At 36.8% G+C, this 60948-nt stretch overlaps 3 protein-coding genes and 1 long non-coding RNA gene across 8 annotated transcripts; 2 read left to right on the forward strand and 2 right to left on the reverse strand.

Annotated features, from left to right (window-relative positions):
• Window positions 1-1966: 1966 nt before the first annotated feature.
• Window positions 1967-11632, reverse strand: LOC115415493 (uncharacterized). The gene is made up of 3 exons (XR_003934828.1): window positions 11622-11632; window positions 10831-10833; window positions 1967-2157 (listed from the first exon to the last, which is right to left on the reverse strand). It is a non-coding gene; the product is annotated as an uncharacterized LOC115415493 (long non-coding RNA).
• Window positions 11633-14485: 2853 nt separating this feature from the next.
• On the forward strand, window positions 14486-17456 carry fam110c (family with sequence similarity 110 member C). The gene has a single exon (XM_030127883.1). The coding sequence runs from the start codon at window positions 14690-14692 to the stop codon at window positions 15734-15736; it is 1047 nt and encodes a 348-aa protein (XP_029983743.1). The 5' UTR covers window positions 14486-14689; the 3' UTR covers window positions 15737-17456.
• Window positions 17457-19062: 1606 nt separating this feature from the next.
• fbxo25 (F-box protein 25) lies at window positions 19063-36116 on the forward strand. 5 transcript variants are annotated; one of them, XM_030128535.1, is made up of 11 exons: window positions 19063-19193; window positions 19597-19758; window positions 24991-25094; window positions 25454-25503; window positions 26699-26791; window positions 26881-26974; window positions 28074-28258; window positions 29729-29911; window positions 31566-31709; window positions 31972-31998; window positions 35262-36116. In XM_030128535.1, exons 2-11 carry the CDS (start codon window positions 19631-19633, stop codon window positions 35349-35351), a joined length of 1098 nt encoding a protein of 365 aa, XP_029984395.1. In that variant the 5' UTR covers window positions 19063-19193; window positions 19597-19630; the 3' UTR covers window positions 35352-36116. The 5 variants fall into 5 exon arrangements, with proteins under 5 accessions (XP_029984395.1, XP_029984399.1, XP_029984398.1 ...); XM_030128539.1 differs by lacking the exon at window positions 35262-36116 and adding an exon at window positions 32263-32417 and having other exon boundaries at window positions 31972-32057; XM_030128536.1 differs by having other exon boundaries at window positions 19111-19205; window positions 19596-19758.
• A 1172-nt stretch (window positions 36117-37288) lies between these two features.
• On the reverse strand, window positions 37289-57543 carry si:ch211-225h24.2 (testis development-related protein). The gene is made up of 4 exons (XM_030128540.1): window positions 57066-57543; window positions 49181-49240; window positions 41623-41738; window positions 37289-38979 (listed from the first exon to the last, which is right to left on the reverse strand). Exons 1-4 carry the CDS (start codon window positions 57150-57152, stop codon window positions 38541-38543), a joined length of 702 nt encoding a protein of 233 aa, XP_029984400.1. The 5' UTR covers window positions 57153-57543; the 3' UTR covers window positions 37289-38540.
• Between the last annotated feature and the right edge of the window lie 3405 nt (window positions 57544-60948).

A 60948-nucleotide genomic window follows, 5' to 3' on the forward strand; every position in this document is an offset into this window, starting at 1 on the left:
TGACGAAAAGCATTCTTTATAAGCATTCCTTACTAGTTTCAACATTGAGAGTGTAGTGACTGACCTGTCACAGCTGGGTACGGGTGGAGACCTCATTTTTGAAGCGCTTCTAAACAATTAATGTCCAAATAGAATCCTTCGGTGAACTTCTGACTTTTGTTGAACTTTCTAAGATGATCACATCAGTGTCTCATGAAGATTAAAATACAAACATGACAACTAAATGATGCTGACTTCTAAGTGATAGCGGTAAAAAAACGTATGATCTCCCTGTCCCTTCCCAATGACCTAGTTATCTACCCCTTAAATAGATTTCCGTTCACCCTCCCCTAACTCAAACCAGAAATCCACAATTAACTAGACACAAAACAAACAAACAAACAAACAAACAAACAAAGAATGGCTCCTACAGAGAGTCTGTCCATTTTGTACAGTTTTTAGTTTTCTTAAATTTGTATTTTTCCAATTAAACCACACTCAAATCTCTCCTCTACATTTCAAATGGCTTTGGAGAAGCTACCATTCATAAACTCATTGTTGCTTTTTCATTCATCATCATGAATATTGTCAAGAATGACAGAATCACAGAAGTCAGTGTTGCCTTAGCGATCATTTTCTATTTTATTTACGAAAAGCAGGGTGCTTTATTAGCTATAAGAAAGACTGATTAAAAAATGAAAGGTTTCACACAGACTATTATTTATGACATTTTGCATTAGATCATTCAAAAAGACTAAATATTTTAAAGATGTTGTATTATTTCACTATTATCTGACATTCTTATACATGTCAACATTGTGAATTCACTAAATACTGCTATTTAAAGTACAAACCCACATGAGAAGTAGTTGGGACAGTATGGAACATGCAAATTAATAAAGAAACTAATGCTATGAAAAAAAAAAATGAAAAATTTACTTCACTTGTTAAAATACTTAAATTCTTGATAATCGAGCGCAGGTTCTATCAGCAATAGATGAATGATTGTTCATCTCAGGCTTGTACTTTTACCCTTTATGGACTGAAATACACTCAGATTCCTTAAATCTTTTAATTTTATTCTGCACCGTTAAGGGTCAATATTTCTTGGAATACATCAACCTGAGACACTCTGTATGGAAGTATACAGAAAGGACACTGAATGGATCTCTGAAGGAATGGGCATGTCAGTTATGAAAATAAAAAAGAAAATAAAAAAGAAAACCCCTCCAAATTTTTTTTATATGTTGTAGTTGACACATAGGGCTACATCATGATGGTGTCAAAGAGGTTGGGCATGTCCCACTGTGTCAATTTCAAGGTCAAAATATAAATCAAAAGGTCATCCAACACAAAAGTACTAAAATGCACAAAAGAATGCTAGATTTAGATTCCATATGGTCTCCCTTTTACAGAAATACCTTGCTTTTTAAAAATCAAACCAGTGGTTGTTGAATTACAGCAATTTGAAATTTGGCTACCATGTCCTTTTCTGCGAAAAAGTGAAAAAATGAAAAAATTAAATTGCGATATCTCAAAAACCGTTGGTCTGATAAAATTAAAATTTTGATTTTTGTCTTTTCTAGCTATGAATGACCTATATTACAAATTTCATAAAAATTGGAGGTGATGAGGTTTAAAAATGCCATATTTTGGGTGATCTGAGATGGACTGACCCTTCTATCAGCTATAGATAAATGATTATTCATCTTAAGCTTGTCCTTTTACCCTTTACGGACTGAAATACACTCAGATTCCTTAAATCTTTTAATTCTGTTCTGCACCGTCAAGGGTCAATATTTCTTGGAATACATCAACCTGAGACACTGTGTATGGAAGTATACAGAAAGGACACTGAATGGGTCTCTGAAGGAATAGGCAGGTCAGCTTCTACATGGTACTGCATGAAAATAAAAAAGAAAACCCCTCCAAATTTTTAAATATTGTAGTTGAAACATTGGGCTACATTTTTCATAATGGCGTCAAAGAGGTCTGGCGTGTCCCACTGTGTCAATTTCAAGGTCAAAATATAAATCATCTAACTCAAAAGTACCCAAATGTACAAAAGAATGGTAGATTTAGATTCCTTATGGTCTCCCCTTTACAGAAATACCTTGCTTTTTAAAATCGAACCAGTGGTTGTTGAATTACAGCAATTTGAAATTTGGCTGCCATGGCCTTTTTTGTGAAAAAGTGAAAAAATTAAATTGCGATATCTCAAAAATTGTTGGTCCAATAAAATTAAAATTTGAAATTTTGTCTTTTCTAGCTATGAATGACCTATATACCAAAATTATAAAAAAAAAAAAAAAAAAAACTGGAGGGGGTGAGGTTTCATAATTGCATTTTTTGGGGTGATCTGAGATGGACTGACCCTTCTATCAGCTATAAATGAATGATTGCTCATCTCAGGCTTGTGCTTTTACCCTTTACGGACTGAAATACACTCAGCTTCCTTAAATCTTTTAATTCTGTTCTGCACCGTCAAGGGTGAAATATCCAAATCCTCTCCATTCTCAACTCAACACCCCCAAGGCCAAAGAAGTGGCGGTGGATTTCTAAACATCTAAGCCCCTCTTCTGCCAGTCAACGTTCGTTTGGTGGACATTAAAGTAGTGCCGAGTTAGAATTATCTTGGTTCGCATCTCAACAAGAAGATGAACTAATCCTTCAACATGCACTCTATCAAAAGAGACATAAGTCTGTGATTATTGCTGAGGTTGTCCAACATATGCACTAAGATGGTGCTCATGTTGTATGAGTCAATGGTGATGAGTGAGCTGGTTTATGTTGCAGTCTGGAGAGGCAATACGGAGGGCCAAACGGGGTGAGGAAGCTACCTCACTGTTTGGAGAGAAGCTGGATTAAGTACAGCACACTGAACAAGGTGGAGGATGCAGAGGACAAATTTATTTATGTATTTATTTACGTATTTAATTATTTATTTATTTATTAGGGACAGTGCATATCAATGAACATCTACAACAATTGCAGCTGTATATATGTCAGACTGTAGCAGCAGTGCTAATTTCCATCTGTAGTCCCTAGGCAGTTGACAAGAAAGTCAACTGACAAAAAGGCAAAACATCATAATAACACACAAAATAACACAGTGAGGGCAATCTACTGATGGATACAGGCTTGGTCACAGGCTTGGGGGGGGGGATTTTTTTTTAATAAAATTTGATTCTGGCACAAGGAACAAATGATTAATGGAGGGGATGGGGGGGGGGGGGGGGGACTGATCTGCTTTGGCGGAGGTCTGCGCTCTCCGAGTGCTTTTCTAGTTACCACTTGTTTCTGAAACGTATTTTGCTGAAGTGAAACCAATCCCCATAAAATACTGGAAATTAATGATGCTTTTTAGAGTCTTTTGTTAGAGCCAGTGTTTGTTTTATTTTGAGATATAAAATGGAAAAAAAAGAGGAAAGGGAAGTCTTTTCTGAACTACTGTGCGTACATGGGGTGTGTTGTGATGTATTCCGTGACGTCCACCCATTTCCTCTGCAAACATACATCTGAGGCAACGAAAACACAATTCTCATTCCAGTGTGACTATATACTAACTATACTGACACATGTATATTATATCTAAATTCTGCAGTTAGATCTTCACAACTTTCCCAAATTCTTGCACACTGGATTGTCAAAACAGTACTCCTTTAAGTAATGTATGGACTTTAAGAATGAAACCACTTTCTATTTGCCAAGCTATATTAAAAAACAGGACCAATGGCCCTGTAGCTTACTGGCCAAATTAAAAGCTTTGGGAAATGTATCCAGATGCCATTTATTATCACCCAGTTACGTGCATTTATTATATTACAGAAATAGCCCATGTTTTGGCCATATTCCAATCAGATCTGTAAAAAATTCAAATTCCAACTTGATATCATTGATACTTATTGATTTATTGGATCAATCCACTTCCTATCTCTTATAGTGGGAACATTTTTCAAAGTCGCACCAAATCCAGAATCAGATCCGGATCGAAATAATTTCAATACCTTGTGTTGACATCATCATACAGAAGCTGTATACCAAGTTTGAAGTCAATCAGAACTGTAGTTTCAATGAAGAAGACGATTGAAATTTTTTCCCCATAAGAGCCCATGTTAAATTTTGCGTAAGTTCCCGGATCCAGAAGAAGATCCTGATCAGCATGTGGACATTAGGTTTTGGTCATCTCCCCATCAGGGCTGGACTGTAGAAATTTCATCTTGATATCATTTATATTTACTGAGTTATTGCATCGATCCACTTCCTATTTCTTATAATGGAGAAATTTTTCAAAGTCGCACCAAATCCAGAATCAGATCCGGATCCAAATAATTTCACTAACTTTTGTTGACATCATCATAAAGAAGCTGTGTACCAAGTTTGAAGTCAATCGGAATTGTAGTTTCGGAGAAGATGATTGAAAGTTTTGTAACGGACGACAGACAACAACACCGGACGCCGCATGACGACAATAGCTTATGGCCTATTGGTAAGCTAAAAAGGAAGTGGAATTTATTTGTGTGTCTGTCTTGGGCATCACATGAAATCCGGAAACAGCTGACAGCTTCAGTTTGGCATATCAATGTATTTGTGGTCAAGGACGAGACTAGCAAAAACAGCAAGTTGATAGGATCAACATTTTGGGAGTTATTAGTAATTTTGGAATACAATAGTCTTACAATCACATTGCTATGGCCAGGATCATAGAATCATCATTGAAGTGAGTTACCTAGCAACAGAAAAACAATAGGGCCATGTTGCGACGGTGTCAGATTTCCTGTGCAGAAACAGATATGGCAGCTGAGAAGTTACTGAACTGAAAATGCAGTGGAATTTACCAAGAAAGTAAAGGAATAAACTGTATCAGAGGATCTAGAACCACGGGTTAAAGTGCTAGTTACATTATATTGTTACAATTCTAACACGAGCTTTGTCACTTCTCAGCAGGCACCTTTGTTTGCAGGCTGTTGCTAGAAAGATCATCATATCCAGTAATCAGAAATACATTTATGTTCTGTGGACTTCATCCAAAAGCCATGGCAGCCGAAGTTCTCACAGCTTTTAAATTTTATTGCTATTAGAACCATGTTAAGTTTAAAGGCTACAAGATTCTGCCAGATTAAAAAGAACAAAAAAACAAAGGATCAAGTCTCAAAAAAGCATATTTGTTTGTCATGCAGTCGAACTTTAAGAAACATAAAAATTTTGTTTTTGATGACGTCCCTGGTTTATGTCTCTCATGTCTTCTTCTCTCTCTGGTTGAGTTTCACAGAGAAATAGCTCATTATGTTTGAATTTATGGGCTATGAATTTAGATTTATAATGAAACGTGTTTTTGGAAGTAAATCTGAGTTAGCTCTGAGGCGAAAATTAGTATCTTAAGCAAGCCTGTCTGTGTGCATTCAAACAAATGTCATCGCATATCTTGTCTGCATTAGAAGTTTCATTGATTTGTTCATTACAGCAGACACATCTGTTAAAGATCTACCTTATGTTATATTATTTTTCCTGCCTCAGTTTTCACTTGATAATAAATCTGACTCTCATGCCACTTTTGATGTTTAATTATTAGACGCTATTGTCTTCACCTTCCACTGCTGGATGAGTTACGGCTGCATTCAAGCCCCAAAGCCTTTAAGTTTTCCAGAACTTTTTTATGTTGTCTTCTGTGATTCACAATTATCCTACACGATACTCAAGCAAATTTTATCTTCCATACTGTCGAACTTCTGTCAGTCAGTATTATTTAAAATATCGTGGACCACATTTTTGGAATAATCTACAACCTGAACTTCAATCATCATCTTCTTTATCATTATTTAAAAAGCATCTGAAAAGGACTCTAATTTAGGAAAAAATTTAAGGCTGTATATAATTTGATTTGTATTTCTATTGTTTTACTTTAGATTATTATTTCATTTATATCGTATTTTTTAATTCTTTTTTTTCCCCTTGTGTTATTGTTTATTTCCAGGGAGGTGTTTACATAAGCTTTTTTTTTTTTTGCTTCTATCCTCTCCTGCACAATGTTGTTACATGCATGAAAACTGTTTTTTAATTTTTTGTCTTGCTGTTTATGATGTGCAAATAAATTAAAAATAAATAAATAAATAAGTTAAAGAAAAAATTAAATGTAAGCCTGTGATGAACCATGAAAAAATACTGCAGCAATATGCCTTGCTGTTTAGGATGTGCAAGTAAAAAAAAAAAAAAAAAAAAAAAGTTAAAGAAAAAATGAAATGTAAGCCTGTGATGAACCATGAAAAAATATTGCAGCGATACGCCTCCAATCACACTGTTTTTGTGTTATACAGTAAGATGAGCTTGTGATAAATAGACACTAAGTAATTGAGTAGGAGGTGACCTTATATTCCTGGTAGTTATCTCTGCATGCATAATTACCAATTAATAGTTACTTTACATAACAGTCAAACAATATCTGCAAGCAAAAGATGCCTGCAGCAATTATATCTGACAATTTGCGATCCATTTTTAATTGAGTCAGTCAGTTTCATTCACGTCTCTGAGATGGTTGGTAATTATTGTGAATGACTAAATAAAAACACAATTAGGAGATGATGCGGTGTCACATTAAAGAGTAGAATATATTTTTCCAACCAGCAGCACAAGTTTTGAATTAAATAAAGGTGAGGAGGCTCTGGGGGAAAGCGACTAATCGAGCACTGTAACATCAGTGTCCATGTTTACTCAGATAATATACTAAATGATTATACACTCTAACATTAAAAAAACGGAGATTTTTAAAGTCATGTGGCTGCATTCATCCCTGAAGCAAGTGATAAGAGGAGGTAAACAGGAGAATGATATTCTGAAGTGAACTGATGAAACCAACAGCTTGTATTATCTATATAATTTTTTTTTTTTTTTTTTTTTAACTTTATTTATTTATGAACAACTACAGGCCAATCTCCAATCTCCCATTTTTAAGTAAGATAATTGAAAAAGCTTTTTTTCACCAACTAAATGACATTTTAACACAACACAACTGCTATGATGTCTTCCAGTCAGGTTTTAGACAGCACCACAGCACTGAGACTGCGCTGACCAAAGTGATGAATGACATCTGTTTGAATACAGACAATAGAAACATGTCAGTGCTAGTTTTACTGGACCTCAGTGCTGCGTTTGATACAGTGGACCACATTATATTACTGAAACGACTGGAGAACTGGGTGGATCTGTCTGGCCCTGTACTAAATTGGTTCAAGACATACTTAGAGAACAGGAAGTACTTCGTGTCATTAGGTAACTTTACACCTGAGCAGACAAGAATTACATGTGGGGTTCCCCAAGGCTCCATACTGGGGCCTCTTCTGTTTAATATCTACATGCTCCTACTGGCACAGGTTATAAAGAACAACAATATTAGCTATCATACGAGGGCCGTTCAATAAGTTCATGGCCTCACCCAGAACAGAACAACACAGACTGATAATTTATATTTTATTTTTCAACATAATCTCCATTTACAGTAATGCACTTGTTCCATCGATGTTCAAGCATCACTATCCCATCACGAAAGAATGTAACATCCTGTATTATAACAAGCAGTATTTCTGGGTGAGGCCATGAACTTATTGAACAGCCCTTGTAGCTACGCAGATGACACACAGATCTATGTCACAATGTCACCTGGAGAACAAGGCCCTGTACAGGCTCTCGGTAAATGCATTGAGGAGATTAATGACTGGATGTGCCACAACTTTCTTCAGCTGAACAAAAACAAAACTGAGGTAATTGTCTTTGGGGCCAAAGAGAAATGACCACAGGTCACCACAGAGCTTCAGTCTATAGACCTAAAAACCACCAACCAGGCCAGAAATCTGGGTGTAGTGATGGACTCAGACCTAAATTTTGAAAAATACATCAAGGCAGTCACAAAATCAGCCTACTATCACCTTAAGAACATCTCAAAGATAAAAGAACTGATGTCTCAGCAGGACCTGGAAAAACTAGTCCATGCATTCATCTTCAGTCGGCTCGATTATTGTAACAGTGTCTTCACAGGTCTACTTAAAAAATCCATTAGACAGCTGCAGCTCATTCAGAACTCTGCTGCTAGAGTCCTCACTAAGACCAGAAAAGTGGACCACATTAGTCCAACTATGAGGTCCTTACACTGGCTGCCTGTCCGTCAGAGGATAGACTTTACAGTTCTGTTGCTGGTCTATAAAGCTCAGAATGGTTTAGGACCAAAATACATCAGTGACCTCCTGACCCAGTATGAACCCACCAGACCCCTCAAGTCATCTGGATCCGGTCTGTTGTCAGTTCCCAGAGTCAGAACCAGACATGGAGAAGCTGTGTTCAGCTTCTGAGCTCCACATGTCTGGAACAAACTTCCAGAAAACCTCAGATCAGCTGAAACACTCATTTTATTTAAATCCAGGTTAAAGACTCACCTGTTCTCAGCTGCATTTGAATAGAGTTTGGATTCATCAGTTTTAAGCCAAAAGTTTTTATCTGTTTAATCTGCTTGTCTCTTTTAACTGTTTATCTGTTTTCTGATTTTTGTTTGTTTGTTTGTTTGTTTTTCTCATGCCTTCTGCTGTAATGCTCTTAATGTTTTATGTAAAGCACTTTGAATTGTCTTGTACATGAAATGTGCTACAGAAATAAAGCTGCCTTGCCTTTCCTTGCCTATAGAACTTTTCAATATTTATAGACCTTTTCATTTAAGAAATCTAACATTTATAATTTCAAGTAATGTATTGATGATACAGAGATTGACACCGGACATGATAAACAAACAGAACCCAAGGGGGAAAAAAGGCAATAAAAACAAGACACGCATGAAAAGACGGTCCAGACCAGTGTTTTTCAACCTTGGGGTTGCCTGGAATTCAAATGGGGTGGCCTGAAATTTCTAGAAATTGATTAAAAAAACCACATAAAAAAAGTACAAATAAAAAACATATGGTGAGTTGACAGAGACAATCCCAATCCATAAAAGACATGACAAACTGTGAAGCTGAAACTGAAGCACTGTGGTACTGTTTATCTTTCAAATTTTCATTATGGTTGATTTAAGATGCGGCAGCTCTTTCATAATTCATAGTTCGAGTTCTTGTTTGTTCAGTATTAATTGTCAGCCTTGTAAATCCAAGATGGACTGACTGTACATATCCTGACCAAGGAAAATAAAATTCTCACTTTGTGCAGTAATCTATACCTGGATTTACTGCCTCCGTCCATAATAATATACATTATATAGACTAAATGTCATCTAAAATTATCATTTATTTGCAACATAGTATATCAAACTATTACATGATCAAAAACAAATTAATTTTAGCAAAAAAAAAGTCTCGGATTTGAATGTCTGGGGTCGCCAGAAATTTGTGATGTTAAAATGGGGTCACAAGCCAAAAAAGGTTGGAAACCACTGGTCAAGATAGTGCGTTCTGGTACCGTTAAAGAAAGAAAGAAAATAAATAAATAAACAAAACAGGTCAATAACAATATAAACACCTAAAATGTATTTAAAGTTCCAGGCCAGGTAACATATTCACGCAGTGTAAAAGAGACTCCCATATTTTGTGAAATTTATTGATATAGTTATTTAGGGTGATGAAAATGATTTTTATACACCATCATTTTTTCCCACAATAAAAATCTTACTGTAACATGAAACATGAATGAAGGAATGAAAGTTTGTTTGTGAATCAACAAGACACAAAGCTGCCTTCGTAAGGCCTTTCAACCTTGTCATCTTTCATCTGTAAGGAGTCATTAATCATAGTCAGTTTCTGTTTAGAACTGATCTTCCAAATGTCAGAATTTATGTCAAGCGCTTTATGATTAATTTCAGAAATAACAACAAAATAATAACACCGCCAAATCCTCAAGTGAATAGTTCGGTCTGATTTCAGGGAAGCCAATCAAAAGAAATCTCATGCCTGAACACATGCAATCAACACAAAAAGCAGATGTGGTATGATAATTATGCACAAACAGCACACAGCATGAGTCCATTGAAATAAAATGAGAAGAGTTAGTAAAAGGCCTTTAGTTTTCAATTGGCATGTGGTTAAATAGTAACAGGGCTGTCTTGTCCTGTTTTTGCTGAATCATTAAAAACAGTAATGATGTTTTACCTCAAATATAAAAACTAAGTATAGGACATTTAATTCTAATGACTTTGACACTATATACTCTAGTGCTGCCCTCTGCCTTTATCAGTGGGGATGTGGTGTTGTTCAAGTTGGGCTTGGACACAGATGTTCCACTTTGTTGATCAAGGGATGTTTCCAATTACACAAGGAAGCAGAGAACAGGGAGTCACCTGTTATTTGCTTAATTTCTCAAATGGGATTTGTAGTTTTTACTCTTCCTTCTTGAATTTACATCAAAAGATTTCCCTTGCAGATTTCAGAGACAATCAAGTTTTTCTTCACTTGCTGAATCCTGACGTGCCAGTTTTTATTAAGATGCTTTGAAGCTAAGTGAAAGGAGATACAACTAACACACACATATTCATAATCTGTGAAAAACAAGGGCAGGACATGACTATAGATACATAAAAATGCAGCGTCAGATGCTTCATTACCTCCGCCAAGGAGGTTATGTTTTTGCCAGGGTTTGTTTGTCTGTTTGTCTGTCCGTTAGTGTGCAACATAACTCAAAAAGTTATGGACAGATTTTGATGAAATTTTCAGGGTTTGTTGGAAATGGGATAAGGAAGAAATGATTAACTTTTGGGGGTGATCGGGGGTGGGGGGGCCCACGGGGGGGCCCACTGATCAGCCTTGGAGGAGGTCTGCGCTCTCCGAGTGCTTCTAGTTATTATTGCTTTTAGTCTGATAACTTTGATTTCAGGAGTCCCACTACCCCCTGCTTGTGTCTACATAGCAGAGCAGTGACGTATAAAGTGTAGGTTCATGTTGTCACTGTCAACTCTGATCATACATCTTTATTTTGGATATTATGCAGAGTAAATACACCTGCATGGAGACTTGGAGCCTGCAAGAAGAACTCATACTAACAAATATGTACTTAAATGCTAGATACAAGTACCTTATTTTTGGATTTTTTATTTTATTTCAGGTAAAGCCATGTTCCATATTCAACAACTAGTAAAAAAAATAAAAGACAGACAGACAGACAGACAGACAGACAGACAGACAGACAGATAGATAGATAGATAGATAGATAGATAGATAGATAGATAGATAGATAGATAGATAGATAGATAGATAGATAGATAGATAGATAGATAGATAGATAGATAGATAGATAGATAGATAGATAGAAGCACTCGGAGAGCGCAGACCTCCGCCAAGGCTGATCAGTGGCCCCCCCCGTGAGCCCCCCCACGCCAAGGAGGTTATGTTTTTGCCAGGGTTTGTTTGTTTGTCTGTCTGTCTGTTTGTCTGTCCGTTAGTGTGCAACATAACTCAAAAAGTTATGGACAGATTTTGATGAAATTTTCAGGGTTTGTTGGAAATGGGCCCCCCCGTGGGCCCCCCCACCCCCGATCACCACCAAAATTTAATCATTTCTTCCTTATCCCATTTCCAACAAACCCTGAAAATTTCATCAAAATCTGTCCATAACTTTTTGAGTTATGTTGCACACTAACGGACAGACAAATAGACAGACAGACAAACAAACAAACAAACCCTGGCAAAAACATAACCTCCTTGGCGGAGGTAAAAATTCTTGGCTTTCATTTGAGGCTAAAATGACACTCACTGCAGCAGTGTTTATGTTTGTGCTGGACTATGACGATATGATATACATGCATGAATCCACTCAACTAGGCATGGCAAACATACAACCCATGGGCCATAATCAGCTTGCCACAGGGTCCAATCCAGCCTGTGGGATTAGTCTGTATAATGTAAAAATGACACTGACTATATTAACAGTCAAGGATGTCAAAATCACTTTAGTTCAGGGGTCACATACAGACCAATTTGATCTCAAGTGGGCCAGATAAGTAAAATACTATCACAATAACCTCTAAATAATGACAACTTTTAGTGAAAATAAGTAAAATTACATTAAAATTTTTACAATTACACACTAGACTTTCACAAAATATGTGAATAACCTGAACAAATATGAACAATGTGAAGTGTCTTAAGAGAATAACGTGCAATTTTTAATAATATTGTGCCTGTTACAAACCATTTTGTGATTTGTAGATCCAGTGTGATCTGTAAGTTGTAATGTGTGTAAATGACAAGCTGAGATATAATATTATTAAAACTATATTTAATTTTCTTAAGAAACTTCAGGTTGTTGGGATTGTTCAGGTTATTCACATTTTTTAAAGAATAGTTTGTAGATGCAATGCCTCGAAACAGAGACATCTCTACTCTCTTTGCACTTTGTTTTTATACCTGTCTTGTATTTCATGCTTCATTGCTCCTCTTTTCATAAGATGATTAACTGTGCTGCTGTTTATCTTGGCCAGGACACTCTTGTAAACTGATTTCTAATCTTAGTGAGTCTCTCCTGGTGAAATACAGTTTAAATAGAGATAAAATAATGAGTGCAAGTCGTGACCGGTCCAGACCTGCGATTATAGGAATCATGTAGCTAATTAGTTTGCTTTAACTCTAACCTCAGTTTTTCTACTAAATGATTCATCACTTTGAGGCAATTTTAACCCAAACATCCACCATCTACCAAAACCATCTACTGATCTAAACTGTTGATTCTCTAATCCTATCGATACATGTAAAAAATGGACGTTCAGAGGCTCCGTAGTTACCGTGGAAACACTGTAATCTTCTACAACGTTGATTCACCAGTAAAACCCATGGAGTTTGATCAGTGACAGTGGATGGAGACACTTGGTTTATGTTCAGTTAATGCTAGATTTTACTTTACAAGTCACTTTTTCTTCGGTTTTCTCAGTTTTTGATATATTAACCCTCTACTTTACTCTGAGCTTTTATGAACATCTACGTGATCAGTGAATTAAATATAAGAAAATACCTGATTTTCAATGAAAAAACACAAAATACAGACGATAATATTACAATAAATGGTGATAAATCACTTGAGAAAGGTTTTATATAGATAAAAAATTAATTTGGGAACTGCCACAAAAGTAACACTGGGTCTTTAAGGGTTAAGCTTGAAAACCCTGTTTATTCTGTAATTTGCTGACATTCTATTTGGCTAGTGGAAAGGTAAAATTCATCATGTTTATGCAGACCATGTACGCAGTTTTCTAAAGTTATGAATTTAAAAAAAAAAAAAAAGTACCAGTAAGCAAAAGTACAGATACAAATGTGCCATTGAGTGCAAATTTTACAGAAGCTGAACGGTGAAACCTGCAGACTCCCTGTTGACAAAAGTATTATTTCAGCTGAAGTACATGCCCTGTCTTGTAAGTTATTTTGTGTCTAATCCAAGTATCCGATATCTGTTGTAAAATGCTCAAGGTAGCAATTTAGGTTCAGTTTCGGTTTGGTTTTAGTGTTGGTGTGTATGGGAGTGGGTGCAGTCACACTGTGATAGAATTAAAGCGAAACATTGAGAAATAACAGCCAATATGAGAAGACACCACTCCAGTTTATTTGATAATAATTTATGGATGGGTTTCACTACCGCTTAGCGCCTGTTTAGTAACAGGCGCTAAGTTCATTGAATGAGATATTATGACCTTTCAACCGCAGAGTATCGTAGTTATGTTCAGTTTGGGTGTTTTCATGTCTGTGGAGATCATTATTAGTTAGAAATGTTTTCTGTTTTCCATTAATTACCAAAAACTTTAGAGAATCGCTGTGTGTTTAATAATGATCTATGAATCAATCTGACTCATGTTGCCATAAGAAATACATGCAAGGCGTACATGCCAGATTTGACTGTGCAGACACCATATGTGAAAGGTATTATTGAAAAAATATTTTAGTGATTATCAGTGCTTATAGGTGATTTTACCCAGTGCTTGTGTGTGTTTTTTCCCCCATTACATTGTTAGATGGTTCTGGCCTTAAAGTTATTACAAATGAAAGACAGACACACTGTAACTGTAGTGCTGTGTTGTAAGGTATTTTATGACCGCTTAAGGTAATATAATATAGCCAATTAGTAATTCTTTTTATGTGATATACCCTTTTAAGGTGAAAAAAATTAAAGTTATAAACCAATAAATAGCTTTTGTTCTTTGGAGTCCTTAAAAATGCATTGTACTTCTTATGGCTTTAATAAATAATAGATTTAGGCTAATACACACTGTAAGATCTAAACTTTATTAAGCCTTAAAACTGATTGCGAAATATATAAGTCACACAAAGCCCCATGCCTTTCCGATGAATCAGTTCCTCTAGTGAATGAGTTCAAGAATGATAACAGAGATTAAAGATTAAAGATACAAGGTGCTTTTATTTAGGAGATAAATGGAAGATTTTGCCCTGAATTGAGCAACAAGGTTTTGCGGCCCACATTTTCACCCACAGGAGAGGGGGGGGGGGGGGTCTGTGGTCGTGTCAGCTTTCATTGTTCTCACTTGTGAAGGTATCAGGTGTACTTTGTACAAGCCTGTGTTTGGTTAAAACTGGCCTTGCACAGGATGGGTGGGGTAATGAGATGTGCACCTGAATAGACAAGGTGAAGGCTCCTGTCGTGATTCGTGCTCAGGCAAAGAGCGGACTTGAATGGAATCCTACTTTCCACTAACTGAAAGGACACTACATTAAAGGATTTGGTTGAATACGAAACTCACACCACAATGGAGACAGTGAGTGATACCAATAAAATTCTGGAGAAAGGACCTGAATACCTTCGAAAGCAAATGGAGACCGGGACAAAAGGAGGTATGAGTGCTGTGGAGAGACTCGCTGCAAGTAAAGTCAAATACGTCAAAAGCCAAAAGGTGGTCAACTCGACTCAAGAGCCAGCGATCAGTTTAGGTTCAGCCTCTGTGAGCAGCACGGGGTCTTCAAACCGAAGCTCAAACTGTGGAAGGAAAGTTTTTTCTCCTAGTAAGAAGTCAGCAGAGGCTACAGGTGGTGGTGAAAGCAGCTCACCGGGGCAGGTACGTCGATCCAGTTCTAAAAAACGTCCAGACTCCCTTCTGATTTACAGACAAAAATGTGAATTACTAAAAGGGTCGGGATATCGCCGGAGACACCATATAAATCGGAAGCAGCAGCAGAAGTCCTCTATGAAGAATGATTCATTACCTGAGGCAGAGAAAGAATGTGAGTCCAAAGGCCACGAGGAAAAAATTACCACACCTGAGGGCGATGCAAAGGAATGTAAGGTAAATGTAGTAGTGAGTCAGCCTGAGCAGGAAAAGAACGGAGAAGCTAAACAGCACACTCCTGAAAACAGCGACCCTGAGACAAATGTGACAGCTGATCACGGGAATAAATCTCAGGGTCTCCTCGCAGTTCCGGAGTTTCAGAGAACCGGCAAAGGAGTCAGTCGCTCCCACTCGGACATCAGCTCTAGGTACTCCAAAAACTTTGCGGACTTTGATGCTTTTTTTAAGTACTGCGGACTGGACGGTGAGGTTGTAGAGTCGCTGGGGAAGGAGAATTTCTCGGCGCGTTCGGACGACCTTACGAAACACATCCGAAGCATCAGCATCTCCACTTCGGATGACTGTTTCTCAAGGAACAGTGACGAAAGTGATGGGTTACAGGAGGAAGAGTTACAGAAAAAGATACGTCAGGGAACGTCAGTTATTGAGCGCAATGCCAGGATCATTAAATGGCTGTACAGTTGCAAAAATGCGAAAGACACTGGAAAAAAGCTAAGAGACCTCCACTGAACTGTCTTTGCCAGTACAGAGCCGTCTGTTTTACCAAGTTCTTACCCAAGACTGTTATATAAGAGACACTGCAAATGATTCCATGTTATGCATCAAAACACTGCCTGAAAGAGATAAGATGTCACTGGATTTATGAGTGTAATGGTTGAAAGGGAGGTGGCGCTTTCTTAGCAATCTAAAGGTAAAACACTGACCCCTGGCCTTAGTCGTCTACTGTACCACATAAGAGTTTCTTTGCAAACATCGGTGCTTCCTTAAGTCTGTCTCTGCATGAATGTACCCTCCTTATTTTCTTCAGGTGAAAGGTCAACAAATGATACTTACCCATGCATGCAAACATCAGGTTTTCTTGCATCTAATGGACTTATCGTAGCATTAATCATAACCAACTACAACATGCCTAACTCTTTCTGTTACCCCGATGCTAACCCTGAACCCCAAATGGTTCACATTACGGGGTCTAGCACTATATGTCCCTACAATGTAAGCTGTGTTCCCATGTCATGTGTGTGTAGATCACATTTACCTTCGGGGAGAAAAGCTAAATCCACTGACCTGTTGTAACTGTATCCCCATTTCCCTCCCAATCTCTGTCCGCTTTGTGTCTTTACCAGTATCTTTGTCTTTTTGCCAAGTTTATTCGCTGTGTCCTTCTGATTAAATCTCACCGGATGTAACCTGAATCTGAAAAAAAAAGCAAGGGACAGACCGTTGTTGACTGAAATTGGGCATCTGCCATCAAAACTTTACTTTACTGTGGCTTGCTAGAGGAGACACTCTTCCAAGTTTTTTTCTTCTTATTTGCGACCTGTCTGTATGTATTGCATATGTCAAACATTTCAGATTTCAACACACCTTTTACTCCTGCAGAGGCTTGACTGAGATTGTAAAGTTAAGGCAAGTCAGATCCTGCCTTCTCTGCTTCCAAGAATTTAAGTTTCTTATTGTTTTTCCTCGGATGATTCATCCATTGAAAAACAACTTGAAAGCGGCACAGTTTTAGCACTTTACTTTTCAATGCTGTCATCATTCGGTGTTCTGTAATGTATTGTGAATGCTAACTGAGCTATGTGATCATTGTTGATGTACAGTGCATTATTGTCTCCCAAGTGTCATGTTTTAGTGGGATTCTCTAGTTTTATAAAAGAATGAATATGCTATTAGATTACTTTTTTTTTTTTTACAGAAATTTAATATAGAAAAATAACTGCAATGTGAGCTTTATCTTATTCAAGCTAGGGTCTATTCACCACTTTGCTGCTGTCATTATAACATTGTTTTTCACTGAAGTAATTTGTAAATGTGGTTTCATAAAAGTGATATAAAATAAAGCTGCAATATAGTTTTCTCACAGGCTATTGAATGTTCTTACATACCTAACTTAATAGATTTATCTCAATTAAGCACATGCAGCAGTGCACAATAAACCACCTGAACCTCAAAGTAGTGTTAAAACATTGAACTTACTCTGTAGTACCTGAAGGGGGCAGTATCTAACAACAAGAATTAGCCTAATTACAGTGCTGAAATCAAGACAGTGTATGCATTATATAGTCAAAAGCACAATTCCAAAACGTGTTGCTTGGCTACTGAATTAATAATTACATTTCTTGCTTGATATGAAATGCTTGAAATGTAATGCTATACCTAGTTTAGTTTTTAAACAATAGGTTTATCATCTGTGTTCTGAATATTGTTTATTTTGCAGGAAGTAGGTTGAGTAGAAAACAATAAATCTAAAATCTCTGTCAATTATATACATCATGCATGTGAAGAGTGGATATGAATAAGTAATAACTGGAGGACAGTATGGGGAAGAATAAAGTGTAGGACAGAATAAAGAGCAGTTTCACAGCAAATAATAATAATAATAATAATAATAGTAATAATATGAATAATAATAATAATAAAACTAAAATTAAATGAATTCTTACTCCAACAACAGTGACACAACTTCTTTTCATCTGTATTTTTCACTCATGGATGTGCTCACAGCTTCATACTGGTGTTGCAGAATAAAAAAAATTTTGATATATATACCAGAAAAAATAAGAAATGGTAGAAACAGTAAACATAATATTTACCAGTGTCAGGTAGATCTTAGTCTCACAACTTGAAACTATTATTATAGTTTTTGTTTGTTTGGGGGGGTTTAATAAATCTTTTTATTAGATTTTTCGTACACACATAGCAATATCTGACATGTATAACATTTCCAGGTATTGTAGTTGAAAGGTAATAGGAAGTTGTCTTACACAAAGTATATTGAGAACAACAACAGTTTTAATCAAAGCTTCTATGAAGGAACCATGATTAACCATTATCCCTTCCCACCCACTAAGAAGTGAAAAAAGAAAATAAAACAAAACACAAAGAAATAAAACAAACAAACAAACAAAAAAAAAACACGCACACAAGACCACAACAGGATTCACAAATATAATAAATGAAATTAAAATACGTAATTAAAATAAATTAGAGGGGGGGCATTTAGTCACTCTCTGGGTGAATAGTAATTCTATCTAAACACTCAATGAAGGGCTGCCACGTTTTGTTAAACATTACTAGAATCCGCAATTGAGAATCTAACCTGAAACTATTATTATTATTAATTTCATTCTTGTCAAAGATTTACTGAAAATCAAGAAATTTACTCTTGTTCGAAGCAGCCCTTGCATACTTTGAACTTGTGTGCCTTCACAGATCCACTGTGATCCATAAGTTGTAATGCACATGTGTAAATGATGAGCTGAGGCATAACATTGTTAAAATCGCACTTATTTTTAATTAACAAATTTTAGGTTGTTCATGTTATTCACATTTTTTGAAGAATGTAAACATTGTCATAATGTAATTTTACATTTTCATAGTGATATTATTTGACTGGTACTGCCCACTCGAGATCATTTGACTTTGACACCCCTGCTTTAGACTGATGGATTTTAGTTTATGTACACAGATGAGGAAGTTGTTGTAGTAGAGCAGTAGAACAGTGACCTAGAAAAAAATGGCCTAATGTAAATTTAAAGGTCGCTAATAATGCATTATTTCGGCGAAACGTAAATATATGATAATATCTGCATTTAGTGGCGTTTCCTACCAAGTGTCTCATCAGTCACAGCTGTCCAGAGATCCTCTTCCCATCCCCCATCTCAAAATCAAAACATAAGTACATGTGCGCAGTCCCCCGTCACGTGTAAACGCAAGCCCCAACAAAACATTAGGGATAAAAAAAGATAGTGATTGACAGCACGGCTAGCCAACCAGCGTTGCGAATCTGGGTAGCAACAAGGTAAATACAGACGTTCTGGCCAATCAGAGCGCAGAAGGGGGCGTGTAGGAATTCCCGTGTCCGCACTGTGTTTACTTCCGTCAATATTTCCAGCGCAGCAGGCAACGGAGACAAGGAGCAGAAACAGAGACAGACGATACAACAAAGGAGTCTCTGGCCTGTCAGGTTTGTTTAGCCATTTTGTGAATTATTTCTACTTGTATGCTAGCATTGTCGATATTCTTTATTATCTTCCTGTCGTGATTAAACGCGTAAACTCGACTGACAATCTGTATTTTTCATTTTTTTTCACTCCAGTCATCCAGTGGTTTGTGTTTTTTATGCTAATATTAAATGCGTCATGTTCACAGTGTTAGCTATGTTATTAGCTCAATGTGGATTAGTAGGGTTTTTGTTTTTTTGTTTTTTTTTATTAACCTATACAAAGACATAATACGTGTGTCAATACTGTAAATCAAATGTCTTGTTTATTTGAACAATACACAGGCAGAAAAAAATACATACACACTAAATGATAACTCTTGTTTTTTTTTTTTGTTTTGTTTTGTTTTGTTTATTTTGGGGGTAGAAACTGGATATCTGGTCACAGTGCCCCAGGTAGAATGCCTTTCTTGGGCAAGGACTGGAGGTCGCCAGGATGGAGCTGGGAAAAGACAGATAATGGCTGGAAGAGGATTGTCTTTTATGGGGAAGAGTTGGAAGACAACGACAAAGAGTTGGCCTTCAAAGAGTAAGAACATGTTGACACCTCTGTCTGCTTCAATTTGCATGCTTAGACCCAAGAGCCTACAATTTAGCACTGTCAGACCTCTAATCTAAGGAGTTAACTAGTGTTTCACCAGGTTAGATTATGTATCAGACATTTTTTTTCCTTTTAATAAATGTGTTTTGCCTCTGCACAGGTTGGTATTTCTTGTAATCACTGATGGATTTTAATCGAAGTTTAAGTTTAATCCAGAAAAATATTAACGCCTACCAACTACCTGTAGGATGTTCAAGTGAGAAATTCAGATGCAGTCACCAATCACCAACGCTATAACTACTCAATACAGGCAAGAAAGTAACTCAATGGACTCTCATCCATCCATAGTCATTGAGTTTGAGAGTCTTTCCTGAGGTGAATGGTGTCCATAAATGCAGCCTGTTGTTGCCATTGAGACACCATGGCAACAGATGGAGTTGAGTTCAGGATTGGGCTCTACTTGTATTTGGGCATGTGCCTTTTTTTCCAACAAGAAATATGCAGGAAGTATGTACACAGTATTGAAACCCATACCAAAAAAAAAAAAATCAGAACAAATCAGCCTCTGGAAAAAGTCAGTATTTAGTGTGACCTCCATTTGGATTCAGTAAATATTCATCTGTCCTTTGTGCACTGTCTGGATTTTTTCTTGAATTATCCTGTATTATAAATGCATTTTTGTTTCACATATTTGCTGTATATTCCACACTTTGTACCTCTACAAAGTCTGCGAAATGCATATGTGTGTGGTCACTACACAAGTCGATGGAGTAAGCATGCAGACAAACCCCAAATCGCAGTAATTATACTTTTGGTGCACAAAGCATTCATCAAATGCTTGTAATTCTGTTTAGAGCTACAACAAGTCGAAGCAGCATTCTGTGTCTGAGGTTTGAAGTAGTTTGATGTATGTTGTGGACCTTCCAGTTTTTCTGGGGGACAGAATAACTTAGCAGCTTAAAGTTCAAGTAATAACTCATGAGCACTTTTAGCTGTGTTGTACTGAAATGGGGAGGGCATGGTTCCCCATTTTTATCCATCAGTTTGTTTTTGTTTATAACCTTTAACTTCATCCATGTTATGAGGACACACTTTACAAAAATACATACACTGCAAAACACTGTTTGGTCTTAACTTTTTGTTCACTCTGCACATTCTTGAGCATTTCATGAATTAATCTTATTACAATTGGATGCAGCATCAACTACAATACATCAGTCCCAGTAGACGACATCTCCCTCAAGTCCCAGTGTCACATCATTTATCGATTAACAGTATGTCACATCAGCACATTTGCCTGTCAGTAAAGCACAGGCTTTTCTAAAAAGCAACGACACAGCATTACAACAATGGATGATGTCTCTTGTTCATATTGGACACTCTCCAGCCACACTCAGAAAGGCCAGTGACTTCATGCAACAGAGGTACATTTGGCCGATCGGCACATGCAGGCCTTTTGCTGAAAGACAGAGGAGCATTATGATGGTCAGTGGAGTGGCACACAGTGTTACAGAAGATCTTTTTATACCAACAAACCTCTGTAACCTTCTGTCTGTGCACAGGTGTTAGTGAAGTATTTCGATGGTAGAACAATGTCTTTCTCTGACAGATATCACTTATCTAATACTGCCTTGTCACACACAAATGTTTAATTGCAGTAACAGAAGTCAGGAAATGAAACATAGCAGCTAAAAGCATACTTCTCGTTTTTAGTTTTTTAAATTTTCATATTGACCCACACCATAGCTCCCTTCTTCTTCATTAGTGTGGGTTGTAAATATCCACAAATCCCCTTGAACTTTCCGTCTGCTATGCGACATCTTTTGTTGGCTCTGTGGAAGCTGGTGCTCCGCATGCAATCTGTGTGAAACACCAGGCTGCGGCATTCCTGACTGGTAATTCACTGGGACAGATCACTGCATTTGCATGTGCGTTAATGTGTACGCCTAGGCAATTGGATAAATGGATAAAGATGAGGGATTACTGTAGAGTTCATTCACCCCAATCAGTCGACTTCAAAACCAAGTCCCATTAGCAAAGCCAAGCCTTCAGTTATAAAAGAGAAAAATTAAATTAGTTTGTAAATCCAGCAACATGCTGATGAAATCTCACTGGCCATTTTATGAAGCCTGTTGTGTAAAGTAGTGGTAAAGGAGCATAGCCCTTAAGTTCTTGTTAAATATAGATACTTTGCTGTTGCATATGGACTGGATCCGGCCTGTGCCCAAAGCAATATTTGTGTTAACTAATTTCCTTTCATTAAAACACCCTATAAGTGATTTTCTAGCAGGGATTCTTTTTTAATATCTCTACTGTAATTGTAATAACACGAGATCTGGAGAATTCTAGACTTAAGGGGGTCATATTTTGCTAAACCCACTTTTATTAGTCTTTGGAACATTTATTTGTGTAAATTCAAAAAGTTTGAATTTGAACCCTCCAGGTGCTGCAAAGCTATCTTTATATTCATTTTGCCAAAAATTGAGTGGATTTCTACAAGCTGTTTTAATTCCTGCTTAATTTGTTACATTTTATAGGTAGTTACTTCACAACATTTGCACATATAAGGTCAAGACTTTCGATGAACATTTCTCCGAGTACGCCATAGTTGTTTGTCAGCAGCAGCGGTTGTAGTAAAAACTGAAAATATGTCCAAACTTCGAGCGGATTACCTAAAATGTTCAGTTGTTGGTTGAACGGGACAGAGCAGCACAGCCAACAACCAGGAGGGGGCAGGGTCATGTGTATTTAAAGGGCCAGCACTCAAAACGACCTTTCTGGTGTCATTACTCAGAAATAGGGTTGAAGATGGACCTGTGGAGTTGAATTAATGAAGTATTCAGACCCAAGCAGAGCATTTACAGTTTATGTAAACCACAGGGAAATGTTTTAAAATGCATGATTCCATTTTTAAAAAAAGCAAAATATCACTCCTTTAAAACAAATTTCACTGCAGTCCCTTCAGAAATACAAGATCTGTTTCCAATTCTTATGTGTGCATTTGTCTAAAACTCACTCAACTGGTCAGTGAGGGATAAGGTTTTTGTGCTTCCCCATTAATTCCTTATGTTTGTTGACAGCACATGTGGACTATTTCTTTGCCCTTCTCAGGCTAGAAAAACAGGGATGTTTACTGAACATGCGCAAACTGTGTCAGCCTCGCAAAACGTAGACATATTATGCCACCGAAGCACATGTAACTGATCATTTAAGTGAAAATCACTGAGACGACTTAACTTAACTGCAACTTAAGTCAGAGTGAGCAACACAATTTTAAGCATCACTGCCCAATACAACCAGCTGAAACATATATGGTGCACCCTCTAGTTTATACTGGTCCCAGTCAGGTGCTTCACTTCAGCCAGTGGATTATTAATGCATCGGGGGTCAATTACGTGTCCAGTCCGGCCCTTTGATCTGTCAGTTAAGGTCAGTGGAGAATGTTAGTATTCAGAGCACTAGAGCTTAGAACAGAGCAGGTGTGTTTCAGCTTCTTTTATTTTATAGAACATGCCAGGCACTTGTGGTGTAAAGAAATATTTTTCTCACTGTGGTTGCATTCTATAGAGGAATATAATCCACTCCTCCTCAGTAAATAGTTACAGGTTTGGGAATCTTTGGTCAAATTCTTTAAGGCGAATGTAATACAACTGCAGACAATATACACTATTGCCCATTCATTTGGAATAATTATGTTTCCATACACATTCCTCTTTTTATTCCTATTTATACACACCAGTAATCCTGTTAAACCAGGTTCAATGATTACATACTGAGTACCAGTTACACTGTGTCTTTTAAGAATAAATCACACTGTCACAATTATTTTGAGAAGAGGTGAAAATATTTTATTCCAACTTTATGGGCAACAGTGTATTATCATATTCAGCTAAAACATGATTTTAATACACAAGGAATAAGCTGGTACTTGCCTGTGCAGATGTAGAAACATGGGTGTGCATTTACATAGGTGTAATTTGTAATATTTTAATAAGATTCATTGGTTTATTGATTCAGTCTTTGATATTTATGCCTTGTACACACAGTTCCCAAAGTAGATTTATATTTACGTGACACCAAGTATAGCGTTGTAATGGTCAAATATTTAAATCCATTTAATTTACAGTGTTACAAGGTTATATTCTAGCTCTGTCTTAAACAAAATACTTTGTCTCTTCCCAGATTGGCAAATAAAATCTGACTTTCTGAAGTACAGCTCAAGCTTTTCAGAATCAGTCGGAATATGGACATGAATGGAGATGTTATCAGAAAGTACAGTTATGTGTTTGTTGAGAAGTAAACAAAAAAATTGAACTTCATACTCAGTTTCTCTTTGCTGACATAAGAAAAATTTGTCAGTCTGGGTCTACGCTGGAGTTGTTCTTTTATGAGTCTTATTTTTATTTTATTTTTTAAAATTTCATACTGTATATATAACTTATTTTATCTCAGGACACATTTATTTATTATTGAAACCTATCATTTTTTTATGCTTTTTATTCTATGTATATGTTTGCACTGAAGGAGCTGCTCTATTCTATTCTATTCTATATATATTTTTGTTTATACCATATGACAAAAAACTGTTTTTCTGTAGGCATTTTTCTGAATATCACAAAGTAACCTGATCCAGAAAGAAGAGAAAAAGCCCAAAACTAACACCATGCAAAATGTGCCAGTTTAATTTCTTCTTATTGAGTCTCTGATCAAAACTCTTCACTAATCTGTCCCAAAACCAAAGCAACTGACACTTATATCTGATGTTAAGAATCTCCCATCTTATATCTGCAAGAAACTCAATGGACTTCCATGTAATGTTTTTTTTCTTAAAGGCTTTTATTCTATTCCAGCGATTTCAGGCTTGTCACATTAACAGTACATCTGGATGAGCTGCTGGAATGCTTAGATCTGTTTTATCAGTTCCTTATTAGTAATAACAAGGTCCTTTATCAAGCTCACAGGCCCCGAATATCTGCCAGAAACAACAAACATCATACAGACGTTGCATGTTTTATAAGGAAATATTTCATTAGATATACATCAGCAGCGTTACTTCCATCATAACAGGCGCTGTTATTGATTTTAATCTCACATCTTGACCATTCTGCACAGCTGTACTCACTGATCTGCGCCAGAACACTAATTCCATTATACTGTGCACACACTGGTCACTCTCATGCAATGCTATTAACAAATACCTCCCATGTGTTCTCTGGTCAGGCTCTGCAGTGACAACAAAGAAAATTTGTTCGTCGGAGATGTGTGTGAGCTCGCCAGCACGAAGAGGAAAAAGGACTTCTACAACAATAACACCAAATCTCAATGTGAGTTACAGCAGATTATGCGCATTATGTTTATTTTGGCCGCGTGAAGAGGTTGTGATGTGAAAATTAAAGGCTTTTTGTAGAAAAACATTACCAGAAGGGCTGGTAGACACATGTTTAACTGTAGCGAAATGTGTTTTATGTAGTACATCTTGTATCTTTACACCTCTTCATAGAGATTTTGAAGGACTGGAATTATGTAAATATTGTTATTATAGCATAATTACAAACACACTTCTGTTAATCATTATTTAAAATTATATTGATCATTACTGAAATCTGTTGCATCACACATGAAAACTATTGTCAAGGTGTGCTCATGTTTTTCTTTCTTTCTGTCTTCTCTTTGTTTTCTGCAGTTGTTTTCAGAGATAAGTGGATCTATGTGCAGAAAGGAAGCACAAAAGAAGTGAGCAGTGGAGCCTTGCTAGAATTTTACAACTGTACAACTGACAAAAATACCATAGACGAATAATATAACAATATAATACATGGAAACTCGTGTTAAAAATGTAAATATCACAACTTGTACATGGTTTCTGTGGGTCATTGAAAAGCATTAAAAGTCATTAAAAGGCCTTGAATGGCATTAAAAAGCATTAAATACAATGTCCAGGGGCATTAAAAAAATTAAATACACTTAATGGATGATTTATTTTGATTATATAAACATTTAATAATTTTGATCGGAAGTATAGTGTGATGATTGACAGGTTGAACCCTTTTATTGACTGTTGTTTATGGATGATACACGAAGTCACAACACTGGATGCTTGGAAGGCAACTTGCTGTGAGCGTGCTCATGCTGTAGTGAAAGAGCAGAGGGAATATTAGCAAATGTCGGAAAAATGGGAAAATGCAAGTTTTAGCAGACGTGATTGGAGGAGGAACTATTCAGACCCTGGTTAAAGCTTGTCGGCAGTATACCGTCATAAAACTACAGGGTGTATAAAAAAAACTATACATTTTTAAAAATTTCCCTAACCCTGACCCTAACTTGGCCTGTCCTCAGTAACATTTTCAGGAGTAAACAAGTTGAATTAACTTTGAAAGGCAGGAACAGCTGCCATGGGTAAAGAAATGGAATTGACATGGTGGCCAAAGTGTTAATGCTGTAACCTGGCAATTCTGTGGAAAACAAGATGGATGCCCATTGTCCCCTCCCATGACCTTTGATTGGATTTAAATCCCACCGCTACTTTGCGCAAAGCAGTTTTAACTTGGATTGCACAATTTGCCCCTGCTCACTCATGCATGAAAACTGGGGTCTGTAAGTTTGGACAAATATCCACCAATCCCCTATTAGCTACCAACGTCCATAAAAGAAAATTCCAAAAATTATCAAATGCGGAATTGGGGGTAATTTTTCAAAATGTATTTTTTTATACACCCTTTATATTTAAAACTGTATCTGCAGTTGGACATGGGCATTAAATTTGTTTAAAGTGGCACAAAAAGCATTAAATTAGATTTGCTGATACCTGCAGAAACCTTGCTCTATATACTGGTTAAAAAAAAAAAGGATATTTCTGTTGTTCATTTAAACATTAATGAAATACTTAAATAAACTGTATGATTTCTCACTTGCTCCCATTCTCCTTTAGCGACACGGATACTGCACACTTGGTGAAGCCCTGAACCGTCTAGACTTTTCCAGTGCCATTCAGGACTTGAGAAGATTCAACTATGTTGCAAAGGTAAGCAAATATTATCACACATTTTTTATCAAGAACTGAAGAATTTGAAGTCGGTATTCCCATCGTCTTAATCTGTCTTCGACTTGCAGCTTTTCCAGTTAATAGCCAGGTCTCAGCTGACGTCTTTGAGTGGAGCTGCCCAGAAAAACTATTTCAACATTCTAGAGAAGATTGTACGGAAAGGTGAGTGTGACACTGATAATTAGTCCATGCATTCTGTTTAATGTGAGAGCTTGGTGTTACGTCCTATTTTGTTTCTAGGCCACCTCTAGGTGAAAATACCTTATTTTCCAGTCGATCAACATTACTTACCAGTTTGTGAAAGCTCTGAAGGACTAAAAGATGTTGTTTTTCATGTTTCTGTTGAGTCACAACAGCTTATTACACTCATCACACCACAAAACCAGTAGGACCTGTGCACTCCATAATTTAGGGGTTGTGTGTCTGCCACATGTTAAGTACTTACAGTAAATGGCAAAAAAATTACCATAAAAATATGTAGTCATCACTTGAAATTGTGTGTTACATCAGTATTTCATTGACATTTAGTTTATTTTTATTCCTCTCTCCATTTAGAAGTGCACACACGCCTTTCAAGCTTATTTTCTACAATAATTTGGAGTCAGACGCTGTTAGAGTCTCTTAAAAACACTCTTAATTTTAATTTTGGTATACTATTAATGCGACAACATATGTTGCATGTTTTGTTTTCCATTGTTTTGACACTACCTTAAAGGGGTCATATTTAACTAAACCCACTTTTATTAGTCTTTGGTTCATTTATGTGTGTATTTGGGCCCTAATAATTCATAAAGTTTGAATTTGAACCCTCCAAGTGTTGCGAAGCTATCTTTATGTTCTTTCCAACAAAAATCAAGTGGATTTCTACAACCCGTTTCAACTCCTTAATTTGTTACGTTTTATAACTAGTTACATAACGACATTTGCACATATAAGGTCAAGACTTCCGACGAACATTTCTCCGAGTACGACATAATTGTTTGTCAGCAGCAGCAGTTGTAGTAAAAACTGAAAATATGTCCAAACTTCGAGCCGATTACCTAAAATGTTCAGTTGTTGGTTGTATTAATGACCACAAGTGGCCGAACGGGACAGAGAAGCACGGTCAACAACCTGGAGGAGTTGAATTAATAGAGAATCCAGACCCAAGCAGAGCATTTACAGTTTATGTAGACCACAGGGAAATGTTTGAAAATGCATAATTCCATTTCAAAAAAGCAAAATATCACTCCTTTAATACATTTTCTTGTTTGGATACCAGTCCTGGAGGACCACTACAATCCCCGCCTTGTCAAAGATTTGCTGCAGGACCTGATCTCCACTTTGCACAATCTGACTATTCACGTCGGCAGAATTGTCCTCGTGGGCAACATCAACATCTGGCTGTGCCGACTAGAGACCATTCTCAAATGGCAGCAACAGCTCAACAACCTGCAGATCCCCAAGGTAGGTTTGAATCTGCACATCTAAACTGTTATCACCCTGGGCCTTTAGAAATTTAACCCATAAAGACCCAAACATCCACCGGTGACCAAAACCATTTACTGATCTAAAATGTTTAATACCTGTTGATCCACTAATCCTATCAATACATATGAGTAATTGGTGTAAAATACAGTTCATCATCTTTTCGTGGTCATCAGATATGACCCACTGGGATGTTCAGAGGCTCCGTAGTGAAGGTGGTAACACTGTCAACTTCAACAACATTGATTCACCAGTAAAACCCATGGAGTTGGATCAATGACAGTGGATGGACGCACTGGGTTTATGTTCAGTTAATGATAGATTTGACTGAAAAAGTCACTTTTGCTTCTGTTTTCTCTGTTTCTAATACAATAATCCTCCACTTCCATCTGAGCTTTAATGAACATCTATATGATTAGTAAATGAAATATAGGAAAATACATGATTTTCACTGAAAAAATGCCAAATAAAGAAGATAATATTACAATAAATGGTGATAAATCACTCTAGAAATGTTAAACATGGAGAAAAACTGCCACAGAAGAAGCACTGGGTCTTTATGGGTTAATAACAACCAGCTGACATATACATGACATGTGTCCAATGCGCTGATGCAGTTCTGTATTTCTCTTATCATGTTGCATCTGTTCGTAAGGTGTTTATAATGAAAGAGGAACATAACATGTAGAAGGGGAAGTATTTACAGACTTTTTGAAGAACACACTGACCAGTAAAGCCGTGAAAACCAGCTTCAAAACCCCATTTTCAACATTTCTATTCTTACATAGTCTCATCTCGGTGTCAAACACAGAAGGCTTAGGATTTTATTTCATGACCACATCTATGGGGACATCACTGAACTACCTGTGCATTCTCTGATCTATTAACATAATTATTGTGATTTTATGTAAAACTTCCTGCTTCAACTTGACTCATAAGAGTGTTATTGTTTTTTTGAATATGCAGTTGCACCTTTAGAATGTCTACCTCTTAATGGCATTCACCTTAAAAGGGATAATATATCAGTGTTATAGCAAGAAAATTAACTAGGTTGGCCATATCATACTATATTAGTCATATTCTTTTGTAATTATTTGAAGAACTTGGTTTACTATAATGCTTTTGCTGTTTATCTGGTCTTATATAGCCTGTAGAATTTTATCACCATTATTATTTTTTGTATTATTTTGTAGTGTTTGTTTTTTGCACTCTGTATTTATGCTCATTTTCTTACACTTTATCCTGCTGCTGCCATAATCGGTGAATTTCCCCATTATGGGATCAATAAAGTCTAATTTTATGTAATTTTATCTAGACTAAAACACTACTCACAAGCTATTGAAATAACATCACACCACCATTTTAGTGTAACGATCTTATTTCAAGTCATTTCTTTGAGTTTTTTTCTTTACTCTCTCTTACCTCTCTGTCTTATAATCATTTTCGCAGCAAGTGCGTAATGGTATGTTGTTCAGCGACCTGCCGCTTCACACGCAAAACAAGATCCTCTACAAGCTGTCAGACGCCTGTGACATCATCAACCTGGGACAAACTACGCCTACTCTGCAGAGTCTTAGTGAGAACAAGACTCTGTGGAAAAAGCTCTGCCATTTTCACTTCGCAGACAAACAGGTAAAAAATATTGCAGTTTATTTGAAGTTTTTTTTTTTTCGAAAGGGACAGAGCATATTAATAAACACAGTATGTGCCTCGAAAATGGCTTCAACTTGATCCACTGATGCTGGAGGACTGGTTGAAAATTGTTGATGAAATTCACAAAATGGAAAGATTAACATTTATGCTGGGGCTGCAAGCTGAAGTTTACATAATAAGTTGGGGCAAATGGATTAGTTTCTTTAAATGCAATTAATGGGTGGTTTGTCTCATAAGGCAAGGCAAGTATATTTGTATAGCACATTTCATGTACAGGACAACTCAAAGTGCTTTACATAAAACATAAAAGCATCACAGGAGAGGCATAAAAATACATTTAAGATGAAAGTTAAAATATAAAAACATTGAAATTAAAATAGACATTAAAATCATCAGTAATAAAATGTGATTTTAAAGTTCATTTAAAAGACATTATTTAAGAGTTTAAGGGAAAGCTGCAGTAAACAATAATGTTTTTAGGCCTGATTTAAATGAAGTTTGAGCAGACCTCAGGTAGTCAGGAAGTTTGCTCCACAGGTGAGGAGCAGAAGAACAGAATGCTGCTTCACTTTGTTTGCTTCTGATTTTGGGAACACACAGTAAACCTGTCCCTGATGACCTCAGGGGTCTGGATGCTTCATAGGGAACTAACAAGTCTAGGATGTATTTGGGTCCAAGGCCATTCAGTGCTTTGTAGACCAGGAGTAAGATTTTGAACTCTATCCTTTGACTCACAGGAAGCCAATGTAGTCATTTGAGGACCGGTGTGATATGGTCCAGTTTCTTGGTATGAGTCAAGACTCTGGCAGCAGCATTCTGGATCAGCTGCAGCTGCCCGATTGATTTTTTGTTTAGACCTGTGAAGATACCATTACAATAATCTAACCTACTGAAAATGAATGCGTGAACAAGTTTTTCTGCGCCTTGTTTGGACAGAAAACCCTTGATTCTAGCGATGTTCTTCAGGCGGTAATAGGCAGACTTAGTAATAGCTTTGAAATGGTTGTTAAAATTCAGGTCTGATAGGTCATAGTGCTGTGAAATGCAATATAAACTGCTGCCCTAAAAGGTAAATTAATTAGGTAACTTGATTGCTATTTCATAACTGTCACCTAAATTATCATTACTATTAGATTGTGACTATTATCTGCTGCTGATTGTTGCTTGTTATGTTCTGTATGACAAAATGATAAATAACTCATAAAAACTAAGTGTAAAAAAAAAAAAAATAAAAAAAAAAATAAGATTATAGCAAGGCTAATTTCCATTTTTAGTCCCTAACATCGGATTGGATTAAATTATACAATATATTCTTGTCAATGTTTATCCTTACATATTCAGTATTTAGCAGCAATGGAGGACTAGTTCACCCTTTTGGTCACTAGAGGGCAGAATTACCACACACATCCACAGTCATCCATAAGTCAGCCTTATCTCATCTCACACAGATTACCTAAACACCCTCTCAGGATGGGTGGTAATGAAACTTGCCTTAATTATATCGAATCACTCTTTGTTCCACTTTTAATTACACTCTTGTGTCCTGTGTTTTAATTTGTCCTTAAGTGGTTTTAAATTGTGTTTCTTCCTGTGTTTGTTTGTGTTTGTGTGGGCCCCCTTTGCACGACAACAGTTTTGTAGAAACTTGGTTTTAAGCAACAGTGAGAACGTGGACTGGAAGCTGATGTACTTCACCTTGCGGAAACATTATCCCATGAAGGAGCAGTACGGCGACACTTTGCACTTCTGCAAACACTGTAGCATCCTCTTCTGGCAGGTAAGCGCCATGATGCAGCACCCCTGCAGCAACATTTCTGCCATGTGAGATTAGCTATGAAGGCTGATATGTAGAGACACCAAACATGCAGCTGTCCCCATAGTATTCAACCCTTATTAATCCTCTGTGAGATTATTTAAAATCCACAAATCATGTGTTCCCCCTTTGGTGGGTCCCTGCACTTTTTAACCCTCTCTGCTTCCCTTACTCTGGCTTGTCTCCCTGCCTCTCTTCCTGGTTCCTTTGTCCCTGATTCCTTAAGGATCGCCACCTGGCGTTATTATTCAAGGTACTTGCTGTCCCATCATGCCTTTCCGTTTGTGTATTGTTTTCTCACACATACCTTAGATCAGGGGTGTCAAACTCAGATCCTCGAGGGCCGGTATCCTGCATGTTTTAGATGTTTCCCTCTTCCATCACACCTGGTAGCCATTACATCATTATCAGGCTTCTGCAGATCATTAATTGAACCAGGTGTGGCTGGAAGAGGGAAATATCTAAAACATGCAGGATACCGGCCCTCGTGGACCGGAGTTTGACACCTGTGCTTAAGATGAACTGATTTGACTTACCATGCTGTATATGTTGAGCATTGTCTTGCACATTTCTCTGTGTCACTTGACATCTTTATGTTTTGATTTAGAGTGTGTGTTATTATGAAGTGTCACAGATACTGCTGACATTTTAACAGGGATGTCAAACATGCAGCCTGCAGTGCCAACCTGGGCCATCAAAAGTTCCGATCTGGCCTGCAGGATGAACGTACAAAGTGCAAAAATTACCCTGAAGACATTAACAGTCATGGGTGTTAAACTCATTTTGCTTCAGGGGGGTTAGAATAGTAAAATAATAACATAATATCCTCTAAATAATGACAGTAACTACCTAAAATGAGTTTGACACGCCTGCTCTAAACATTCTCTAAAACTTATTTTGGTAGTCCCTCTAAATCTTGATGTACACTTCTGGAAAAAGAGGCCATTACATTTCTTTCTGTAAATCTTAAAAGGACAGCTTGAGGATGGAATGCAGTATGTTAAACTATTATGTGCAGTCCCAAACTCCAAAAATGTGGTACATTGTTCAAAATGTAAATAAAACAGAATGCAGTTATTTTCAAATTTCACAAACCCATGTTTTATTCACAATAGAACATAGAAAACCTATCAGATGTCTGGGAAAACTGTATAGACTGTACTCAGTGTACTGCGAGATAGTTGTACTATTTTAAGAAAAATATGATGTAATTTTGAAAATGACTGGAACAACATGTCTCCACAAAGTTGGGACAGATAGAGCAAAAGACTGGAAAAGTTCAGTTTAGTTCAGTCGGTTTATTTCAGTCGCTACTGAAATTTTTCCAGAATTACCACAAACAGTAATCAACAAGACACTAAATTACAGGGAAAAACAAGACACTATTGACTGAAATAGTGTAACTGAAGCTGTAGGTTATTACATTGACCATTAACAAAGCAAGCAGCTCATTAGGTAAAGTGATCATGAAACAACAACGATCTTTCTCCTTAGAGTTTCATGAAAAAATAGATAGTTATCTATAGAAAATGTAAATTAATAAAAGAAACAAAAACTGAATTTCCAAGTGCTTTATACAAAAACATATCCAGTTATCATACATCACTTCTATATATTTGTTCATCACCTTTTTTTTTCTAAACATTTACCTCTTTTTCCCCTTGTTCTAAACATTCCGGCTCCTCCCAGTTCATATTAACAACCTCTTAATATTGTTAGGAAATATTATTAGTATATGTTTTTTGCAGTTTGCAAATACCTGTGCAGTTTCAGACAACCAAGATGTGAAATTTTCATATTTCTAAGTTAGTAAATATTGCACATAGCAAGTGAAATTCAAATTAAACAGCTGGAGGAACATTTTGTAACTATTCATCTTAACTAGTAACAGGGCAATAAAATTATATGATATGAAAAGAGCATTTTAGAGAGGCAGAATCTGAAGTAAAGCTGGACTTACAGACGCGTAAAAAATGATTAGACCACCCTTGTTGTCTTCCATTTCTTGTTCATTTTAATACCTGGTACAACTAAAGGTACATTTGTTTGGACAAATATAATGATAACAACAAAAATAGCTCATAAGATTTTCATTTCAGAGCTGATATCTATCTGTTTTCCATGTTTTCTTGATAATAACCAAAATCATTTCAGTTCTTACATCAATATCTATGGCATTGTACTGACAAAAATAGTGTTTTTAGGCATTCCATGTTTTGTTTTCTGTCTGTTTTAGTCACATGATACACACAGGAGTTAGTTCTTGATTGCATAGCCACTGTTTTTGAGGACTTTTGATGGTCTAATAATTTTTTCCGCGACTGTAGCTTCAACAAAAAAATGTTCCTCAGTATAAAATTGCAAAAATTTTGAATATCTCATCATCTACTGTATATAATATTATAAAAATTTTAATTTGAAATGGTTTCTATCTTCTATTTTAAATAAAATATGGGTCAAGGTTATTATTGTTAACGAAAACTAACAAAATGATGAAAACTAGAATTGAAAAAACATTTTCGTTAACTGAAATAAATAAAAACTATAATTAAAAGAAAAAAAACATAACTAACTGAAACTGTATTGTGTGCTTACAAAACTAACTAAAACGCATAAAAACTATGGATAAAATTCCTTTCGTTTTCATTTTTGTCAATGTCGGATTGATATGAAATTGGTTTATTTCACTCCATCAATTTTAGCTAGCGGCACCATACGGTACTTCACGGTCCGTCATTTGGTTTAGAGTCGGAAACATGGAGACTAAAGCAGCAGAGTCCTGTCTGGGATTTATGTGAATACGACGGTGAAGAAGAGAAAAGATATGAAAAAACTAAATCTAATACTAGAACTAAACTAAGACTAAGTATTTAGAAAAAAACAAAAACTAATAAAAACTAGCAAACCTGTTCTAAAAACAATTAAAACTAACTGAATTAGAGAAAAAAAAAAGTCAAAACTAAATAAAACTAAACTATAATGAAAAATCCAAAACTATTACAACCTTGATATGGGTTGAAGAAATCATTTCATTGTGTTATTTACATTTTAGACAGTGTCCCAACCTCTTCGGAATTGGGGTTTAATTCATTTGTAACTTCTGATCCAGCACTGATCATATCCCTGTTGATATAATATTTTTGGTGCATATTGTGTCATTTTGTGAACTGCAGTTTGACAAACTAGAGAAGTTGTCTGTTAATACTCCCGTTGTCAGTCATGCTGGTATGAAAATAGTCTGTCCGTAAATTTCATTCTGTTCATTCTGTCTTGAGCATATTCCATATACCCTTAGCTGGTAACTGGTCATATAATAGTACATTTCTGTCGTTATTCGTTTGAGTCACTACACACCAGCTGAGCAGGTTTGTGTGGTGTAACCCGTATTGCTAATCTCTACTAAACTTCCATCAAGTACATGTAACAGCTGACGTAACCAGCGCTGTGACAGATTGTTTGTTTAGTTACTCTTCCTCTGCTCTCACGGTAATAATTGATCGGTCGTATTTGTTCCAGGACTGTGGCCACCCCTGCACAGCCAACGACCCAGACAGCTGCCTCATGCCTATCTCGCCGCAGCACTTTATCGACCTCTTCCAGTTTTAACCCTTCAAGAGAGGCGTCCACACTCCCGAACAAACCAACGTACGAGACCTCGACGTCGTGCACCCAAATAAAAAGGGCTTCAGCTGAAAGAAATTTCTTACGTATGTCTTCTTTTATCTCATGTGAGCAGTAGGGAGGAATTAATGTCTGTTTATTGATGTTGAGAATGTCAGTGATGGGTCAAAATAGAATAGGAACTATCCGCACAATTTTTGTCTTTTCGATGAAAAAGCAATGTATTATATAGGAAAGAGAAAAGTGTACATGTTGTGAGATTGTTTCAAAAGAGTTTATATGTATAAAGAGTTTTAGCATGTTTACAGTGGGTGAATAATGGCGGTTTAAAAAAAGATAGGCTCTTAAAGTTCATGACCAGAATAAACCGACTCGTGTTTGTTGTTTATTTAAACTATTCTGGTTGTGCTCTGTTTTTTTTGGGTGTTTTTCTGGGATAACTGAACGCATGTCATGTTAGAGTCTTTGTTTGTATGTTGTCCTTTGTGAACTCTTGCTCTGTGTATACCGGAAGTATTATGCCACTGAAAGAAAATCATCTAAAAGCATTAACCGCACAGGTTTTTATAATGTGCTTTTGTCAAGTGACGGACAAGGAAATGTACAAACATTATTTAAGAAAAAGTTTTGTATCCTTTTCTCCAACTTTTTTAATATCCCTTTAGCATTCCAATACTCTTTATGGTACTGTCATGATCTTTATGGGACAGGAATTAACTATATGATAATTAAATATTTATAAAAAACCTGCTTGTGCTGTTTTTTTATTACTCTCCTTATAGTAGAAGATTTTCCCACATTCCCAAAATGTTAATGAATCTTGGATGAATTTAGCATTTTATAGAATGTAAACTATTCTATTCCATTTATAGTCACAGAAAAAATTATTAGACCACCCTTGTTTTCTTCCATTTCTTGTTCATTTTAATGCCTGGTACAACTATAGGTACATTTGTTTGGACAAATATGATAACAAAAATAGCTCACAAGACTAATTTCAGAACTAATATCTATCCATTTTCCATGTTTTCTTGATAATAACCAAAATCACTTCAGTTCTTACATCAGTAACTATGGCATTGTACTGACAAAAACAGTGCTTTTACACATTCCATGTTTTCTTTTCCGTCTGTTTTAGTCACGTGATACACACAGGAGTTAGTACTGGATTGCATAACCATTGTTTTTGATGACTTTTGATGGTCTAATAATTTTTTTCATAACTGTATAAGCTCAACCCATAAAGACCCAAACATCCACCACTGAACAGAATTGTCTACTGATCAAAAATGTTTAATACTTGTTAATGCACTAATCCTCAATCAATATATGTAAATAATTGGTGTAAAATACAGTTCGTCATCTTTTCACGGTCATCAGATATGACCCATTTAGATGTTCAGAGGCTCCGTAGTGGACGTGGAAACACCGTCATCTTCTACAGCATTGATTCACCAGTAAAACCCATTGAATTTGATCAATGACAGTGGATGGAGACACTTGGTTTATGTTCAGTAAATGATAAAATTTGCTAAAAAAGTAACTTTTTTTTTTGTCAGTTTTCTGTTTTTGATATGATAACCCTCAACTTTTATCTGAGCTTTAATGAACATCTACATGGTGAATACATCAAAAATAGGAAAATATCTGATTTTCACCCAAAAAAAAAGTAAAACACAGAGGTTAGTATTATTATAAATGCTGATAAATCACTTAAGAAAAGTTAAATATCGAGAAAAATTCATTTGGGAACTGGCATGAAAGTATTACTGGGTCTTTATGGGTTAAAAATGACATCCTAAGAATGGTAGATCAACATTACAGTGAATGTTTTTGTCAGCCTTTGTCTCCTTTAGCAACTGTATCAGTGAAAATCATTTGAGTGTTGAAAGCAAAGTCCATTTACTCAGGCTACAAAGTGATGACAGAAGCCAGACTCGAGCTTTATTCTGCTTGAGAAAATGGAACCCAAGCTTTTAGTGAATAAATACAGGATACAGACGTCCTTGGCAGCAGGCCCGTATCTGTGTACACTTCTGACTGTAATTAAGCACACTTCAAACAAATTCAGTAAACATTAAAAAAAAACAAAAAAAAAACAAGAGAAGCAAAGATCAGTGACATGACTTAATTTTATCCAAAAAAAAAAAAAAAAGTAGAAATGAATTTACTTTTCATCAGTGAAAATACGCATATTCGCCAGCACAGCATTCAAGAACAGACCAGCTTTTCTAAATTCAAGTTCAGTTACTCAACTGTCTAACACACACTATTACATCCAGGGATGCTGCGATATGTCTGAAACCTCGTGCAGCAGGATTTGTAAGTAAAGGATGATCTGGTCTACTTCAAATTTACAGCAAACAAGTGATGCCATTCTGTTGACACAAGGCACTTCAGGGTGCATGAGAAGATACAGCACATGAAGAATTTCATTTACACCATCACATAGATCACATGTAGCATTCTGTGGCAATGTAGGGGTTGAGTTCACCATTTAAACACAAGCTGATATTTATTACCCCCAAATACAGCTATCGCTAAAGAATAACATCAGTTGCCTTTTAAATATCCTTCGTAACGCTAGAAAAATCACTTAAACAAATGTCCGCACAGATAACCTCCAGACACACAAATATTTTGTGAGTTGCATCATGGCTGCACACAGACCTTAAGCCCTTTATTCATGTATAAGTTAAGGCTTGACACATTCACATAGACACAAATTTGCATATTGTTCAGCTATTCCCTATTATCAGTATCTATTAGAATCATATCAAAATCACTTATCTCATCTCTTGGCAATATTAAATATTTAAATGCCAGCCCAGTGGCTCTCACAGTTAAGATGGTACAGTAGTGTAAGGCTTTATTTGTTTTTATGTACAGTTTACGTCAGTGATAAAAATGGCAACCCTGCTTTACCAAAGTGGCAGATCTGCCAGGAAAGTCAAATGATAAATATGAAGACATACGTCGTCTTCAAGAGCTTCTACAGTAAAACAATCATCATGCACGGGTTCACTAAAGCATCTCAAGGCCAACTTTGATTATCGCTGGCTTCATCCGAACTAGACTACAGACACAAGCAGATATTTGGTTCAGGTCTTCATCCTCTCTATTGGTGGTACATGTGAGAAAACAGGGGGATCGACGGTAAACTGGCTTTTACCACTATTTAAATCCCTCCCACGTGCTTTCTGAAACAATCCCCCGGCTCATCCTGCTGATGCCGGCCAGTTTCACTTTAGCTCGGGCTGTCCACCTGACGGCGCCCATGGGATCCTTGGAGTCCGACAGGTTGGCGTAGCGGGAGGAGTCTTCCTCCAGACCGCGGCCAGCCCAAGAGGCCAAATCCAACGGGAGGTCTAGGGAGTCAGGGAAAGGCACCACAGAGTCTCCTTTCAGGCTCTTGTCATCCGAGACGTCGTCGGTTAAAGTTTCGGTTAAGTTGTCGAGGCGGGGCGGCTCCCAACCCTCCATCTTCTCCAGTTTTTTAGCTGGGGAGATCTGCCTCATCGTCATGGTAACACTCTCCCAGAAACAGTGAGCCTTCTCTGGCTTGTCCTTCTTTTCCTTCTCTTTCTCATCATCTTTAATTTTCTTGTGAGACCTTAAAAAACAGAGAAGGTAGAAACAAAAATGTAAGTATTGCTGAAACTATTAAAGTGACTATACGTAGTATTTTTAGTTTTAAATATTAAAAAAATACCTATCATTATCACTGGAGCGTTTAGGATAAAGAGCTGTGAAGTTATGCTATCGATGCCAATACAGTCGCGGAAAAAATTATTACACCATCCCTTGTTTTCTTCAATTTCTTGTTCATTTTAATGCCTGGTACAACTAAAGGTACATTTGTTTGGACAAATAGAATGATAACAACAAAAATAGCTCATAAGAGTTTAATTTCAGAGCTGATATCTAGACATTTTCCATGGTTTTCTTGATAATAACCAAAATCACTTAGTTCTTCCATCAATATCTATGGCATTGCACTGACAAAAACAGTGCTTTTAGGTATTCTGTGTTTTCTTTTCTGTCAGTTTTAGTCACATGATACACACAGGAGTTAGTACTTGATTGCATAAACATTGCTTTTGATGACTTTTGATGATCTAATAATTTTTTCCACGACTGTATATTGGATTGTAGACATATGGACTCAAATTTTTTTGCTTAATTCAAGATTTTTTTTACTTAATTCAAGCAAAAAAATCTGCCAATGGAACAAGTGAAAATTATCTTGGGTCAATTGGCAGATTTTTTGCTTGAATTAAGCCAGACAAAATATTGAATTAAGAAAAAAAAAATCTTCAATTAACTAAAAAAAAAATCTGCCAATGGAACCAGTGAAAATTATCTTGGTAAGATTTCTTGAAAGAAGATTTTCACGATCTGTTGTCTAAAAATGAGTTCTTATATCTCACTGAAAAGTTACTCTATAGGTGATTATGTCTTATTTTAAGTGTGATGAGATATTGATTGATTGATTGATTAGAAATGAGAAAAATACACTTGATAAGATTTTGATTTTTGCAGTGTTTATACTTTAATCAGGGAGTGATAAAGTCTGTGGATACTTAGCATTAATTCATTGGAGGTTTTAAGTGTGTTCTGGAATATGAATACTACACAAGTTATTAACAGTACATAACTTTCTCTCTGCGACACTATAAATAGGACAGAGCGGGTGGTAAATGGGTGTGTATTAGGGATCTTCACACAGGAGAGTGGAACTTTTCCCATACAACGATCCATTATATACTGCACGTAGGAATTCCCCATTGTTTGTCATAGTGAGGTGATTAATTTAGGTTTTCCTTTCTGTACATGTCCCACTTCCTAAAGGAGTCTACATGTTAATAACTGCTGGCAAATGAAGCTCCGTCTTACAAATAAACAAATACAAGTGGTTGAATATGACTCCATTATTTCTAATCAAGACGTAAATATTTATGCTTCACACACTTGACCACGAAGCCCACTGAGTATAAATACATTAAGATGATGGGAACTTGGCTTTGGCAGGTTCCACTCATTACTTGAGGACAGAAAAGCTCTTTATGGTTTTACGTAAATGTTTAACCCACAGCAGGAAAAAAGGTATCGCACATAAAACTATTAGTTTTAAATAATGTCCAGAATTATTATCGTTAATACAACAGAGACATTTTCAAGATTTAATTGCTCTTGGTTTTAAGTGTTTTTACTTTTAATTGTTGCTATTATTATTACTACTACTACTACCATCATTATTAATTATTATTATTATTATTATTATTATTATTATTATTATTATTATTATGTCTTCAACTGTTTAGTGCTGTCCAACTGTGGTAAGTTTTGCAGTTTTTTTGCCATGTCTTGCTTAATGTTTTTACTCCTTTATTCCTCATAATCCATCTTTATCTACTTTATTAATATCCACCAATAAAAAACAGGTTTTCCCAGAGTTTAAATAAATCAATTACCAGAGTCACAAATCATCTTTTTTGTGCACAAGATAAAATAATATCACACAAATAGCACACAAAAATTGTATACATTTCTTTTTTTTTTTTAAACATATGTTGTACATATTCTTATGGTGTGTTTTATATTGTGTGCTCATATTATGTTTATACTGTTTTCCTTAAATATATAGTATTTAATTTTGCACCTTCTTACTCAAGACCTACCCGTCTAAATTTTGTTATGTATACACATAATGACAATAAACATTCTCGAATCTTTTCACGCGTATCAGAATCAGAGTCAGAATCGTGTTTATTGTTATGCAAGTAAATAGGATTCACATTACTAGGAATTTGCTTCAGTGGTTTGGTGCATACATAGAACTTGGAGTAAGTAAGAAGCATGCAGTAAAAAAATAAATAATTTAATAAAATAAAATAAAATAAAGCAGTAAGAGAATAAACAAGTAAGTTAAAGTTCAAAATACACAACATACAGTGTGGACAAAACCAATGGGTTGAGTGAGACTATAATGGTACCGGTTATGGTTCTGTGCAGATAGTGCAAGTCATTAGCAGTGCAATCAGCAGGTGGATAAAGTGTCAATGCAGTGTATTTGGTGTATTATGTACAGTTCATATTCATTCTGCATCTTGACTCAATGTGCTACTTCTTTTTGTAGGTACATTTGACCGTTTGTGCTTATACTCAGTTATGGGATGATAACATCGAGAGGATAAACTTCGACTGGTTTTGCTGCTGGAAAACTGTTTGTTTTTCTTTGGCTTTGTAACCTCACCCTCTGCGGTCAGTCAGCTTCACTCCAGTCAACAAGAAGTGCTCATCATCTTTAGAGGAGAACATCTTCTTGTCTCTCTTCTCTTTCTTGGACATGATCTTCTTCACTTTGGCCTCCTGATAGAAAACAGAAAACAGTTGAATTTGTTTCTCTTGCAGCCCTGACATGATTTATCTCATCTGTTGCATGTTAGCTGGTTATCTCTGATGCCTGTGAGGTGCCTTGTGGCTGATTTATGCTCCCAGAAGAAGGCGATTTCAGGAATTTAGAAAAAGAGCCTCATGTTCAGACAGAAAAATATGCAATTTTGAAATTCAGATAAGGATATTTAATCAGACTGAACTAATAAAATATGTTCTTAAACCTAAACCATCCAACCATCCCTCCCAAATATCTATTTTAAACATATTTTTCCCTATAAAGTTCAAGTTCAGAACTATATTTACATCTCTAAGACCCCTGGGTATTTGTTGCATGCGATGCTCAAAACTCTAAAATATAAAATCACTTATTTTTGATGAAAAGATGAGTGTGGAAAATGAGTTGAGTGGCAGTTAAGGTCTAATACATTCCAGTGGACGACACCCACTCCCTTTGCAACACAACCTTTGAGACTCCCCCATCCTATCAGAATTCCTCCCTGCCCTCGCAGCCTTCCACCGAGCGCACATACCACCCTCATCAGCGATTGTGGAACAAAGTTTTGGCTCAGTTTCTCTCCGCGCTGGGAATAATTCCCAAAGTCAGCTGTCAAGGTCATAACGTTTACTCCTGTTCACATCCGTGCCTGCCTTTGCTTCACTGTTATCAAAACATTCTCAGTATTCACAACATTATTTGATAGATGCGTTTGACCCCTGGAAACCCTTTGACTCCTATTTTTTACCTACAGAGGAGGTGATGAACTCAAAGATCTGCATGTACCGACAATCACTCACATCTTTCATCTCTCCTGTTGAGTTCTTCGTGTTCAAAACCAGAGGATGTGACAGGACAACAAGAAAACAACTAGCTGGACATGAAAAGAGTCATCTCTTAAACCAAACAGGAACATGCACAATAAGATCTGTCACCAGTTCTGAGACCTGGCTCCAGAATATCACAGTTTAGACAACATGTACAGAACAGAATAACACAGTGTTTTTCAACCTTGGGGTCAGGACCGTATGTGGGTTCACCCAGAATTCAAATGGGGTCGTCTGAAATTTCTAGTAATTGAATAAATAAATAAATAAATAAATAAATAAATAAATAAATAAATAAATAAATAAATAAAAAACAATGATTTGAGATAGACAATCCCAATACATCAGAGGCGATTTCTCACAGACTGCAAGGGAAGCTCGGCTTCCCCTAAAATTACGAAAATTAAATGGTCAAATATGTGCGGTTGTGTTGACATTTCATTGACTACAAATGTGTTAGAACACGTTCATCTCACAGACGAGTTCGTTCAGAATCAGCTTTATCACAAATCAACGGCCTCGATGTTGTTCACTTCTCATACATTCCCGTTGCGCTGTTTTCTCATTCCATCGCTGCTCAGTGCATTTGTCCGTAGACGCTCAGCGTCCATGCACTTCAATGGGACTGAGTGGAACAGTTTTTTTCATTGCCTCAAAACTGGACGGTAATTGAATAAATGCCACGATGTTGTCCTGCCCCCAGACGCTTGGCGTCTCTGGGGGTGAATGGAGCTGTGGGCGGAGCTTGGCTGGGCTGGATGCTGGACTTCCACATGCTGATTGGAGGATCAGTCAAAAGGTTGAATCCCATTTGATTGACAGCTATTTTGAGATCTGCTCCTTCACTGACACAGTTCAGTTTAATACTGTCGCACATTCTGCTGTGAAATCGAGAGAGAAACCACTACGAAATGACTTGTTCATTTCTTGCACTGTAAATAAAACACACTCATTGTACTTCCTTGTTTCAATTTAACATAATTTCAACGTTTTCTTGTTTAGTTGGTACGATAAGGTCACTCACCATTTTCTTAAAAAGGAACAGAAGGACGAATGTATGTTTAAATAACGACTTTTTTTTATTTTTTATGTAAGCCGACAATGAGCTTCCCCTGTCTGAAAGACGAGCAGCCGCCACTGCAATACATAAAAGACATGACAAACTGTGAAGCTGAAACTGAAGCACTGTGACACTGTTTATCTGTCAAACGTTCATTGCAGTCGGTTTCAGATGCTGCAGCTCTTTCAAAATTCATAGTTTGAGTTCTTGTTTGTTCAGTATTAATTGTCAGCCTTGTAAATCCAAGCTGGACTGACTGTACATATCCTGACCAAGGAAAGTCAAATTCTCACTTTGTGTAATAATCTACACCTGGCTTTTCTGCCTCCGTCCACAATAATATACATTATATAGACCAAATGTCATCTAAAATTAACATTTAATTGCAATATACTATAGCAAACTATTACATGATCAAAAACAAATTAATTTTAGCAAAAAAAAAGTCTCAGTTTTGAATGTCTGGGGTTGCCAGAAACGGGGTCATGTGCCAAAAAAGGTTGGGAACCACTGGAATAACAAGTCCTCAGATCTGGCCACATGAAACAATGCTTATGAGCTGCTCTTTTATGGATTATGGGTCGTTTGATGAATTTCTGCACAGGCACTGTTGCTGATAAGTGCAAAAATAAACATCCTCCTCCTCCCACTTTTCATCACCATAAACACACCCGAGGGGAAAGAACACTGCCAGTCTTGTGGAGTTTATCACGAAATATTTACAGAATCCACCACTTTTTCAACACCCTCTTCTCTGTACTCTAAATCTCCTTCTACCCCTCTCCTCTCCCTGGTTCCCTGTGTGCCATCAAGTGTAAAGACTGGATCAGATTTTCTGTAGCTCAGGCTTTGCAGAACAGAAACCAGAGATGCCAAAAGAGATTGACTGTATGTGTGAGTGTATAAATTCCAGCTTTGTATGTGTATGCATGCATGTGTGCACATACAGAGGCCTGCCTATTCACTATTCTCTTCAGCTTTAACCTCCAGATCCAAAGTAGCTCAGTGCCCATAATCTCTCCAGCCAGAAAGTAGGTAAACCAAGCACCTCAGTGAGCTCCCTGTATGGAGGCGCGCCACAGATTTACCTACAGCTTGATGCCTGCGTGAACAATAGAGCTCTTATTGGACCAAATTCTTCCAGCCATGCCTCAGTAATGGAAACTGGGATGGAAAAGAGGAATTTCACTAGGAATATTGTATTGCATATTTTGCATATATATGTATGTATGTATAAAATCAAAAGTTCTAAATTGCCCATAGATGTGAATGTGAGAGTGGTTGATTGTTTCTATATGCTCAGCCCTGTGATGAAGTGGTGACATGTCCAGGGTGTACCCCGCCTTCACCCATAAGTAGCTGGGATAGGCTCCAGTGATCCCCGTGACCCTAGTGAGGATAAAGCGGGTTCAGATAATGAATGAATGAATGAATTAATTAATTAATTAATAATTAAAAGTTGCAATGCAGCCAAAAGGATGTAAAGTAAAATTTCAATAAGTCACCTTCGCATATGGTCATGTGATCATGTCAAGTTTATGTTGGAGTCTGTGTTGTTCTGGTAGCCAGTCATTTGATGATGCTACTTACTCCCATCTCTAAACTACTGCGCTATGGAATGTTTCGACTGTAGAGGAGCAGTAATCTGGTTTATATTATGTACTCCTGGGTCAAAACAAAGTAAGGTCCCATCAGAGAGCAAACTTTAATTGATTGTCATTCCAACATTTATTTCAACATAAAGTAGCTCCTTATTTTGGATAATCCCTTATGGGCCAACTAAAGCAAAAATGAATTTAAAAGTAAAAATGTAAGTCATTTAGCAACACTAATTTGTCAAATTGTCTCTAAAATGTCCTGTCAGAGAGATTTCGAATACCGTGTTTTGACCCTCCTGCAGAATATATGACCTTTTCAATCATGCAGTTGCAAATTTGGATCCGCTTTTGCTATCTGCATGGTTGCTATGTGGAAAAAACACGCACCGAGCTGCAAGTTCACACTGAAAATGATACATTTTGTCAAAGACATGTATTTATATGTGGAGTTTTCTTCTGGTCGTGATTATACCTCAACATGCTTCCTCATGTTCCACCAAAATAACTTCTCTTCCAACTCTATATTGCAAATGCACTGTTTCTGCATCCTGAACTCATCCTCACACAAGACAAGTGTGATTCATTCCAAAACGAGCCAAACTAGAGAACTTCTAACCCAATTCCAGGACAATACTGGCATTTAGAACAGATGTCTGCATAGAAATCAGCGAACATGCAGGTATCATGGAAAGGAGAAAGTCCATAACTGAGATATGTAGATGGCCAATATCAACTAACAACTCCAGAGTCCAACATAAACTCCAACTAACAACATAGACATGTGTGAACCCTCCACTTCAGATACTGGTGACTCAAATGCACTTATCTAATGGGCTCAGGTCCATGCACTTAATTAAATGCAGATCATGATTTATCTGTATTTTGCCGACTCTGTTGTCAACCTTTACAGGTTTTTAGTAGTTTACCATTATGTTCTTTGTGTGCGCATTAGAGCTGCACAATATATCGCTTGAGCATCGTCATCGCGATGTACATGTCCGCAATAGTCACATCACAGGTCCCGCAATGTAGGAGGCAAATGACCTCAATGTCTTCTCATCTAATTTCAACTTGGGTACCTGAAAGACACTACTTACAGCGACCCTCCAATCACAATTGTTCTTAATGAGGTTGCCGAAAGCAGACCATGCCCCTGCACATGGAGTGAGTCACTGGTAACAACATTGAAAAATGAACAACGAACAAGAGAAAATCCCCAAAAATGAAGACTTGGTGCCAAAAAGAAGAGCAACGTCACTTATCTGGAATTATTTCGGCTACAAGAAGGATGATTTTGAAACGTGTTTTGTGTCGACAGTGCCTTTCACCTGTTGCCACAACGAGAGGAAACAACAAATTTGTTTGACCATTTACGTCAGCACCACACAGCTATTATATCCTCCTGAGTATTTTTTCATATCGCAGGGTTAAAAAAATTGCAATGTCAGTTTTTTCCAATACCATGCAGCCCTAGTGCACATGCCTGTATTGTTTATCTACATATATTTCTCTTTTATTGCCTCTGTTCTGATGTGCGTGTAAAGTACATTCCAACCTCTGTTTAAAGTGTTATTAACTTTTACTCACTTTGTTACATTTGCTCATGAATAACCTCCCAGAAAAGCATTATTTATCATATTTCTATCTATTATTTTTAGGAGAAATAAAATTAATCAATGCTGAATTCCATTTAGATGCTTCAGAATGTGCTGGCTCACTGTCACACATTACTAACATTCTTCTACACAGATATACATCCATGTCCTCCCTGCAGAAGTAACCAGCCTTTTACAGTGAAGGTAACTTGTGCTTGTGAGCCTCTATGCATTCCACTCCTGTGTCCTAATATGAGCATAACACAAGGACGATGGAAGAATTGTAGCCTTCCTCAGTGTCAGAGCAGTCTGTGGCTATTTTCAGCCTTGTTTTTCTTCCACAGTGATTGTTCTCCTCCAAAAGGCCCAGCTCCTCGAAAGAATGCTGCGTTTCCTTCCCCTCTGCAGCCAGCCACCCTTATCCTCACAAACAGGACAGGTCGTGAAATATGTCCTGTGAACTGAGTCACCTACAGTACGTATACATCCAGTAGGAGAACCGGCCACAGCACAGCAAAGACAGTACACTGTGCGTCTGGGAAGTTTACACTCAAGCTGAAGACGGCAAACACATTCAAAAGTTCAGACGCACAACCGCATCTTTGAGTGGAGACCTGGTTGTCAGCACAGATTTTGATGTTATGCATCTTCTGTGAACAAAGACGCAGCCCATAATCTCAATCACATACTGTGCGCTGTTTGGACACTGCACAGCTGCAGATAAAGTTACTTGGACTCATAAAGAACAAGTGTGTGTGTGTGTGTGGGTGTGTGTGTGTAAGCAAACCTTTTATGTACAAATGCAAATTTTACAGGGATGACATAATCTTTTCATGTTTCTTATCCTATCTGATTTGTTTTCAGTGACGTCTACTGATCTCTGTACCCAACTGTGTAAGTTTAACCCTTTATCGGGCAAGTGACTATTTTTGGTCATTTCTGCATATATTACAAGACAGTGGGTGATCAATGTGGTGTACAGGGTCTGTAAGGTCCACCTCTGCATCAAAACAGTGAGTGTACCTGCTTTGTTCGGTACCATGAAGTAATGGTACTAATGTAAGGAATGATGTTCAAAGGGATAATGTGGATGTGGACAGGTGTCTGGATCAGTTGTTATGTTCTAAAAGTGACCTTCTAATGTTCTAAAATTAGAATCAGAATCAGTCTATTTGCCATTTGCAGAAAAACTGCATTGGAAACAGATTGCAAGAGCTCAGCATAAAGATACATGAAAGACAGTAACAAGGTAAAAGGTAAAAAAAAAAATGAAAAATTTCATAAATAAGAGTAATGAAAAGACAGGTGCCCCCATAGGTAGACCAACACTCACTGAATATAAAAGGTGTTATTTATACACAAGTACAAAAATAAAACATACACCATACATTGTTAAATATGTGATATGGAGTTGTTAAGGCCAAGCACAGCACTGGGAAAGAAACCAAAAAAATACATGTTCCTTTCACCTCACATGTGTTTTTCTTGTATTTTTATATATACATTTATTGGTTTGTTTGGGTTTTTTTTTTTTGCCACTTATGTGTAAGGAACCAAATATGGTAACTTCATTAACCTTGATTTTCCACATAACAATAAAATCTTTTTGAAAATTTCACCAAAGTAAGTAAAATTAAGTCCTCCAATAACACACTAAGGTTGAATTTTTGAATTTCAGAGTATTCCTATGAGGGTTAAGGTCATTATTGGTCAAAAGAAGCTGAATGTTGGCAGATTATGGTAAAAATTACAAACATTTATAAATAAACCAGAATTAAATCATTCACAGTTTCAACCAGAATCCCCTAAACGTACCCACATTCCACTGACAGAACAACAATGGTGGCGTTACTTCATAGCTTCAGTGTTTCAGGATAAGATTAAAAGTACCGGTACATGGACTCACACATGCATCGTAACAACAAACAATACATCCTTATCCCTGACGATAAGGCCCTTGCGTGTTTACAGATAAACACTGCAGCCTCAGCGTTCCTCTGCTTTACACCCACACTACTATTATGTGTATGTTTTAGTGATCTGACAAGAAGACGATGAGTAGATCTGCTTTGACTGGTGGTGCTGAGGTCATTCAGAAGATAAACAGGTTTTTTTGGTAATTCGAGGAAAATTCTCCACTTTATACAACGATGAGTCTGATTATATGAGTTGTAACACTATAAGCATATGTTTTTATGTACACAGCCAATATGTCAAATCATACTGTGTACAGGAGTTAACTGTCAAGACTTGTCGGTGTAAACTGATTATAAACTGAGAAGTACCCCATGTGTTTGTGTCTGCGTTCTTTCCGAACTGTAGTGAAGTTGTGCCGTTTACCTTGGACACTCCAGCACTGACAGCTTCCTCCTCCTCTTCCTCTCCATCTATGTCTTTGTCCTGAGACACACATACATATATATACACAAAAGCAGTGAGTTAACACAAATAGCAACCCCCAAAACAAACACACCCACCGTGCACACTTTGTGGTGGGGATGCTGTGAGTGTGGAGTGTGTGCAGGCCTTCCTGTAAAAAAAAAAAAACGGGTAACCTTTTTAAAGCTGGAATATAAACACAGTGTTTGATGGTAGGACGGAGGGATGGATAGAGGGAGGAGTGGAGAAGATGAGGGGAAAACCACTGAATTCAGAGGCCAGATTGAAACAAAAGAGAAAAAACACAAAGCCTTGACCTATCGCTTAAACAGGTCATGACCCTATAAATAGAGCTATTTCAGTTCCATTGTACTTCAGTCTAATTTGGCCCTAACAAGAGCAATGAAACGTTAACACATACACTTTAGGTTTGTTGGTTTAATCAGGTTCTAACCACATTGATGCATGTCTCTACAATAAGATCCAGTCCACACTGAACAAAAATATAAATGCCTCACTTTTGTTTTTGCTCCCATTTTTCATGAGCTGAACTCAAAGATCTAAAACTTTTTCTGTATGCACATAAGGTTTATTTCTCTCAAATATTGTTCACAAATCTGTTTAAATTTGTGTTAGTGAACACTTCTCCTTTGCTGAGATAATCCATCCACCTCACAGGTGTGGCATATCAAGATGCTGATCAGATAGCAGGATTATTGCACAGGTGTGCCTTAGGCTGGCCACAATAAAAAGCCACTCTAAAATGTGCAGTTTTATCACAGCACAATACCACAGATGTCACAAGTTTTGAGGGAATATGAAATCGGCATGCTGACTTCAGGAATGTGCAGCAGAGCTTTTGCCTGTGAATTGAATGTTCATTTCTCTACCATAAGCCATCTCCAAAGCTGTTTCAGAGAATTCATGAAGAAGACTGTGTGAGGAAAATGGTGGTCACACCAAATACTGACTGGTTTTCTGACCCCCCTGGACCACCCAATACAGTAAAACTGCACATTTTAGAGTGGCCTTTTACTGTGGCCAGCCTAAGGCATACCTGTGCAATAATCATGCTGTCTAATCAGCATCTTGATATGCCACACCTGTGAGGTGGATGGATTATCTCAGCAAAGGACAAAGGAGAAGTGCTCACTAACACAGATTTAGACAAATTTATGAACAATATTTGAGAGAAATAGGCCTTTTGTGTTCATAGAAAAAGTTTTAGATTGTTGAGTTCAGCTCATGAAAAATGGGAGCAAAAACAAAAGTGTGGCATTTATATTTTTGTTCAGTGTAATATATGTGAAGTATGTACAGTAGTAAAACACACATTTCAAGGAAAAACAGCTTCTATAAACCAAAGTGATTGTATTCACTGTGACCTCCCTTTGCACTTAACATGTCTTTAACCCTTTTGTTCAGACAACATGAGATTTATTGCATTAATTTTCTGATATTTTCACTAGGTTTCATTCAACACATGTCAGATGATTCTAATTGTTTATGATGCTTCTTGTCATGGGGTCAAGGGTCACATTAAATAGTCCCTTTAACCTTTACAACCCATTTAGTTCATTTTTTTGTGTGTCTTTTAAACATATTTCCTGTATTTTCCTGTTGTACCTGAAGAAAAGACAAAGTGAAATGAATATGTGGCTCACTTCAACCCTGGAAAAAAAACAAACCTACAGGTGGCTTTGAGACTTCTGCACAGTACTGTAGAATATCTAAGTAATCGAGGCAGCTTTTATAGTCCCTAATTTTACATTTTGATGACTAATCTCAGTTTAATGTGAAACCTGATTGATTTTGTTGAATTATCTTTATAATATCTTGGTACTTTGAGGGTTTTAGTAAACTTTACTTGAGTATATATATTTTGGACTTTGTGCTCATTATAGCACAAATAAATTCAAATTATACTCAAAAAGGGGGCATTTCTTTAGTTTTAAAGCATTTGGGGGAATATTAATAATATGTAGTATTATTTATTTTCATGTTGCATTATTTGCATCAAAACCGATTCCAACATTATGAACAATAACATACTATAAAATTATTCTTTTTGTGAATCCATTGGTGCGAACTAGACACGACAAATGAATCTCATTGAAAAGGATGTAAACTAGAAAACGAATAAATAGACAGGACAGCATTGTAATGTTTCATTTTTCTGATGCTGATATTATGCAGAAGTTAATGTTAGAATGTTTTTTTTTTATCTTTTTATTAGAAATTAGAGCAGTTACATTTAGTTTTGTACCGACTGCTGTAAAAATGTCCTTCAAATCCTGACTTTTTCTACCATTTTTTAAATAAAATACAGTAAATCTACACATCTACAAGCAAAAATGTCTGTACTTTTGTCATCCCTAAGAATACTAATGATCATTAATCATGGTTAACCTGAAATCCATTCTTAATGATACCTACTTTTATCACTGATTTACACTTAGCTTTTAAAGACGTGCCTTGAACCCGAGCCCAAAGGACTTAAAGAGCCTTAAATCATAAGGAGGAGGGCAGCAAAAAGCCATCAGATGTGCAGCTGAGCCTGAGATTACTGACATGGAGCCAGAATTCCTGTAAAATGATCAAAGCTGTAAGAACTTCTAACACCTAACAACTCCATGGGAGAGAGAGAGAAATGGTGGTAGGACATGTCTGAGCAAAGACTTCTGGGTCTCTGCCACCTGAGCCGATCAAAGACACACTCTCACACACATACTGATTGCTTGCTCACTACTGTTAAAGCAGTAAAAAAAAAAAAAAAACCTGGAGCAGAAGGAGAAAAAGGGGAGGGTGGATTCGGGGAGAGAGTAGTGTTTCGGAAAACGCTCCTAACAACAGAAAGCAAGAGGTCTGTTTTCCTACCTCAGGGGGCCATTTTTTTCCCTCTCCGTGTCCCTTTTTCTCCTTCTGAAAGAGTGTGTGTCAGAGCGTGTAAATTTTAACAGTGTTGTCTCAAAAAAAAAAAAAAAAAAAAAAAAAAAAAGATTACGGAGCAACAAAGACGCAGAATGAATTTCAACATCAACAAACCTGGAGTAGTCCCACAAAGAACAGAAATGTAAGGTATAGTTTTTATACCTTGTCTGAACTAAAGAAAAAAGAAAAGTATAATTACATAAACAGAAGACAAAATGAACATCATTAGCCTTAAAAAAAAAAAAAGGATTTCTACTTACTTTCTCTTTAAATATTGAAAATAGTTCCTTTTTATGAATTGAAGTTGCTGTAATTGAACACATGTAATGCAATTCCCGTTTGACATCTACCCCAGCACAGGATTAACCTTCCTTTTAAACTCTTTTTCTCGTCACCTCTAATGATTTAGATCAGAAGTTTTGCTCAGACTTGATCCATACAATCATGATCCCACTCCACAAAGAGAGCCTTACAGTGGTGTTATTAAAGTATTCGGGTGTGTTACCACTTTAAGCCAAAGACAAACAGGCACACGCACCCCCAGCTGCCTCTTACAGCCTGTTGAACTTTAATAAAGAGTGAGCGGTGAGAAAGCAGGCGGTGGCGCAGGGCCTGTAGCCACCCTGGAGCACTGTGGAAGTAGAAAAGATATTGACTCCAAATCCTGCATTTGATCTCCCCTCTCAGCCTTTTTACCCCCTCTTTGCCTTCTCCGACCTCAGTCTGCGTCTTTTATTTATTAAGCATGACATATAAATCCACTTAAAATGACCTGAAGTAAATGAAAAGAAAAAAATATATATTTTTTTTTTTTTTTTTTAACCTGTTCAACCCTGGGCCATTTGTTTCCAGTGGGAATCCTTTCAATGTAACACATAACAATGAATTAATTGATAGCTGAAGCTTAAATCATTTAAACCCAATTATGACCAGAAAACAGCAAAGGTAGGACAAAATTCATCTCTTCATAATGGGACTTTTATTTTTGCTCTTTTTTGTCTTGTGAGTTTTAGCAGAAGTAAAATGATAGGCTACTTATACTGCTGGATCTGCTTAGTGCTAGCTTAGCGCTGCAAAGTTTGGCTAATGTTTTATTAAATTAACCATGACATACACTGGTTTCAGACTGTTTTACACATTTGTCCATTTAAGTGGTTGCTGTTTGAGTTGTGCTCTGTTTTCCAACAACTGGTTTTATTAAGCTTTTAACTAATATTCTTCTGGTTATGTGGATGTTAGCATGTGTTGGTTAGCATTAGCATGGTAGCACAGACAGAACAGTGGCAGCTGGGGGCAACTGGGTTTAAAGGAGTGATATTTTGCTTTTTTTTTTAATGGAATTATGCATTAGAAAACATTTCCCTGTGGTCTACATAAACTGTAAATGCTGTGCTTGGGTCGGAATTCTTCGTTAATTCAACTCCACAGGTCCATCTTCAACCCTATTTCTGAGTAATGACACCAGAAAGGTTGTTTTGAGCACTGGCCCTTTAAATGCAAATGAGCCACTTTATGCCCCACCCCCTCCAGGTTGTTGACTGTGCTGCTTTGTCCTGTTCAACCAACAACTGAACATTTTGTTAAGTTTGGACATATTTTCAGTTTTTACTACAACCACTGCTGCTCACAAACAATTATGGCGTATTTGGAGAAATGTTTGTCAGAAGTCTTGACCTTATATGTGCAAATGTCGTGATGTAACAAGTTATAGACTTAACAAATTAAGAAGGAATTAAAATGAGTTGTTGAAATCCACTCCATTTTTGCCAAAATTAATATAAAAATAGCTTTGCAGCACCTGGAGGGTTCAAATTCAAACTTTTAGAACTATGAGGGTCCAAATACACAAATAAATGTACCAAAGACTAATAAAAGTGGGTTTAGCACAGTATTACCCCTTTAAGAAGCTATCAACTAGAAGTTCTCGCAACCTTTTGACAGTGATGACAAGTGAATTTATGTACAGCTGTAAAACAAAATTGCAGTTCAAACCAACAGTTTGATCCCTAGACTAACCACTTTTAATGTGAATGGCTGGAAAATAAAGCTTCTGGTGGCTTTGAGCAAAGACCCTTGACCTCCAACTGCTCCTGAAGGCAACACAGTAGCCATGGATCAGACAGTGGTTGTTACAGAACACATTCCAGGCGTTAAAAAAAAAAAAAAAAAAGCAAACAAATCTTTCCAGAAAAAGACATCTTACTCTCAGCACTTTCTTGAATAAATAAAGGTTAACAAACAGAGCTAAGAATGTAATATAGTGCAATACTACAAACCACAAAGTAAACTGCAGGGCTAAGTCAACAGCAGTGTTTTAGTGTGTTTTTGGTTGAGGCAGATCAGCTCTTTCGGTTTGAATAAGGGGAAGGAAAAGACAGCATGTCCAGACTGTGTTATCATAACTTTTATCCTGACTTCATCCTGTATCGCTGTTGGGCTGGATCTGCCTCTTCACTGTGTTTACGACATTTTATGATTCAACCCCTGACCCCTGGATGTACTTCATCGCCATGGTGACTTGGGGAGACCTCCCTGGCTGACTTTCCCAGGATTTTTCAGTAAAAAGTCACTGCTCTGATCTCTGATCAGCTATTTTAACCAGCTAGTTCTAGTACCCATTTGGGAAAAGCATCCCAAACTGAACTCTTTGCAGTTCTTCAGATGTAAAGGCCACATGCATTGGCTCCCAGGAGGGGAGTTAAGTACATCCAATAAAACCCAGCCAAGGGTCACAGCCTGACATTATCACAGTGACAGAAGAAAAATGCTCTGCAATGGCACAGGCCAATTCTTAATGGCCTACACCAGTATACGATACATTGACTATGTGCTGCTTTTAATAAAACTTATACTGTCTGTGAAAATTAGACATTGCCATAGTTTAGCCAAAATTTGCACAGATCAAACACTGGAAAAAATCAAAATCTTACCAAGTATATTTTTCTCCTTCATTCAATCATTCATTCATTATCTGAACCTGTATTTTTCTCATTTCTAGTCAAAATATCTCATCACACTTAAAATAAGACATAATCACCTAAAAAAGTATTTCTCAGTGAGATACAAGAACTTATTTTTAGACAGTATATATTTAGACAATTATTTTCACTTGTTCCATTGGTGGAATTTTTTGCTTAATTCAAGATTTTTTTTTGCTTAATTCAAGCAAAAAAAATCTGTCAATGGAACAAGTGAAAATTACCTTTGTAATATTTCTTGAAATAAGATTTTTAAGATCTATTGTCCAAAAATAAGTTCTTATATCTCACTGAAAAGTTACTCTGTAGGTGATTATGTCTTAGTTTAAGTGTGATGAAATATTTTGACTAGAAATGAGAAAAATACACTTGGTAAGATTTTGATGACGGAGAAAAGGGACTTCAAATCGTACATTTGATCTCTTATTTCAGTTTTTCTTCCTCCCACCTTTGCCCTCTCCTACCGTAGTCTGTCCCTTTTGTTTGTTATATAAATCCATCAACTATGAGTAAAAACACATGTGCTGTATCTGTTAATAACTAGAGGCTCTCACAACCTTTTGGTGGTGCTGACAAGTGAATTTATGTACAGCTGTTTGACAAAATGACAGTTCTGACCAACAGTGTTTTCCGTTTAAACCCCAAACCAACCATTTTATTATGAGTGACTGGAAAGTGATCCCTCTGATGGTTTAGAGCAACACCCTTGACCTCCAACTGCTCCTGAATGCAACACAGTAGCCACAGAGCAACAGTTTACAAAGTTGAAAAAAAAAAAGAATAATCTCATTTATTTTTCATATTTGGATCAAGAATTACTACATAAAGTTGTAGCTGTTGTTTAATCTCACTTTGCTCTGGTTTCATTAACTAAACATTGCTATAATCTGTCAAGAAACAAAAAAATGAGTTCTTTTGACTCATTCATCTTGGTGAATGTTCAGTCTGTTATGGAGTCGACCCTACTCTCCCCATCACCTTGACATGACACAGCTGCTTGTACAAGCTGATACATGGACCTCACACACTGCTGCTGCTGCTTCTGCTTCTGCTCACTTTTGTGGGTGTATGTGTGTACGCTTGTGCCAATCTCTGTTTTCCAAGGTTACAAGGACAAATTATGACGTCTAATTTCCTTTTTTTTTTTTTTTTTAACAAACAAACGCTCACTGACATTTAATACTCTTATCTCTAAAGTTGTGTGGGGCCAGTATTGCGTATCTATTGATGTCTCTGCCTTATCTGCCACTTTCTTCTGGCAGACATGACATCTGAGAGGCTTCTCCTCCTCCTGTTTCAACGTCAAACTTGTACTAAACTCCTGATTTTGAAGACATGACACAGGTTGAACATGCATTTTCTAAAATTGCACATACAATATTTGTTATATTGAAGATGAAGCTGAGAACCCTACATTTATTTTACATTTTCTTTACTTAACAGGGATCCTTTTTACCTCCTAAGACCCAGCAATGGGTTTTCTGTCCACATTTGTGGACAAGAGTTTCACAACTTTATCCAAAAAGAAAAGAAAACTGTCCACCACAAAGGACATTCCATAAAATTTTTAAAACTGCATCTGAAAAAACTGTTGCATCATGATGTTTCCAATATAGGCACTTATTTAATTAAAAAAAAAAAAAAAAAAAAAAAGCTTGTACTTTGCTGACATTTCCTGGGTCTTAGGAGTTTAAGGGAAACTGCTTCTGCACAAATTTAGAAAAAAAAAAGAAAAAAAAAAAAAGGTACAAATATGACTTTCTTTTAAGGCTTCTTTTTGGACACTGAATCCACAAAGTAACTGAGGGTTAATTAAGAGTGAAATGCACATTATTAGGATGTCTACAGCTAAGTCTTGTGTTTAAAAAAACAGCTTTGAGTGCCATAATTTGCAGTGAAAACCGTTGTTTGACTGTCCTCTCCATCCGGATCATTACCTTGTAGGAGTGATGGTAGTGCCAGGACATGTCGTCTTCCTCTGACGCATAATCCACCAGCACTTTACTCTTGCTTTTCTTGAACATATCTCCTCTTGCAGTTGAAGCGAGCCGTCTTGTTGTACAAGTTACCCGATCCGGCAAAACACTAAAGTTTTACAGTTTGCACCGAACCAAATGGTATCACTTTTTTTCCCCGATGGATCGCGACGACGCACGAACAACAACCACTGCGCGTTCCGCTTTTTTGTGTCCAGATCCAGGAGGTTCATCTACCACACTGCTTATTCATTCAAAGAGGTGCCAGGAGCTGAAAGACTCCAGTTTTTTTTTTTTTTTCTTTTTTTTTTTTTTTTTTTTAATGACGCTTACTATTCGTTTCGTAAGTGTTTGGCGTGTGTTTGGTGCGCTTTTACGCAGGCTCGACCACCTGGCCCTTAAAGCGTCGCTCCTCCCATATCCCCCTCCTCTGGTCTCTGGTTCCTTGAAGTTGCCATGGAAGAAGGAGGAAGGGGTCATACCTCTCATCTCTGGCCAATGCAAGCACTGATCTACGCATTCATGCAAAATAAAGTTACTTTTTTTTACATTCTGAATGGACTTGGGACTGGAAAAACACGAAAACGGATATTTGAAAGCTCATGCGCAACACATTGACACTTTTGGCTAAATCTGTGTTTTGATTAACTTCTTGGCCACGAAATGATATTTTTCCCACAAATGTCACCAGGGTTCTTCTCTTTCATGCACCTACCATGGGAATATGTTTAAATAACAAAACAAAATATAGTGTGTTATTCCAAATTACGCAACATGGATCCTAAGAACAAACATCCTTTTGTGAGTCCTGACTTGAAAACAAGTGAAACACAACTTTTAGTAATTTAATTTGAAGAAGTCTGATATCAAAGCCTCTTCTATGTGTAGTACAAAACTAAAACCTCGACTTCTAGGTGCATTTTAACCCATAAAGACCCAAAAAGCCACTGGTGACACAAACCATATACTGATCTAAACGGTTTAATACCTGTTGATCCACTAATCCTATCAATCCATATTAATAATTGGTGTAAAATGCAGTTTGTCAATAAAACCCATGGAGTTGGATCAATGACAGTGGATGGAGACACTTCGTTTATGTTTAGTTAATGACAGATTTTGTTGAAAAAGTCATTTTGTCTTCAGTTTTCTCTGTTTTTGGTACAATAACCCTCAACTTTACTCTTAGTTTTTATAAACTTCTACATGATCCGTCTATTAAATACAGAAAAATACATGATTATCACAAAAAAGCACAAATACAGAGCATAATATTAGAATAAATGGTAATAATTCACTTAAGAAATGTTAAAATAAAGAGAAAATACATTTGGGAACTGGCATAAAAGTAGCACTGGGTCTTTATGGGTTAAGGTTCAGAGTTAATTTCAGTCATTTTAGGTTAATTTAATACAAGGACTGCCTTTTAATCTATACCTCCATTTGTAAAGTTTTATAAACACAGTCAGAGGTTTGATGTACTGTATTTAACTACTCACTCTCCCTCTCCCTCGCTGAAAAGATCTCTGACGCCAGGGGAAACAAATGACACATTATTCTGTGGCGTTGACCTCTTAAAATAGCCACAGTTTAGCTCCGGTTAAGACCACTCACCTGATTCAAAGATCCTTAAATTCTTGCTTCAATGTCCACATTATACAGTAAGTCACTTGAGAATGTGGATTATTTTGTAAGGGCCACCAGATCTTGTTTTTTAAGGGTTTTTTGTTGTTTTTTTAAATTAATCTTTGCAACATTGTACTGTATTGAATTTAAAAAGCTTCAGTCAAATCCAATCCAGACTCAATAGAAAAACTCTTTCCTGTCATGAAAGTACAAATCCTGGATCTCCAAACATTGTGTTGTCAGATTTCCTTCCTGATTCCATGCATTTCATCTGATTTTGTGCCAGCTCCTCATTTGCTGACACCAGACCAGTTAAGACTTGCATCATGTCTGTGACTTTTAACACCAAAGGTCACGACTGGGTGAACTGTCCATTTGAGACCTTTTCTAGGAAAAGCATTCCCACAGTAGGCTATCTCTCCAGTTGTTATTTAAAGTCTGGGTGACCCTGATAGTAGGCATGGATGTTCCTGATCAGTCCTCTTGTTTTTCTTTGTCATGACAGTGGCTGGTTTTTACATGAAAGCTTCTGTTTCAGTGGAATCTGAGAGACATCATCACTGCAGGATAATTGCTTATCCCACTGGTACTGTGTGTACATAGTCATTTGCGGTTCCTTGGATTTATTTAACACTGTTTGGGATTTATTTTGGTTATGCAACTTTAAGTCTTTCTCCTAATTAAAACCTAGTAGTTCCTTTTAAAATACATAGTACATTTACATAAATGAACTTCCGGCATCAATATGAGCACCTTGTTTTTTCATAACAGAATCAATATTGTGTAAAAGAGAGAAAAAAAAAAGGACTGAAGCTTTAATCTTACTTATAGTAGTCCTATGATTTATGTCAGAGGTGTCAAATTAATTTTTATTAAGGGACCACATACAGAACAATATGATTTGAAGTGGGCTGGACCAGTAAAATAATAACAGTGAAAGAAGTAAAATCTACATTATGAAAATTTCCTCTAGAAAATGTGAACAACCATGAACAACTTGAGAAGTCTTTGGAAAAATAAGACAATATTATGCCTCATTTTATCATTTACATCTGTGGATTGCAAGTTACAGATTATAGTGGATCTATAAATGCACAAAACATTTAATAAGAGGCAGAATATTGTTAAATTGCACTTACTTTTCTCAAGATATTTCAGGTTGTTCATATTTCTTCATCTTATTCACATTTTTTTTGGAAAGGATTGTTTTTAAATATACATATTTTCTTGTAATTTTACTTTTTACTCTAAAACAAAGAGAAAAATTTTGTAGTTGTCATTATTTATAGGTTATTTTGATAGAATTTTACTGGTCTGACCCACTTGAGATTGAATTGGTCTGTATGTGACCCCTGAACCAAAATGATTTTGACACTGTTGATCCCAGGGGCCAGATTGGACCCTTTGGTGGGTCGCTTTTGGCCCACAGGCTGCATGTTTGACACCCCTGCTTTATGCTTTTGTCAAAATACACACATTTTGCTGAACGACCCATATATTTTCTTTAATGCATGGACTGGCATGAATGTACGTCATGTTTACATCACCTGCTCTGTTATGTGCAATACCGCGTCGGGTCTGACGGGGTCAAGTCATGAGGGGAACATAGGTGGGATTATCCAGTGTTCTTGAAATGTCTCGACAGTACAGCTTAAAGTGAAGATCTAGGCCTGCAGGATGTACAGTGTGATTAACTGCTTAATTATACTTCCATGCAGCAGCACAAGAACAATTCTCCATTTTGTAATATAAGACAAAATTCTTGTCCTACACAGACCTTTATTCATGTTAAGTTTTTTTTTTTTTTTCCTAATGTCCATGACAGTAAAACAGGCCTGTTTCACACAGCATTTATCCTTGTCATGGTAACACAGGAAGGAGCCAGCAAAGATTAACCATGACTCATCAACTATCTGATGAGATTCACAGGTCACAGGGTTCTTCGCCACAAACTCATGGGACCACATCAAAACTTGTTAGCCAAGAACAGAGATTTCAGCATTAATTATGTTCAGAGGGCAGCTCTTAAAAATGTCCCTTAGAGACTTGCTGCTGTGTGGTGATTTAATGAATGTCCAGTATCTGAAGAGTGACTTAAAGCAATCACAACTCCCTTATTTAACAAGCTTAGTAATTGAATTTATTGAATCGCTGCATAAAATTTTAATGTAATGTCCATTTGACTCCTTTTTTAACCCGTAGAGACCCAAACAGCCAC

The sequence above is a fragment of the Sphaeramia orbicularis genome, chromosome 24 (genome assembly GCF_902148855.1).
Source record: "Sphaeramia orbicularis chromosome 24, fSphaOr1.1, whole genome shotgun sequence".
Taxonomy (NCBI): domain Eukaryota; kingdom Metazoa; phylum Chordata; class Actinopteri; order Kurtiformes; family Apogonidae; genus Sphaeramia; species Sphaeramia orbicularis.

Excerpts from the sequence above, each read along its gene's own strand:
- fam110c (XM_030127883.1), top strand. The coding sequence starts at position 14,690 with ATGGAGACAGTGAGTGATACCAATAAAATTCTGGAGAAAGGACCTGAA.
- si:ch211-225h24.2 (XM_030128540.1), bottom strand. The coding sequence starts at position 57,152 with ATGTTCAAGAAAAGCAAGAGTAAAGTGCTGGTGGATTATGCGTCAGAG. Across the intron at positions 41,739-49,180 it reads TCAGTGCTGGAGTGTCCAAG|GAGGCCAAAGTGAAGAAGAT; the intron begins GTAAACGGCACA and ends GTTTTCTATCAG. Across the intron at positions 38,980-41,622 it reads AAGCTGACTGACCGCAGAGG|GTCTCACAAGAAAATTAAAG; the intron begins GTGAGGTTACAA and ends CTGTTTTTTAAG.
- fbxo25 (XM_030128535.1), top strand. The coding sequence starts at position 19,631 with ATGCCTTTCTTGGGCAAGGACTGGAGGTCGCCAGGATGGAGCTGGGAA. Across the intron at positions 19,759-24,990 it reads AAAGAGTTGGCCTTCAAAGA|GCTCTGCAGTGACAACAAAG; the intron begins GTAAGAACATGT and ends TTCTCTGGTCAG. Across the intron at positions 25,095-25,453 it reads CAATAACACCAAATCTCAAT|TTGTTTTCAGAGATAAGTGG; the intron begins GTGAGTTACAGC and ends TGTTTTCTGCAG.